Genomic DNA, 72,089 nt, shown 5'->3' with positions numbered 1-72,089 from the left:
TGGTACCTGAATCCACTCATTATGCCGCTAGGGACCTGATGACGTAGATTTCATTGCTGAGTGATATTCCATTGTACGTGCGTACCACAACTTCTTTATCCATTTGTTGCTTTCTTGGATATTTAACTTGTACCGTAGACGAGGTTCTTGTAAACAGAGCCATCCGAAAATTTGGGGTGGCTGTGTGTTTTTGATTTTAATTTCCCTAAGCTATAGGACCATAAGTGGAAGTGCCATAGGCTGTGTTGCTTTGTTTCCTACCTGTTTCAGGAAACACCATACACTTCTCCAGAGTGGCTGTTGGCAATTTTCATCCACCTATCAGCATAAAAAGGCTCCCTGTTCTCCATGACCTGTCCTGCCTTTCTGGATTTTACACTTTTTTCAGATGGCCCTTTTGACCGGGGGGCAGTGAGACTTCATTGTAGTGCAGATTTCCTTTACACGCTTGCTTGGTTGGCCAAAAAGCGCGTATGCGTTTTTTCTTGAATATATTCAGGAAAAAACGCATACGCCATTTTTGGCCAAGTGTATCATTGTCGACATTCTGCCTCTTTTCCTATGCTTTAAGTGCAATTCCAGTCTACCCCCTGAAATCATTTTCCTGAAATTCTGCCCCGCTTTCAAGTCCTCTTCGAAGACTTACTTCAGTACATTTTTGGACGATAGCTGTCATTCATAACACTGCAGGTTTGTGAATTACAGTGCCCTTGAGCTCCTTTCTTCAACTCGCTTTCTTGTGAGCTGGCCGCAAAACCGCAGTATTCCTTCAGGCCCTAATCTGTTTCTGGCAGGGCACGGTGAGCCTTTGGTGTATTCCTCTTCCTGGTGGGAAATGAGCGTTCCATTTGCCCGTGCAGACACCTACAGCTAGTCTCTCATTGGTTCTCCCTATTCCTGTTCATCTTGTGCAGAAATTGCAAACTGTGCCAAACCGGAGGTTAAAGGCACTGACTCTCCAAGTGGGGAGAGTGTTAGTTAAGCGTCTGGAATGGTGAACCCGAGTACCAGGGAACGAAAACTGAGATGCATTTGAAAACGTTTCCCAATCACACGGTGGACCATACTCTGGGTTTCCCATGCATGTTTTAACGGAAGGAAGAATCCCTTAAACCTGGAGAGTTGGGACCCATGGAATGGGAATCATGAAGTATGACTTCAAAGGGTCTGACTTTGCTCACTGAACCTCACCAATGCTATCAGCGCGAAGTGTCCAGCCTTTTGTCTGACCCAGCTCTGGGTGTAGATGTGGTAAATCCAGGTTGCATCACAAGCCCTGAATGAATTATTTAAGAATTGCTCTCTATTTCACTGTCATTGTGTTTTGTTTTTGAAATTTATTTTGATAATTGGATTTATCGGATGTTCACTGTTGACTTTAGGCCGATGTACACACGCTTGATTTCCTTATGGAGACATATAAATCCATGGGTTTTAAGATTCTTACTTGTCAGGTATCTTCCCAGGCGTTAAATATGGGGAGTTGAGTCCATTTCGTTGAGCAAGGAGTAGGTTTTTTCTATTATATATTTGGCTTATGGAACGGTATATGTGCTAACTTCAATCTCCGGTTTTATGCAGCACCCCAACTCACCTTTCCCCACAAGCAAGCATAAGTTGGTTTTCTAAACCTGAGGCCCTGTTCTGTTTGGTAATTCAGTACATGTGTAGCCAAGTTTACATTCCGTGTAATAGGGATATCTTATGATGTTTCTTTTTCTGTGAGACTTACTTCTCGTAGAATCATCATACCTGAATCCACTCATTATGCCGCGATGGGCCTGATGACGTAGATTTCATTGCTGAGTGATATTCCACTGTACGTGCATAACACAACTTCTTTATCCATTTTTTGATTTCTTGGATATTCAACTTGTACCGTAGACGAGATTCTTGTAAACAGAGCCATCCCAAACTTTGGGGTGGCTGTGTCTTTTTGATTTTAATTTCCCTAAGCTATAGGACCATAAGTGGAAGGGCCATAGGCTGTGTTGCTTTGTTTCCTATGTGTTTCAGGAAACACCATACACTTCTCCAGAGTGGCTGTTGGCAATTTACATCCCGCCCATCAGCATAACAAGGCTCCCTGTTCTCCATGACCTTTCCTGCCTTTCTGGATTTTACACTTTTTTCAGATGGCCCTTTTGACTGGGGGGCAGTGAGACTGCATTGTAGTGCCGATTTCATTTACACTCTTGCTTGGTTGGCCAAAAAGTGCGTTTGCGTTTTTTCCTGAATATATTCAGGAAAAAACGCATATGCCCTTTTTAGCCAAGTGCATCATTGTCGACATTCTGCCTCTGTTCCTATGCTTTAAGCGCAATTCCAGTCTACCCCCTGAAATCGTTTTCCTGAAATTCTGCCCCGCTTTAAAGTCCTCTTCGAAGACATACTTCAGTACATTTTGGACGATAGCTGTCATTCATAACTCTGCAGGTTTCTGAATTACACTGCCCCTGAGTTCCTTTCTTCAACTCGCTTTCTTGTGATCTGGCCGCAAAACCACAGGATTGCTTCACGCCATAATCTCTTTCTGGCAGGGCACGCTGAGCCTTTGGTTAATTCCTCTTCCTGGTGGGAAATGAGCGTTCCATTTGCCCGTGCAGACACCTACATCTAGTCTCTCATTGGTTCTCCCTATTCCTGTTCATCTTGCGCAGAAATTGCAAACTGTGCCCAACAGGAGGTTAAAGGCACTGACTCTCCAAGTGGGGAGAGTGTTAGTAAAGCGTCTGGAATGGTGAACCCGAGTACCAGGGGACGAAAACTGAGATGCATTTGAAAACGTTTCCCGGTCACACGGTGGACCATACTCTGGGTTTCCCATGCATGTTTTAGCTGAAGGAAGAATCCCTTAAACCTGGAGAGTTGGGACTCATGGAATGGGTACCATGCAGTATGACTTCAAAGGGTCTGCGTTTGCTCACCGAACCTCACCAATGCTATCAGCCCGAAGTGTCCAGCCTTATGTCTCACCCAGCTCTGGGTGTAGAAGTGGTAAATCCAGGTTGCATCACAAGCCCTGAATGAATTATTTAAGAATTGCTCTCTATTTCACTGTCATTGTGTTTTGTTTTTGAAATTTATTTTGATAATGGGATTTATCGGATTTTCACTGCTGCGTTTAGGCCGCTGTACACACGCTAGATTTCCTTATGGAGACATATAAATCCATGGGTTTTAAGATTCTTACTGGTCAGGTATCTTCTCAGGCGTTGAATATGCGGTGTTGAGTCCATTTCGTTGAGCAAGGAGTAGGTCTTGTCTTTTATATATTTGGCTTATGGAACTGTATGTGTGCTAATTTCAATCTCTGGTTTTATGCAGCACCCCAACTCACCTTTCCCCATAAGCAAGCATAAGTTGGTTTTCTAAATTTGAGACCCTGTTCTGTTTTGTAATTCAGTTCATGTGTAGCCAAGTTTACATTCCATGTATTTGTGATATCTTATGATGTTTCTTTTTCTGTGTGACTTATTTCTCGTAGAATCATCATACCTGAATCCACTCATAATGCCGCTACGGGCCTGATGACGTAGATTTCATTGCTGAGTGATATTCCATTGTACGTGCGTACCACAACTTCTTTATGCACTTTTTGCTTTCTCGGATATTTAACTTGTACCATAGACGAGGTTCTTGTCAACAGAGCCGTCCCAAACTTTGGGGTGGCTCTGTGTTTTTGGTTTTAATTTCCCTAATCTATAGGACCATAAGTGGAAGTGCCATAGGCTGTGTTGCTTTGTTTCCTACGTGTTTCAGGAAACACCATACACTTCTCCAGAGTGGCTGTTGGCAATTTACATCCCGCCCATCAGCATGACAAGGCTTCCTGTTCTCCATGACCTGTCCTGCCTTTCTGGATTTTACACTTTTTTCAGATGGCCCTTTTGACCGGGGGGCAGGGAGACTTCAATGTAGTGCATATTGCCTTTACACGCTTGCTTGGTTGGCCAAAAAGGGCGTATGCGTTTTTTCCTGAATATATTCAGGAAAAAACGCATACGCCCTTTTTGGCCAAGTGCATCATTGTCGACATTCTGCCTCTTTTCCTATGCTTTAAGTGCAATTCCAGTCTAACCCCTGAAATCATTTTCCTGAAATTCTGCCCCGCTTTCAAGTCCTCTTCGAAGACTTACTTCAGTACATTTTTGGACGATAGCTGTCATTCATAACTCTGCAGGTTTGTGAATTACAGTGCCCCTGAGCTCCTTTCTTCAACTCGCTTTCTTGTGAGCTGGCCGCAAAACCGCAGGATTGCTTCAGGCACTAATCTGTTTCCGGCCGGGCACGCTCAGCCTTTGGTTAATTCCTCTTCCTGGTGGGAAATGAGCATTAAATTTCCATGTTCAGACACCTTCACATGAGTCGTCATGGTGCCCCTTTGCCCCGGTTATCTCTATGGAGGTTGGAGTTGGAAGGCCTCCTCACTCAAGATCAGTGTGCCCACGGAGCCAACCCTGCAACTTCAGGGCATGGTTGGGGGTTAGGATCACCACGAGAGTTCCTTTTTCCTTAGGATGGAGGTGGCCTTTTGGGCTGCTGATTTCCATGTTATCAGATACTGCCAGTATCTTGGCCAGATGTGGCGGGGGGCCAAGCCCCTTGGTGACCGTAGTTTATCCTACCTGGATCGCATTCTTGCATTGTTCCATTTCAAGTGGTCCCAGGTTTTGCACTAATACTCCAATGGCGATTCACCGTTCACCAGGAATGTAAAGGTCAAAGGGTTTAGCTAAATTAGGGAGTTCCAGGGCAAGGGTCTGAATTGACTGCTCTTTCCATTCTTGAAAGGCCACTTCTGCATTCTATTCAAAAGGATCATCACCTTTTCCTTTCAGTGTTTCATATAGAGGCCGAGCTAGTAGACTGTAGTTAGGGATCCAGAAGCAGCAAACCCTGGCCTCCCCAGGAACCCCTAAGCTGTCTTCTAGTTTCAGAAATGGGTAAGGCTGTAAATTGTTTCTTCCCTTTCCTGGGATGGGCTTCTCCGACCTTCTGTGAGAATGAAGCCCAGGCAGGTCACCGTAGTCTGTGATATTTGAGCTTTTTCTTGGACAACTTGTATCCTTTATTGGCTTCGTAGTTCAGAGGTCTCCTTAGTAGGGCTGGCGATCAGAATGTCGTCTGCATATTGAAGGAGTGTTTCCTTTTCCAGAGGTAGAACTTTTAGGTCTTTAGCTGAGCTTTCCCCAAAGATGGTGTGGGAATTTTTGAACCCTTGGGGCAACACGGCCCGGAAGTATTGTTTTAGTTGTATGTTGAGTCCTGCCACTCACAAGCCAAAATTTCTTGTGACTCTGGGACTAATAGAATACAAAAGAAGGCATCATTGAAGACTAATACAGAATACCATGTCCTGGTGGTTGGTAGAATGACCAGCAGGGTGTAGGATTTAGGAACTACTGGAGGTATATCCTCGGTGGCTTCACTGACTGTCCTGACATCCTTTACCAGGACTCCAGCAGCCCATGGGGCTCTCGAGGTCAGGCCAATCCCAGGATATGGAGCTCACCTGGGCAGGTACCCCACCCCAGCCCACGGGGCTCTCGTGTTCAGGACCCTCCCAGGATATGGGGTTCCCTGGGCAGGTCCCCCTGCAGCCCATGGGGCTCTCGTGGTCAGGCCCCTCCCAGGATACAGAGCTACCCTTGCAGGTACCATGGCAGGGCTGGGAACACAGGAACCGTGCATATCGCCCTCATTGCAGAGCACTCCCAGCTCACCTGTCACTCAGATCTGACACAGAGCACCTCAGAGCAGGACTTGAACTAACAAACAGCAGCTCCGACAGGTCTGTGACGCTGGGCATCACTCTGTGTGGCCTCCCTCCACCTGGTCTTCCAGAGACTTCCACTGCACCCGGGGCACCAGGCCTCTGTCTCCACCCACCAGCCACCCCTCCTCTCCCTGACTCCTGGGTTCCTCTCATTAGGAGAGGGTTTTCTTGAAGTTGTCTCCCACTCATGGGCCAGATAATATAATTAGAAAACAAGCCAGAGCTGCAGCCCCTTGTCTATCCTGACTCTCAGGAGCCCACACCTGTTCCTTGGACCTGGCCGATTCAGCAAGTTCCAGTTTCTGCAACTGTGAGCCCCTGAGGGGTGATTATTGGCTGGCCTGGGAAGCCTGACCGTGCCGGCCAGCCCTCCCCAGGTGTGCCTGGGTTCAGATCAATATAAACACCGCTCCAGGCAGCAAGAGCCCCTGCAGCTGTGCCTGACGCCATTTTCTCTGCCCTGTCAGCAGTCTTGGGGCTGGACTGGTGGGAGGGAGTGAGAGGCCACGGCTTTGTGGGTGGCCCAGTGTGAGTGGGGCTCTGCTGGACTTTCTGCAGCTGTTGCCAAGATGCCACCTGCTAAAGAAGAGGATGTGTCACCCATACCTGCCGCTGGAATTTCTCCCTGGGCAGAGGTGAGTGAGGAAGAAAGCAGTGGGGGCCGGGACAGCAGGGGTATCTCAGGCAGGGAAATGGAAAGCTTCCAGAAGAGCACCCAGGGCCAGGACCACCCTGGCTGGCCTGCAGGCACCAAGTCGGCTGGCATGCTGTCGCTCATGTGGCTCCATGGCCCTTCCTCTAGGCTTTCAAGTCCTTGTACATATTCAGGTGTTTTACCTGGGAAGGGTGGGAACATTTCAGCAGCAGCTGGCCTGGGGCTCAGCCCACGTTTACTCACAGATGCCTCGGCACTGTCCCCCAGCTTTGCAATGAGGACGCTTGTTGCGTGGGGCCTGCTGGCTGAATGGGAGATGATTCCCCACCACTGACCAACTTCAGAATTGTTTACAACTGGAGCAAGTGCCCTGATACGGTTTTCCTCTGTGTAGCTGGTGGGTTCTGTTTTTTTTTCTTTTTTGGTTCAAGGTAGATTTTATTCCTCTTTTTTGTATTTACAGATATAAGCATGGAAATAATTTATTCATATAAATACATGTATGTGAAGGGAAGAATATTTTTTCTGTTTTACTTTTTGTAATTTGAATTTTATTTTATTTTTTTATACAGCAGGTTCTTTTTGGTTATCTATTTTATACATATAAATGTATACATGCCAATCCCAATCTCTCAACTCCTCCCACCACCACCCCCCAACAGCTTTCCCCCCTTGGTGTCCATACGTTTGTTGTCTACATCTGTTGCTCTATTTCTGCCTTGCAAAACGGTTCATCTGTACAATTTGTCTAGGTTCCACATATAGGCATTAATAGACAAGATTTCTTTTTCTCTTTCTGACTTACTTCACTCTGTATGACAGTCTCTAGATCCATCAACGTCTCTACAAATGACCCAATTTCATTCCTTTTTATGGCTTAGTAATATTCCATTTTATATATGTACCACTTCTTTATGCATTCGTCTGTCTGTGGGCATTTAGGTTGCTTCCATTACCTGGATATTGTAAATAGTGATGCAATGAACATTGCGGTGAATGTCTCTTTTTGATTTATGGTTTTGTCTGGGTATATGCCCAGTAGTGGGACTGCTGTATCGTATGGTAATTCTATTCTTAGTTTTATAAGAAACTCCATAACTTTCTCCACAATAGCGGAAGAGGGTTCCTTATCTCCACACCCTTTCCAGCATTTGTTGTTTGTAGATTTTCTGATGATGCCCATTCTAACATGTGTGAGGTGATACACCATGGATGAGTCTATTTCGTTGAGCAAAGAGTAGGTCTTGTCTAGTACATATTTGGCTTATGGAACGGTATGTGTGCTAATTTCAATCTCTGGTTTTATACAGCACCCCAACTCAACATTCCCCTTAAGCAAGCATAAGTGTTTATCTAAATGTGAGACTCTGTTCGGTTTTGTATTTCAGTTTATGTGTAGCCAAGTTTACACTCCCTCTATTAGTGATATCTTATGATACTTATCTTTCTCTGTGTGACGTATTTCTCTTAGAATCATCATATTTAAATCCACTCAATTTGCTGCTACAGGCCTGATGACATTGATTTCATTGCTGAGTGATATTCCATTGTACGTAAGTAGCACAACTCCTTTATCCATTTTTTTCTTTCTGGGATATTTAATTTGTACTGGACTCGAGTTTCTTGTAAACACAGCAGCCCTAAATTTTGTGCTGGCTGTGTCTTGTTGATTTTAATTTTCCTAAGCTATAGGGCTAAAAGTGGAAGTACCCTAGGCTCTGTAGCTTTGTTTTTCAGATGTTTCAGGATACACCATAAACATCTCCAGAGTGTCTGTTGGCAATTTACATCCCGCCCATCAGCATAACAAGGCTCCCTGTTCTCCATGGCCTGTCCTGTGTTTCTGGTTTTTACACTTTTTTCAGATGGCCCTTTTGACGAATGGGAAATGAGACTTCATTGTAGTGCGGATTTCCATTGCTGGAGTGCTTGGTTGGCCAAAAAGGGCATATGCGTTTTTTCCTGAATATATTCAGGAAAAAATGTTTACGCACTTTTGTCCAAGTGCATCAGTGTCAAAGATCTGCCGCTTTTCACATGCTTTAAATGCAATTCCAATCTACCTCCTGAAATATGATTCCTGCAATTCTGCCTCGTTTTCAAGTCCTCTTTGCAGACTTACTTCAATATATTTTTGCCAATAGCTGTCATTTATATCTCTGCAGGTTTGTGAATTACAGTGCCCGTGATTTCCTTTCTTAACTCGTTTCCTTGAAAGCTGGCCACAGAACCGCAGGTTTGCTGTAGGCCATAATCAGGGTCCGACACGGCACTCTGAGCCTTTGGTTAATTCCTCTTCCTGGTGGGAAATTAGAGTTAAATGTGCCCCTCCGGACACCTGCCTCACTCCCAGCCCCTTGGTTATGTGTGTCCTGTAGTTTGAGGCCACATGTGCTGGGTTCCTCACCTTTGGCTGATGTGGCCCCACTGGTGTGAGGACACTCCTGCCTGGTTCCCATCCCCTTGGTGATGTGGACCCTCCGGTGAGAGTCTGATCCTGGCTGGGTTCCTCACACTTCTGAGAGGTGGGCCCTCTTCTCTGAGGTCACTCCTGCCTGGCTGGCCCACCCCGCCTTGACGACGTCGGCTCTCTCGTGGGAGTTGGTGCCTGCTGCGAGTCTCCTCCCCTTGGTAATGAGGGCCCTCTGGCGTCAGACCCTAACTTCTGGGCTCCCACAATTCTCTGATGTGTGCCCTGAGGTGCGAGTACACTTATGCCATGTTCCCAACCACATAGGAATGTGGGCCTTCTGCTCTGAGGTCCCAAAGCCTGGGTTGCTCACAGTTTCATGATGAGGGCCCTCTGTTTTGAGTTCAGTCAGGTCTGGATCCCATAGCCTCGCTGCTCCTGGCCGCCTGCTGGGGGGTTCCAACTGCGGGATTCCTCACCTTTTTTCTTCTATGGGCCCTCTGTTTTGAGACTCCTCCTGCCTGCCTCACTCCCAGCCCCTTGGTGATGTGTGTCCTCTGGTTTGAGGCCACGTGTGCTGGGTCACTCACATTTCGTTGATGAGGTCCCACTGGTGTGAGGACACTCCAGCCTGGTTCCCATTCTCTTGGTGATGTGGGCCCTCTGGTGAGAGTCTGATCCTCCTTGGGTTCCTCACACTTTTGTGAGGTGGGCCCTCTGCTCTGAGGTCACTCTTGCCTGGCTGGCACACCCCGCATTGGCGACGGCGGCCCACTGGTAGCAGTTGGAGCCTGCTGGGAGCCTCCTCTCCTCGGTGATGAGAGCCCTCTGGTGTCAGGCCCTAACTGCTGGGCTCCCCACATTTTCTGATGTGTGCCCACTGGTGCGATGACACTCCTACTTGGTTCCCTTCCCCATGGGGATGTGGGCCTTGTGCTCTGAGGTCACAACGGCTGGTTTGCTCACAGTTTCATGATGAGGGCCCTCTGTTGTGAGTTCATCACTGCCTGGATCCCATAGCCTCGGTGCTCTGGGCCGCCTGCTGGGATGTTCCAACTGCTGGATTCCTCACCTTTTTTATACAATGGGCCATGTGTTGTGAGGTTAATCCTGCCTGCCTCGCTCCAAGACCCATGGTGGTGTGGGTCCTCTGGTTTGAGGCCACATTTTCTTGTTACCTCAACTTTTGATGATATGGCCCCACGGGTGTGATGACACTCCTGCCTGGTTCACAGCCCCTTGCTGATGTGGGCACTCTGGTGAGAGTCTGATCCTGGCTGGGTTCCTTACCCTTCTGTGAGGTGGGCCCTCTGATGTGAGGTCACTCCTGCCTGGCTGGCTCACGTCGCCTTGATGATGTGGGCCCTCTGTTGGCCACTAAAGCATTCTGGGAGCCTCCTACCCTCTTTAATGAGGGCCCTGGAAAAAACGCAGATGCACATTTTGACCAAGTGCATCATTGTCCAGGATCTGCCTCTTCTCCTATGCTTTCAGAGCACTTCCCGTCTACGTCCTGAAATCATATTCCAGGAATACTGCCCCGCTTTCAAGTCCTCCTCGCAGCCTTACTTCAATATATTTTTGTATGATACCTGTCATTAATAACTCTGCAGGTTTGTTAAATACAGTGTCCCTGCGCTCCTTTCTTCAACACGCTTTCTTGTGAGCTGGCCGCAAAACCGCAGGATTGCTTCAGGCCGTAATCTGGTTTCGGCACGGCACGCTGAGCCTTTGGTAAATTCCTCTTTCTGGTGAGAAATGAGCATTCAATTTGCCCGTGGAGACACCTACAGCTAGTCTCTCATTGGTTCTCCCTATTCCTGTTCATCTTGTGCAGAAATTGCAAACTGTGCCAAACAGGAGGTTAAAGGCACTGACTCTCCAAGTGGGTAGAGGGTTAGTAAAGCATCTGGAATGGTGAACCCGAGTACCAGGGAACGAAACCTGAGAGCCATTTAAAATGGTTTCCCAGTCTCACAGTGGACAATACTCTGGGTTTCCCATGCATGTTTTAGCTGAAGGAAGAATTCCTTAAACCTGGAGATTATTGACCCATGGAATGGGTACCATGCAGTATGACTAAAAAGGGTCTGAATTTGCTCACCGAACCTCACCAATGCTATCAGTTCGAAGTGTCCAGCCTTATGCCTCACCCAGCTCTGGGTGTAGATGTGGTAAATCCAGGTTTCATCACAAGCCCTGAATCAATTATTTAAGAATTGCTGTCTCTTTCACTGTCATTGTGTTTTGTTTTTGTAATTTAGTTTGATAATGGGATTTATCGGATTTTCACTGCTGCGTTCATGCCGCTGCACAAACGCTTGATTCTCCTACAGAGAAATATAAATCCACGGGTTTTAAGATTCTTACTAGTCAGGTATATTCCTAGGCGTCGAATATGTGGTGTTGAGTCCATGTCGTTGAACAAGGAGTAGGTCTTGACTATTACATATTTGGCTTATGGAACGGTATCTGTGCTATTTTCAATCTCTGGTTTTATGCAGCACCCCAACTCACCTTTGCCCTTAAGCAAGCATAAGTTGGTTTTCTAAATTTGAGTCCCTGTTCTGTTTTGTAATTCAGTTCATGTGTAGCCAAGTTTACATTCCGTGTATTAGTGATATCTTATGATGTTTCATTTTCTGTGTGACTTATTTCACTTAGAATCACTGTAGCTGAATCCACTCATTATGCCGTGATGGGCCTGATGACATAGATTTCATTGCTGAGTGATATTCCATTGTATGTACGAACCACAACTTCTTTATCCATTTTTCACATTCTGGGATATTTAACTTGTACCGTAGATGAGGTTCTTGTAAACAGAGCCGTCCGAAAATTTGGGGTGGCTGTGTGTTTTTGATTTTAATTTCCCTAAGCTATAGGACCATAACTGGAAGTGCCGTAGGCTCCGTTGCTTTGTTTTTTAGGTGTTTCAGGAAACACCATACACTTCTCCGGGGTGGCTGTTGGCAATTTACATCCCGCCCATCAGCATAACAAGGCTCCCTGTTCTCCATGGCCTGTGCTGTCTTTCTGGATTTTACACTTTTTTTAGATGGCCCTTTTGACCGGGGGGCTGTGAGACTTCATTGTAGTGCATAATTCTTTAACATGCTTGCATGGTTGGCCAAAAAGGGCGTATGCGTTTTTTCCTGAATATATTCAGGAAAAAACGCATACGCCCTTTTTGGCCAAGTGCATCATTGTCGACGTTCTGCCTCTTTTCCTATGCTTTAAATGCAATTCCAGTCTACCCCCTGAAATCGTTTTCTTGCAATTCTGCCCACTTACAAGTCCTCTTCGCAGCCTTCCTTCAATATATTTTTGGACGATAGCTGTCATTTATAACTCTGCAGGTTTGTGAATTACAGTGCCCCTGAGCTCCTTTCTTCAACTCGCTTTCTTGTGAGCTGGCCGCAAACACACATGATTGCTTCAGGCCCTAATCTGGTTCCGGCACGGCATGCTGAGCCTTTGGTGAATTCCTCTTCCTGGTGGGAAATGAGCGTTAAATTTGCCTGTGCAGACACCTCCAGCTAGTGTCTCATTGATTCCCCCTATTCCTGTTCATCTTGCGCAGATATTGCAAACTGTGCCAAACAGGAGGTTAAAGGCACTGAGTCTCCAAGTGGGGAGAGTGTTAGTAAAGGGTCTGGAATGGTGAACCCGAGTAAAAGGGGAAGAAAACTGAGATGCATTTGAAAACGTTTCCCGGTCACATGGTGCACCATACTTGGGTTTTCCATGCATGTTTTAGCTGAAGGAAGAATCCCTCAATCCTGGAGAGTTGGGACCCATGGAATGGGTACCATGCAGTATGACTTCAAAGGGTCTGCACTTGCTCATCGAACCTCACCAATGCTATCAGCCCGAAGTGTCCAACCTTATGTCTCACTCAGCTCTGGGTGTAGATGTGGTAAATCCAGGTTGCATCACAAGCCCTGAATGAATTATTTAAAAATTGCTCTCTATTTCACTGTCATTGTGTTTTGTTTCTGTAATTCATTTTGATAATGGGATTTATCGGATTTTCTCTGCTGCATTCTTGCAGCTGTACACACGCTTGATTCTCTTATGGAGACATATAAATCCATGGGTTTGAAGATTCTGATCAGTCAGGTGTATTCCTAGGCTTTGAATATGGGGTGTTTAGTCCATTTCGTTGAGCAAGGGGTAGGTCTTGAGTATTATATATTTGGCTTATGGAAAGGTATCTGTGCTAATTTCTATCTCTGGTTTTATGCAGCACCCCAACTCACATTTCCCCTTAAGCAAGCATAAGTTGGTTTTCTAAATTTGAGACCCTGTTCTGTTTTGTAATTCAGTTCATGTGTAGCCAAGTTTACATTCCTTGTATTAGTGATATCTTATGATGTTTCATTTTCTGTGTGACTTATTCCACTTAGAATCATCGTACCTGAATCCACTCATTATGCCGCAATGGGCCTGATGACGTAGATTTCATTGGTGAGTGATATTCCATTGTACGTACGTACCACAATTTCTTTATCCATTTTTCGCTTTCTTGGATATTTAACTTGTACCGTAGACGAGGTTCTTGTAAACAGAGCCGTCCGAAACTTTGGGGTGGCTGTGTGTTTTTGATTTTAATTTCACTAAGCTATAGGACCATAAGTGGAAGTGCTGTAGGCTCCGTTGCTTGGTTTTTTAGGTGTTTGAGGAAACACCATACACTTCTCCAGAGTGGCTGTTGGCAAATTACATCCCGCCCATCAGCATAACAAGGCTCCCTCTTCTCCATGGTCTGTGCTGCCTTTCTGGATTTTACACTTTTTTCAGATGGCCCTTTTGACCGGGGCGCAGTGAGACTTCATTGTAGTGCAGATTTCCTTTACACGCTTGCTTGGTTGGCCAAAAAGGGCGTATGCGTTTTTTCCTGAATATATTCAGGAAAAAACGCATACGCCCTTTTTGGCCAAGTGCATCATTGTCGTCGTTCTGCCTCTTTTGCTATGCTTTAAATGCAATTCCAGTCTACCCCTGAAATCGTTTTCCTGAAATTCTGCCCCACTTTCAAGTCCTCTTCGCAGCCTTCCTTCAATATATTTTTAGACCATAGCTGTCATTCATAACTCTGCAGGTTTGTGAATTACAGTGCCCCTGAGCTCCTTTCTTCATCTCGCTTTCTTGTGAGCTGGCCGCAAACCCGCAGGAATGCTTCAGGCCCTAATCTGGTCCTGGCACGGCATGCTGAGCCTTTGGATAATTCCTCTTCCTGGTGGGAAATGAGCGTTAAATTTGCCCGTGCAGACACCTTCACACGAGTCGTCATGGTGCCCCTTTGCCCCGGTTATCTCTATGGAGTTTGGAGTTGGAGGGCCTCCTCACTCAAGGTCAGTGTGCCCACGGAGCCAACACTGCAACTTCAGGGCATGTTTGGTGGTTAGGATCACCACGTGGGGTCCTTTTACCTTAGGAGGGAGGTGGCCTTTTGGGCTGCTGATTTCCATGTTTTCGGATACTGCCAGTATCTTGGCCAGATGTGGCGGTGGGCCAATCCCCTTGGTGACCATAGTTTATCCTACCTGGATCGCATTCTTGCATTGTTCCATTTCAAGTGGTCCCAGGTTTTGCACTAATACTCCAATGGCGATTCACCGTTCACCAGGAATGTAAAGGTCAAAGGGTTTAGCTAAATTAGGGAGTTCCTGTGCAAGGGTCTGAATTGACTGCTCTTTCCATTCTTGAAAGGCCACTTCTGCATTCTATTCAAAAGGATCATCACCTTTTCCTTTCAGTGTTTCATATAGAGGCCGAGCTAGTAGACTGTAGTTAGGAATCCAGAAGCAGCAAACCCTGGCCTCCCCAGGAACCCCTAAGCTGTCTTCTAGATTTAGAAATGGGTAAGGCTGTAAATTGTTTCTTCCCTTTCCTGGGATGGGCTTCTCCGACCTTCTGTGAGAATGAAGCCCAGGCAGGTCACCGTAGTCTGTGATATTTGAGCTTTTTCTTGGACAACTTGTATCCTTTATTGGCTTCGTAGTTCAGAGGTCTCCTTAGTAGGGCTGGCGATCAGAATGTCGTCTGCATATTGAAGGAGTGTTTCCTTTTCCAGAGGTAGAACTTTTAGGTCTTTAGCTGAGCTTTCCCCAAAGATGGTGTGGGAATTTTTGAACCCTTGGGACAACACGGCCCGGAAGTATTGTTTTAGTTGTATGTTGAGTCCTGCCACTCACAAGCCAAAATTTCTTGTGACTCTGGGACTAATAGAATACAAAAGAAGGCATCATTGAAGACTAATACAGAATACCATGTCCTGGTGGTTGGTAGAATGAGCAGCAGGGTGTAGGGTTTAGGAACTACTGGAGGTATATCCTCAGTGGCTTAACTGACTGTCCTGACATCCTTTACCAGGACTCCAGCAGCCCATGGGGCTCTCGAGGTCAGGCCAATCCCAGGATATGGAGCTCACCTGGGCAGGTACCCCAACCCAGCCCACGGGGCTCTCGTGTTCAGGACCCTCCCAGGATATGGTGTTCCCTGGGCAGGTCCCCCTGCAGCCCATGGGGCTCTCGTGGTCAGGCCCCTCCCAGGATACAGAGCTACCCTTGCAGGTACCATGGCAGGGCTGGGAACACAGGAACCGTGCATATCGCCCTCATTGCAGAGCACTCCCAGCTCACCTGTCACTCAGATCTGACACAGAGCACCTCAGAGCAGGACTTGAACTAACAAACAGCAGCTCCGACAGGTCTGTGACCCTGGGCATCACTCTGTGTGGCCTCCCTCCACCTGGTCTTCCAGAGACTTCCACTGCACCCGGGGCACCAGGCCTCTGTCTCCACCCACCAGCCACCCCTCCTCTCCCTGACTCCTGGGTTCCTCTCATTAGGAGAGGGTTTTCTTGAAGTTGTCTCCCACTCATGGGCCAGATAATATAATTAGAAAACAAGCCAGAGCTGCAGCCCCTTGTCTATCCTGACTCTCAGGAGCCCACACCTGTTCCTTGGACCTGGCCGATTCAGCAAGTTCCAGTTTCTGCAACTGTGAGCCCCTGAGGGGTGATTATTGGCTGGCCTGGGAAGCCTGACCGTGCCGGCCAGCCCTCCCCAGGTGTGCCTGGGTTCAGATCAATATAAACACCGCTCCAGGCAGCAAGAGCCCCTGCAGCTGTGCCTGACGCCATTTTCTCTGCCCTGTCAGCAGTCTTGGGGCTGGACTGGTGGGAGGGAGTGAGAGGCCACGGCTTTGTGGGTGGCCCAGTGTGAGTGGGGCTCTGCTGGACTTTCTGCAGCAGTTGCCAAGATGCCACCTGCTAAAGAAGAGGATGTGTCACCCATACCTGCCGCTGGAATTTCTCCCTGGGCAGAGGTGAGTGAGGAAGAAAGCAGTGGGGGCCGGGACAGCAGGGGTATCGCAGGTAGGGAAATGGAAAGCTTCCAGAAGAGCACCCAGGGCCAGGACCACCCTGGCTGGCCTGTAGGTACCAAGTCGGCTGGCATGCTGTCGCTCATGTGGCTCCATGGCCCTTCCTCTAGGCTTTCAAGTCCTTGTACATATTCAGGTGTTTTACCTGGGAAGGGTGGGAACATTTCAGCAGCAGCTGGCCTGGGGCTCAGCCCACGTTTACTCACAGATGCCTCGGCACGGTCCCCCAGCTTTGCAATGAGGACGCTTGTTGCGTGGGGCCTGCTGGCTGAATGGGAGATGATTCCCCACCACTGACCAACTTCAGAATTGCTTACAACTGGAGCAAGTGCCCTGATACGGTTTTCCTCTGTGTAACTGGTGGGTTCTGTTTTTTTTTCTTTTTTTCGTTTTTGGTTCAAGGTAGATTTTATTCCTCTTTTTTGTATTTACAGATATAAGCATGGAAATAATTTATTCATATAAATACATGTATGTGAAGGGAAGAATATTTTCTCTGTTTTACTTTTTGTAATTTGAATTTTATTTTATTTTTTTATACAGCAGGTTCTTTTTGGTTATCTCTTTTATACATATAAATGTATATATGCCAATCCCAATCTCTCAACTCCTCCCACCACCACCCCCCAACAGCTTTCCCCCCTTGGTGTCCATACGTTTGTTGTCTACATCTGTTGCTCTATTTCTGCCTTGCAAAACGGTTCATCTGTAAAATTTGTCTAGGTTCCACATATAGGCATTAATAGACAAGATTTGTTTTTCTATTTCTGACTTACTTCACTCTGTATGACAGTCTCTAGATCCATCAACGTCTCTACAAATGACCCAATTTCATTCCTTTTTATGGCTTAGTAATATTCCATTTTATATATGTACCACTTCTTTATGCATTCGTCTGTCTGTGGGCATTTAGGTTGCTTCCATTACCTGGATATTGTAAATAGTGATGCAATGAACATTGCGGTGAATGTCTCTTTTTGATTTATGGTTTTGTCTGGGTATATGCCCAGTAGTGGGATTGCTGTATCATATGGTAATTCTATTCTTAGTTTTATAAGAAACTCCATAATGTTCTCCACAGTGACTGTATCAATTTACATTCCCAACAATAGTGCAAGAGGGTTCCTTATCTCCACACCCTTTCCAGCATTTGTTGTTTGTAGATTTTCTGATGATGCCCATTCTAACATGTGTGAGGTGATACACCATGGATGAGTCTATTTCGTTGAGCAAAGAGTAGGTCTTGTCTAGTACATATTTGGCTTATGGAACGGTATGTGTGCTAATTTCAATCTCTGGTTTTATACAGCACCCCAACTCAACATTCCCCTTAAGCAAGCATAAGTGTTTATCTAAATGTGAGACTCTGTTCGGTTTTGTATTTCAGTTTATGTGTAGCCAAGTTTACACTCCCTCTATTAGTGATATCTTATGATACTTATCTTTCTCTGTGTGACGTATTTCTCTTAGAATCATCATATTTAAATCCACTCAATTTGCTGCTACAGGCCTGATGACATTGATTTCATTGCTGAGTGATATTCCATTGTACGTAAGTAGCACAACTCCTTTATCCATTTTTTTCTTTCTGGGATATTTAATTTGTACTGGACTCGAGTTTCTTGTAAACACAGCAGCCCTAAATTTTGTGCTGGCTGTGTCTTGTTGATTTTAATTTTCCTAAGCTATAGGGCTAAAAGTGGAAGTACCCTAGGCTCTGTAGCTTTGTTTTTCAGATGTTTCAGGATACACCATAAACATCTCCAGAGTGTCTGTTGGCAATTTACATCCCGCCCATCAGCATAACAAGGCTCCCTGTTCTCCATGGCCTGTCCTGGGTTTCTGGTTTTTACACTTTTTTCAGATGGCCCTTTTGACGAATGGGAAATGAGACTTCATTGTAGTGCGGATTTCCATTGCTGGAGTGCTTGGTTGGCCAAAAAGGGCATATGCGTTTTTTCCTGAATATATTCAGGAAAAAATGTTTACGCACTTTTGTCCAAGTGCATCAGTGTCAAAGATCTGCCGCTTTTCACATGCTTTAAATGCAATTCCAATCTACCTCCTGAAATATGATTCCTGCAATTCTGCCTCGTTTTCAAGTCCTCTTTGCAGACTTACTTCAATATATTTTTGCCAATAGCTGTCATTTATATCTCTGCAGGTTTGTGAATTACAGTGCCCGTGATTTCCTTTCTTAACTCGTTTCCTTGAAAGCTGGCCACAGAACCGCAGGTTTGCTGTAGGCCATAATCAGGGTCCGACACGGCACTCTGAGCCTTTGGTTAATTCCTCTTCCTGGTGGGAAATTAGAGTTAAATGTGCCCCTCCGGACACCTGCCTCACTCCCAGCCCCTTGGTTATGTGTGTCCTGTAGTTTGAGGCCACATGTGCTGGGTTCCTCACCTTTGGCTGATGTGGCCCCACTGGTGTGAGGACACTCCTGCCTGGTTCCCATCCCCTTGGTGATGTGGACCCTCCGGTGAGAGTCTGATCCTGGCTGGGTTCCTCACACTTCTGAGAGGTGGGCCCTCTTCTCTGAGGTCACTCCTGCCTGGCTGGCCCACCCCGCCTTGACGACGTCGGCTCTCTCGTGGGAGTTGGTGCCTGCTGCGAGTCTCCTCCCCTTGGTAATGAGGGCCCTCTGGCGTCAGGCCCTAACTCCTGGCCTCCCAAAATTTTCTGATGTGCGCCCTGTGGTGCGAGTACACTCCTGCCAGGTTCCCAACACCATGGGAATGTGGGCCTTCTGCTCTGAGGTCCCAACGGTGGGTTGCTCAGTTTCATGATGAGGGCCCTCTGGTGTGAGTTCACTCCGGCCTGGATCCCATAGCCTCGCTGCTCCTGGCCACCTGCGGGGAGGTTACAACTGCGGGATTCCTCACCTTTTTTCTTCTATGGGCCCTCTGTTTTGAGACTCCTCCTGCCTGCCTCACTCCCAGCCCCTTGGTGATGTGTGTCCTCTGGTTTGAGGCCACGTGTGCTGGGTCCCTCACCTTTCGATGATGTGGCCCCACTGGTGTGAGGACACTCTTGCCTGGTTCCTATCCCCTTGGTGATGTGGGCTCTCTGGTGAGAGTCTGATCCTGGCTGGGTTCCTCACCCTTCTGTGAGGTGGGCCCTCTGCTGTGAGGTCACTCCTGCCTGGCTGGCACAGCCCGCCTGGGCAACATCGGCCCTCTTGTGGCAGTTGGAGCATGCTGGGAGCCTCCTCCCCTCGGTGATGAGGGCCCTCTGGCGTCAGGCCCTAACTGCTGGGTACCCACATTTTCTGATACGTGCTAAGTGGTGCGAGGACACTCCTGCGAGGTTCCCATCCCCATGGGGATGTGGGCCTTCTGCTCTGAGGTCCCAATGGCTGGGTTGCTCACAGTTTCATGATGTGGGCCCTCTGCTGTGAGTTCACTGCAGCCTGGATCACATAGACTCGGTGCTCTGGGCCGCCTGCTGGGAGGTTCCCACTGCAGGATTCCTCACCTTTTTTATTCTATTGGCCCTGTGTTGTGAGGCTACTCATGCCTGCCTCAATCCGAGCCCCTCGGAGATGTGGGTCCTCTGGTTTAGGCCTCATGTGCTGGTTTCCTCACCTTTCTATGATGTGGTCACCCTGGTGTGAAGACAGTCCTGCCTGGTTCTGATCCCCTTGGTGATGTGGGCCCTCTGGTGAGAGTCTTATCCTGGCTGGGTTCCTCACCCTTCTGTGAGGTAGGCCCTCTGCTGTGAGGTCACTCCTGCCTGGCTGTCACACGTCACCTTGTCGACATGGGCCCTCAGTTGGGAGTTGGTGCCTGCTTGGAGTCTCCTCCCCTTGGTAATGAGGGCCCTCTGACGTCAGACCCTAACTTCTGGGCTCCCACAATTCTCTGATGTGTGCCCTGAGGTGCGAGTACACTTATGCCATGTTCCCAACCACATAGGAATGTGGGCCTTCTGCTCTGAGGTCCCAAAGCCTGGGTTGCTCACAGTTTCATGATGAGGGCCCTCTGTTTTGAGTTCAGTCAGGTCTGGATCCCATAGCCTCGCTGCTCCTGGCCGCCTGCTGGGAGGTTCCAACTGCGGGATTCCTCACCTTTTTTCTTCTATGGGCCCTCTGTTTTGAGACTCCTCCTGCCTGCCTCACTCCCAGCCCCTTGGTGATGTGTGTCCTCTGGTTTGAGGCCACGTGTGCTGGGTCACTCACATTTCGTTGATGAGGTCCCACTGGTGTGAGGACACTCCAGCCTGGTTCCCATTCTCTTGGTGATGTGGGCCCTCTGGTGAGAGTCTGATCCTCCTTGGGTTCCTCACACTTTTGTGAGGTGGGCCCTCTGCTCTGAGGTCACTCTTGCCTGGCTGGCACACCCCGCATTGGCGACGGCGGCCCACTGGTAGCAGTTGGAGCCTGCTGGGAGCCTCCTCTCCTCGGTGATGAGAGCCCTCTGGTGTCAGGCCCTAACTGCTGGGCTCCCCACATTTTCTGATGTGTGCCCACTGGTGCGATGACACTCCTACTTGGTTCCCTTCCCCATGGGGATGTGGGCCTTGTGCTCTGAGGTCACAACGGCTGGTTTGCTCACAGTTTCATGATGAGGGCCCTCTGTTGTGAGTTCATCACTGCCTGGATCCCATAGCCTCGGTGCTCTGGGCCGCCTGCTGGGATGTTCCAACTGCTGGATTCCTCACCTTTTTTATACAATGGGCCATGTGTTGTGAGGTTAATCCTGCCTGCCTCGCTCCAAGACCCATGGTGGTGTGGGTCCTCTGGTTTGAGGCCACATTTTCTTGTTACCTCAACTTTTGATGATATGGCCCCACGGGTGTGATGACACTCCTGCCTGGTTCACAGCCCCTTGCTGATGTGGGCACTCTGGTGAGAGTCTGATCCTGGCTGGGTTCCTTACCCTTCTGTGAGGTGGGCCCTCTGATGTGAGGTCACTCCTGCCTGGCTGGCTCACGTCGCCTTGATGATGTGGGCCCTCTGTTGGCCACTAAAGCATTCTGGGAGCCTCCTACCCTCTTTAATGAGGGCCCTGGAAAAAACGCAGATGCACATTTTGACCAAGTGCATCATTGTCCAGGATCTGCCTCTTCTCCTATGCTTTCAGAGCACTTCCCGTCTACGTCCTGAAATCATATTCCAGGAATACTGCCCCGCTTTCAAGTCCTCCTCGCAGCCTTACTTCAATATATTTTTGTATGATACCTGTCATTAATAACTCTGCAGGTTTGTTAAATACAGTGTCCCTGCGCTCCTTTCTTCAACACGCTTTCTTGTGAGCTGGCCGCAAAACCGCAGGATTGCTTCAGGCCGTAATCTGGTTTCGGCACGGCACGCTGAGCCTTTGGTAAATTCCTCTTTCTGGTGAGAAATGAGCATTCAATTTGCCCGTGGAGACACCTACAGCTAGTCTCTCATTGGTTCTCCCTATTCCTGTTCATCTTGTGCAGAAATTGCAAACTGTGCCAAACAGGAGGTTAAAGGCACTGACTCTCCAAGTGGGTAGAGGGTTAGTAAAGCATCTGGAATGGTGAACCCGAGTACCAGGGAACGAAACCTGAGAGCCATTTAAAATGGTTTCCCAGTCTCACAGTGGACAATACTCTGGGTTTCCCATGCATGTTTTAGCTGAAGGAAGAATTCCTTAAACCTGGAGATTATTGACCCATGGAATGGGTACCATGCAGTATGACTAAAAAGGGTCTGAATTTGCTCACCGAACCTCACCAATGCTATCAGTTCGAAGTGTCCAGCCTTATGCCTCACCCAGCTCTGGGTGTAGATGTGGTAAATCCAGGTTTCATCACAAGCCCTGAATCAATTATTTAAGAATTGCTGTCTCTTTCACTGTCATTGTGTTTTGTTTTTGTAATTTAGTTTGATAATGGGATTTATCGGATTTTCACTGCTGCGTTCATGCCGCTGCACAAACGCTTGATTCTCCTACAGAGAAATATAAATCCACGGGTTTTAAGATTCTTACTAGTCAGGTATATTCCTAGGCGTCGAATATGTGGTGTTGAGTCCATGTCGTTGAACAAGGAGTAGGTCTTGACTATTACATATTTGGCTTATGGAACGGTATCTGTGCTATTTTCAATCTCTGGTTTTATGCAGCACCCCAACTCACCTTTGCCCTTAAGCAAGCATAAGTTGGTTTTCTAAATTTGAGTCCCTGTTCTGTTTTGTAATTCAGTTCATGTGTAGCCAAGTTTACATTCCGTGTATTAGTGATATCTTATGATGTTTCATTTTCTGTGTGACTTATTTCACTTAGAATCACTGTAGCTGAATCCACTCATTATGCCGTGATGGGCCTGATGACATAGATTTCATTGCTGAGTGATATTCCATTGTATGTACGAACCACAACTTCTTTATCCATTTTTCACATTCTGGGATATTTAACTTGTACCGTAGATGAGGTTCTTGTAAACAGAGCCGTCCGAAAATTTGGGGTGGCTGTGTGTTTTTGATTTTAATTTCCCTAAGCTATAGGACCATAACTGGAAGTGCCGTAGGCTCCGTTGCTTTGTTTTTTAGGTGTTTCAGGAAACACCATACACTTCTCCGGGGTGGCTGTTGGCAATTTACATCCCGCCCATCAGCATAACAAGGCTCCCTGTTCTCCATGGCCTGTGCTGTCTTTCTGGATTTTACACTTTTTTTAGATGGCCCTTTTGACCGGGGGGCTGTGAGACTTCATTGTAGTGCATAATTCTTTAACATGCTTGCATGGTTGGCCAAAAAGGGCGTATGCGTTTTTTCCTGAATATATTCAGGAAAAAACGCATACGCCCTTTTTGGCCAAGTGCATCATTGTCGACGTTCTGCCTCTTTTCCTATGCTTTAAATGCAATTCCAGTCTACCCCCTGAAATCGTTTTCTTGCAATTCTGCCCACTTACAAGTCCTCTTCGCAGCCTTCCTTCAATATATTTTTGGACGATAGCTGTCATTTATAACTCTGCAGGTTTGTGAATTACAGTGCCCCTGAGCTCCTTTCTTCAACTCGCTTTCTTGTGAGCTGGCCGCAAACACACATGATTGCTTCAGGCCCTAATCTGGTTCCGGCACGGCATGCTGAGCCTTTGGTGAATTCCTCTTCCTGGTGGGAAATGAGCGTTAAATTTGCCTGTGCAGACACCTCCAGCTAGTGTCTCATTGATTCCCCCTATTCCTGTTCATCTTGCGCAGATATTGCAAACTGTGCCAAACAGGAGGTTAAAGGCACTGAGTCTCCAAGTGGGGAGAGTGTTAGTAAAGGGTCTGGAATGGTGAACCCGAGTAAAAGGGGAAGAAAACTGAGATGCATTTGAAAACGTTTCCCGGTCACATGGTGCACCATACTTGGGTTTTCCATGCATGTTTTAGCTGAAGGAAGAATCCCTCAATCCTGGAGAGTTGGGACCCATGGAATGGGTACCATGCAGTATGACTTCAAAGGGTCTGCACTTGCTCATCGAACCTCACCAATGCTATCAGCCCGAAGTGTCCAACCTTATGTCTCACTCAGCTCTGGGTGTAGATGTGGTAAATCCAGGTTGCATCACAAGCCCTGAATGAATTATTTAAAAATTGCTCTCTATTTCACTGTCATTGTGTTTTGTTTCTGTAATTCATTTTGATAATGGGATTTATCGGATTTTCTCTGCTGCATTCTTGCAGCTGTACACACGCTTGATTCTCTTATGGAGACATATAAATCCATGGGTTTGAAGATTCTGATCAGTCAGGTGTATTCCTAGGCTTTGAATATGGGGTGTTTAGTCCATTTCGTTGAGCAAGGGGTAGGTCTTGAGTATTATATATTTGGCTTATGGAAAGGTATCTGTGCTAATTTCTATCTCTGGTTTTATGCAGCACCCCAACTCACATTTCCCCTTAAGCAAGCATAAGTTGGTTTTCTAAATTTGAGACCCTGTTCTGTTTTGTAATTCAGTTCATGTGTAGCCAAGTTTACATTCCTTGTATTAGTGATATCTTATGATGTTTCATTTTCTGTGTGACTTATTCCACTTAGAATCATCGTACCTGAATCCACTCATTATGCCGCAATGGGCCTGATGACGTAGATTTCATTGGTGAGTGATATTCCATTGTACGTACGTACCACAATTTCTTTATCCATTTTTCGCTTTCTTGGATATTTAACTTGTACCGTAGACGAGGTTCTTGTAAACAGAGCCGTCCGAAACTTTGGGGTGGCTGTGTGTTTTTGATTTTAATTTCACTAAGCTATAGGACCATAAGTGGAAGTGCTGTAGGCTCCGTTGCTTGGTTTTTTAGGTGTTTGAGGAAACACCATACACTTCTCCAGAGTGGCTGTTGGCAAATTACATCCCGCCCATCAGCATAACAAGGCTCCCTCTTCTCCATGGTCTGTGCTGCCTTTCTGGATTTTACACTTTTTTCAGATGGCCCTTTTGACCGGGGCGCAGTGAGACTTCATTGTAGTGCAGATTTCCTTTACACGCTTGCTTGGTTGGCCAAAAAGGGCGTATGCGTTTTTTCCTGAATATATTCAGGAAAAAACGCATACGCCCTTTTTGGCCAAGTGCATCATTGTCGTCGTTCTGCCTCTTTTGCTATGCTTTAAATGCAATTCCAGTCTACCCCTGAAATCGTTTTCCTGAAATTCTGCCCCACTTTCAAGTCCTCTTCGCAGCCTTCCTTCAATATATTTTTAGACCATAGCTGTCATTCATAACTCTGCAGGTTTGTGAATTACAGTGCCCCTGAGCTCCTTTCTTCATCTCGCTTTCTTGTGAGCTGGCCGCAAACCCGCAGGAATGCTTCAGGCCCTAATCTGGTCCTGGCACGGCATGCTGAGCCTTTGGATAATTCCTCTTCCTGGTGGGAAATGAGCGTTAAATTTGCCCGTGCAGACACCTTCACACGAGTCGTCATGGTGCCCCTTTGCCCCGGTTATCTCTATGGAGTTTGGAGTTGGAGGGCCTCCTCACTCAAGGTCAGTGTGCCCACGGAGCCAACACTGCAACTTCAGGGCATGTTTGGTGGTTAGGATCACCACGTGGGGTCCTTTTACCTTAGGAGGGAGGTGGCCTTTTGGGCTGCTGATTTCCATGTTTTCGGATACTGCCAGTATCTTGGCCAGATGTGGCGGTGGGCCAATCCCCTTGGTGACCATAGTTTATCCTACCTGGATCGCATTCTTGCATTGTTCCATTTCAAGTGGTCCCAGGTTTTGCACTAATACTCCAATGGCGATTCACCGTTCACCAGGAATGTAAAGGTCAAAGGGTTTAGCTAAATTAGGGAGTTCCTGTGCAAGGGTCTGAATTGACTGCTCTTTCCATTCTTGAAAGGCCACTTCTGCATTCTATTCAAAAGGATCATCACCTTTTCCTTTCAGTGTTTCATATAGAGGCCGAGCTAGTAGACTGTAGTTAGGAATCCAGAAGCAGCAAACCCTGGCCTCCCCAGGAACCCCTAAGCTGTCTTCTAGATTTAGAAATGGGTAAGGCTGTAAATTGTTTCTTCCCTTTCCTGGGATGGGCTTCTCCGACCTTCTGTGAGAATGAAGCCCAGGCAGGTCACCGTAGTCTGTGATATTTGAGCTTTTTCTTGGACAACTTGTATCCTTTATTGGCTTCGTAGTTCAGAGGTCTCCTTAGTAGGGCTGGCGATCAGAATGTCGTCTGCATATTGAAGGAGTGTTTCCTTTTCCAGAGGTAGAACTTTTAGGTCTTTAGCTGAGCTTTCCCCAAAGATGGTGTGGGAATTTTTGAACCCTTGGGACAACACGGCCCGGAAGTATTGTTTTAGTTGTATGTTGAGTCCTGCCACTCACAAGCCAAAATTTCTTGTGACTCTGGGACTAATAGAATACAAAAGAAGGCATCATTGAAGACTAATACAGAATACCATGTCCTGGTGGTTGGTAGAATGAGCAGCAGGGTGTAGGGTTTAGGAACTACTGGAGGTATATCCTCAGTGGCTTAACTGACTGTCCTGACATCCTTTACCAGGACTCCAGCAGCCCATGGGGCTCTCGAGGTCAGGCCAATCCCAGGATATGGAGCTCACCTGGGCAGGTACCCCAACCCAGCCCACGGGGCTCTCATGTTCAGGACCCTCCCAGGATATGGTGTTCCCTGGGCAGGTCCCCCTGCAGCCCATGGGGCTCTCGTGGTCAGGCCCCTCCCAGGATACAGAGCTACCCTTGCAGGTACCATGGCAGGGCTGGGAACACAGGAACCGTGCATATCGCCCTCATTGCAGAGCACTCCCAGCTCACCTGTCACTCAGATCTGACACAGAGCACCTCAGAGCAGGACTTGAACTAACAAACAGCAGCTCCGACAGGTCTGTGACCCTGGGCATCACTCTGTGTGGCCTCCCTCCACCTGGTCTTCCAGAGACTTCCACTGCACCCGGGGCACCAGGCCTCTGTCTCCACCCACCAGCCACCCCTCCTCTCCCTGACTCCTGGGTTCCTCTCATTAGGAGAGGGTTTTCTTGAAGTTGTCTCCCACTCATGGGCCAGATAATATAATTAGAAAACAAGCCAGAGCTGCAGCCCCTTGTCTATCCTGACTCTCAGGAGCCCACACCTGTTCCTTGGACCTGGCCGATTCAGCAAGTTCCAGTTTCTGCAACTGTGAGCCCCTGAGGGGTGATTATTGGCTGGCCTGGGAAGCCTGACCGTGCCGGCCAGCCCTCCCCAGGTGTGCCTGGGTTCAGATCAATATAAACACCGCTCCAGGCAGCAAGAGCCCCTGCAGCTGTGCCTGACGCCATTTTCTCTGCCCTGTCAGCAGTCTTGGGGCTGGACTGGTGGGAGGGAGTGAGAGGCCACGGCTTTGTGGGTGGCCCAGTGTGAGTGGGGCTCTGCTGGACTTTCTGCAGCAGTTGCCAAGATGCCACCTGCTAAAGAAGAGGATGTGTCACCCATACCTGCCGCTGGAATTTCTCCCTGGGCAGAGGTGAGTGAGGAAGAAAGCAGTGGGGGCCGGGACAGCAGGGGTATCGCAGGTAGGGAAATGGAAAGCTTCCAGAAGAGCACCCAGGGCCAGGACCACCCTGGCTGGCCTGTAGGTACCAAGTCGGCTGGCATGCTGTCGCTCATGTGGCTCCATGGCCCTTCCTCTAGGCTTTCAAGTCCTTGTACATATTCAGGTGTTTTACCTGGGAAGGGTGGGAACATTTCAGCAGCAGCTGGCCTGGGGCTCAGCCCACGTTTACTCACAGATGCCTCGGCACGGTCCCCCAGCTTTGCAATGAGGACGCTTGTTGCATGGGGCCTGCTGGCTGAATGGGAGATGATTCCCCACCACTGACCAACTTCAGAATTGCTTACAACTGGAGCAAGTGCCCTGATACGGTTTTCCTCTGTGTAACTGGTGGGTTCTGTTTTTTTTTCTTTTTTTCGTTTTTGGTTCAAGGTAGATTTTATTCCTCTTTTTTGTATTTACAGATATAAGCAAGGAAATAATTTATTCATATAAATACATGTATGTGAAGGGAAGAATATTTTCTCTGTTTTACTTTTTGTAATTTGAATTTTATTTTATTTTTTTATACAGCAGGTTCTTTTTGGTTATCTCTTTTATACATATAAATGTATATATGCCAATCCCAATCTCTCAACTCCTCCCACCACCACCCCCCAACAGCTTTCCCCCCTTGGTGTCCATACGTTTGTTGTCTACATCTGTTGCTCTATTTCTGCCTTGCAAAACGGTTCATCTGTAAAATTTGTCTAGGTTCCACATATAGGCATTAATAGACAAGATTTGTTTTTCTATTTCTGACTTACTTCACTCTGTATGACAGTCTCTAGATCCATCAACGTCTCTACAAATGACCCAATTTCATTCCTTTTTATGGCTTAGTAATATTCCATTTTATATATGTACCACTTCTTTATGCATTCGTCTGTCTGTGGGCATTTAGGTTGCTTCCATTACCTGGATATTGTAAATAGTGATGCAATGAACATTGCGGTGAATGTCTCTTTTTGATTTATGGTTTTGTCTGGGTATATGCCCAGTAGTGGGATTGCTGTATCATATGGTAATTCTATTCTTAGTTTTATAAGAAACTCCATAATGTTCTCCACAGTGACTGTATCAATTTACATTCCCAACAATAGTGCAAGAGGGTTCCTTATTTCCACACCCTTTCCAGCATTTGTTGTTTGTAGATTTTCTGATGATGCCCATTCTAACATGTGTGAGGTGATACACCATGGATGAGTCTATTTCGTTGAGCAAAGAGTAGGTCTTGTCTAGTACATATTTGGCTTATGGAACGGTATGTGTGCTAATTTCAATCTCTGGTTTTATACAGCACCCCAACTCAACATTCCCCTTAAGCAAGCATAAGTGTTTATCTAAATGTGAGACTCTGTTCGGTTTTGTATTTCAGTTTATGTGTAGCCAAGTTTACACTCCCTCTATTAGTGATATCTTATGATACTTATCTTTCTCTGTGTGACGTATTTCTCTTAGAATCATCATATTTAAATCCACTCAATTTGCTGCTACAGGCCTGATGACATTGATTTCATTGCTGAGTGATATTCCATTGTACGTAAGTAGCACAACTCCTTTATCCATTTTTTTCTTTCTGGGATATTTAATTTGTACTGGACTCGAGTTTCTTGTAAACACAGCAGCCCTAAATTTTGTGCTGGCTGTGTCTTGTTGATTTTAATTTTCCTAAGCTATAGGGCTAAAAGTGGAAGTACCCTAGGCTCTGTAGCTTTGTTTTTCAGATGTTTCAGGATACACCATAAACATCTCCAGAGTGTCTGTTGGCAATTTACATCCCGCCCATCAGCATAACAAGGCTCCCTGTTCTCCATGGCCTGTCCTGGGTTTCTGGTTTTTACACTTTTTTCAGATGGCCCTTTTGACGAATGGGAAATGAGACTTCATTGTAGTGCGGATTTCCATTGCTGGAGTGCTTGGTTGGCCAAAAAGGGCATATGCGTTTTTTCCTGAATATATTCAGGAAAAAATGTTTACGCACTTTTGTCCAAGTGCATCAGTGTCAAAGATCTGCCGCTTTTCACATGCTTTAAATGCAATTCCAATCTACCTCCTGAAATATGATTCCTGCAATTCTGCCTCGTTTTCAAGTCCTCTTTGCAGACTTACTTCAATATATTTTTGCCAATAGCTGTCATTTATATCTCTGCAGGTTTGTGAATTACAGTGCCCGTGATTTCCTTTCTTAACTCGTTTCCTTGAAAGCTGGCCACAGAACCGCAGGTTTGCTGTAGGCCATAATCAGGGTCCGACACGGCACTCTGAGCCTTTGGTTAATTCCTCTTCCTGGTGGGAAATTAGAGTTAAATGTGCCCCTCCGGACACCTGCCTCACTCCCAGCCCCTTGGTTATGTGTGTCCTGTAGTTTGAGGCCACATGTGCTGGGTTCCTCACCTTTGGCTGATGTGGCCCCACTGGTGTGAGGACACTCCTGCCTGGTTCCCATCCCCTTGGTGATGTGGACCCTCCGGTGAGAGTCTGATCCTGGCTGGGTTCCTCACACTTCTGAGAGGTGGGCCCTCTTCTCTGAGGTCACTCCTGCCTGGCTGGCCCACCCCGCCTTGACGACGTCGGCTCTCTCGTGGGAGTTGGTGCCTGCTGCGAGTCTCCTCCCCTTGGTAATGAGGGCCCTCTGGCGTCAGGCCCTAACTCCTGGCCTCCCAAAATTTTCTGATGTGCGCCCTGTGGTGCGAGTACACTCCTGCCAGGTTCCCAACACCATGGGAATGTGGGCCTTCTGCTCTGAGGTCCCAACGGTGGGTTGCTCAGTTTCATGATGAGGGCCCTCTGGTGTGAGTTCACTCCGGCCTGGATCCCATAGCCTCACTGCTCCTGGCCACCTGCGGGGAGGTTACAACTGCGGGATTCCTCACCTTTTTTCTTCTATGGGCCCTCTGTTTTGAGACTCCTCCTGCCTGCCTCACTCCCAGCCCCTTGGTGATGTGTGTCCTCTGGTTTGAGGCCACGTGTGCTGGGTCCCTCACCTTTCGATGATGTGGCCCCACTGGTGTGAGGACACTCTTGCCTGGTTCCTATCCCCTTGGTGATGTGGGCTCTCTGGTGAGAGTCTGATCCTGGCTGGGTTCCTCACCCTTCTGTGAGGTGGGCCCTCTGCTGTGAGGTCACTCCTGCCTGGCTGGCACAGCCCGCCTGGGCAACATCGGCCCTCTTGTGGCAGTTGGAGCATGCTGGGAGCCTCCTCCCCTCGGTGATGAGGGCCCTCTGGCGTCAGGCCCTAACTGCTGGGTACCCACATTTTCTGATACGTGCTAAGTGGTGCGAGGACACTCCTGCGAGGTTCCCATCCCCATGGGGATGTGGGCCTTCTGCTCTGAGGTCCCAATGGCTGGGTTGCTCACAGTTTCATGATGTGGGCCCTCTGCTGTGAGTTCACTGCAGCCTGGATCACATAGACTCGGTGCTCTGGGCCGCCTGCTGGGAGGTTCCCACTGCAGGATTCCTCACCTTTTTTATTCTATTGGCCCTGTGTTGTGAGGCTACTCATGCCTGCCTCAATCCGAGCCCCTCGGAGATGTGGGTCCTCTGGTTTAGGCCTCATGTGCTGGTTTCCTCACCTTTCTATGATGTGGTCACCCTGGTGTGAAGACAGTCCTGCCTGGTTCTGATCCCCTTGGTGATGTGGGCCCTCTGGTGAGAGTCTTATCCTGGCTGGGTTCCTCACCCTTCTGTGAGGTAGGCCCTCTGCTGTGAGGTCACTCCTGCCTGGCTGTCACACGTCACCTTGTCGACATGGGCCCTCAGTTGGGAGTTGGTGCCTGCTTGGAGTCTCCTCCCCTTGGTAATGAGGGCCCTCTGACGTCAGACCCTAACTTCTGGGCTCCCAAAATTCTCTGATGTGTGCCCTGAGGTGCGAGTACACTTATGCCATGTTCCCAACCACATAGGAATGTGGGCCTTCTGCTCTGAGGTCCCAAAGCCTGGGTTGCTCACAGTTTCATGATGAGGGCCCTCTGTTTTGAGTTCAGTCAGGTCTGCATCCCATAGCCTCGCTGCTCCTGGCCGCCTGCTGGGAGGTTCCAACTGCGGGATTCCTCACCTTTTTTCTTCTATGGGCCCTCTGTTTTGAGACTCCTCCTGCCTGCCTCACTCCCAGCCCCTTGGTGATGTGTGTCCTCTGGTTTGAGGCCACGTGTGCTGGGTCACTCACATTTCGTTGATGAGGTCCCACTGGTGTGAGGACACTCCAGCCTGGTTCCCATTCTCTTGGTGATGTGGGCCCTCTGGTGAGAGTCTGATCCTCCTTGGGTTCCTCACACTTTTGTGAGGTGGGCCCTCTGCTCTGAGGTCACTCTTGCCTGGCTGGCACACCCCGCATTGGCGACGGCGGCCCACTGGTAGCAGTTGGAGCCTGCTGGGAGCCTCCTCTCCTCGGTGATGAGAGCCCTCTGGTGTCAGGCCCTAACTGCTGGGCTCCCCACATTTTCTGATGTGTGCCCACTGGTGCGATGACACTCCTACTTGGTTCCCTTCCCCATGGGGATGTGGGCCTTGTGCTCTGAGGTCACAACGGCTGGTTTGCTCACAGTTTCATGATGAGGGCCCTCTGTTGTGAGTTCATCACTGCCTGGATCCCATAGCCTCGGTGCTCTGGGCCGCCTGCTGGGATGTTCCAACTGCTGGATTCCTCACCTTTTTTATACAATGGGCCATGTGTTGTGAGGTTAATCCTGCCTGCCTCGCTCCAAGACCCATGGTGGTGTGGGTCCTCTGGTTTGAGGCCACATTTTCTTGTTACCTCAACTTTTGATGATATGGCCCCACGGGTGTGATGACACTCCTGCCTGGTTCACAGCCCCTTGCTGATGTGGGCACTCTGGTGAGAGTCTGATCCTGGCTGGGTTCCTTACCCTTCTGTGAGGTGGGCCCTCTGATGTGAGGTCACTCCTGCCTGGCTGGCTCACGTCGCCTTGATGATGTGGGCCCTCTGTTGGCCACTAAAGCATTCTGGGAGCCTCCTACCCTCTTTAATGAGGGCCCTGGAAAAAACGCAGATGCACATTTTGACCAAGTGCATCATTGTCCAGGATCTGCCTCTTCTCCTATGCTTTCAGAGCACTTCCCGTCTACGTCCTGAAATCATATTCCAGGAATACTGCCCCGCTTTCAAGTCCTCCTCGCAGCCTTACTTCAATATATTTTTGTATGATACCTGTCATTAATAACTCTGCAGGTTTGTTAAATACAGTGTCCCTGCGCTCCTTTCTTCAACACGCTTTCTTGTGAGCTGGCCGCAAAACCGCAGGATTGCTTCAGGCCGTAATCTGGTTTCGGCACGGCACGCTGAGCCTTTGGTAAATTCCTCTTTCTGGTGAGAAATGAGCATTCAGTTTGCCCGTGGAGACACCTACAGCTAGTCTCTCATTGGTTCTCCCTATTCCTGTTCATCTTGTGCAGAAATTGCAAACTGTGCCAAACAGGAGGTTAAAGGCACTGACTCTCCAAGTGGGTAGAGGGTTAGTAAAGCATCTGGAATGGTGAACCCGAGTACCAGGGAACGAAACCTGAGAGCCATTTAAAATGGTTTCCCAGTCTCACAGTGGACAATACTCTGGGTTTCCCATGCATGTTTTAGCTGAAGGAAGAATTCCTTAAACCTGGAGATTATTGACCCATGGAATGGGTACCATGCAGTATGACTAAAAAGGGTCTGAATTTGCTCACCGAACCTCACCAATGCTATCAGTTCGAAGTGTCCAGCCTTATGCCTCACCCAGCTCTGGGTGTAGATGTGGTAAATCCAGGTTTCATCACAAGCCCTGAATCAATTATTTAAGAATTGCTGTCTCTTTCACTGTCATTGTGTTTTGTTTTTGTAATTTAGTTTGATAATGGGATTTATCGGATTTTCACTGCTGCGTTCATGCCGCTGCACAAACGCTTGATTCTCCTACAGAGAAATATAAATCCACGGGTTTTAAGATTCTTACTAGTCAGGTATATTCCTAGGCGTCGAATATGTGGTGTTGAGTCCATGTCGTTGAACAAGGAGTAGGTCTTGACTATTACATATTTGGCTTATGGAACGGTATCTGTGCTATTTTCAATCTCTGGTTTTATGCAGCACCCCAACTCACCTTTGCCCTTAAGCAAGCATAAGTTGGTTTTCTAAATTTGAGTCCCTGTTCTGTTTTGTAATTCAGTTCATGTGTAGCCAAGTTTACATTCCGTGTATTAGTGATATCTTATGATGTTTCATTTTCTGTGTGACTTATTTCACTTAGAATCACTGTAGCTGAATCCACTCATTATGCCGTGATGGGCCTGATGACATAGATTTCATTGCTGAGTGATATTCCATTGTATGTACGAACCACAACTTCTTTATCCATTTTTCACATTCTGGGATATTTAACTTGTACCGTAGATGAGGTTCTTGTAAACAGAGCCGTCCGAAAATTTGGGGTGGCTGTGTGTTTTTGATTTTAATTTCCCTAAGCTATAGGACCATAACTGGAAGTGCTGTAGGTTCCGTTGCTTTGTTTTTTAGGTGTTTCAGGAAACACCATACACTTCTCCGGGGTGGCTGTTGGCAATTTACATCCCGCCCATCAGCATAACAAGGCTCCCAGTTCTCCATGGCCTGTGCTGTCTTTCTGGATTTTACACTTTTTTTAGATGGCCCTTTTGACCGGGGGGCTGTGAGACTTCATTGTAGTGCATAATTCTTTAACATGCTTGCATGGTTGGCCAAAAAGGGCGTATGCGTTTTTTCCTGAATATATTCAGGAAAAAACGCATACGCCCTTTTTGGCCAAGTGCATCATTGTCGACGTTCTGCCTCTTTTCCTATGCTTTAAATGCAATTCCAGTCTACCCCCTGAAATCGTTTTCTTGCAATTCTGCCCACTTACAAGTCCTCTTCGCAGCCTTCCTTCAATATATTTTTGGACGATAGCTGTCATTTATAACTCTGCAGGTTTGTGAATTACAGTGCCCCTGAGCTCCTTTCTTCAACTCGCTTTCTTGTGAGCTGGCCGCAAACACACATGATTGCTTCAGGCCCTAATCTGGTTCCGGCACGGCATGCTGAGCCTTTGGTGAATTCCTCTTCCTGGTGGGAAATGAGCGTTAAATTTGCCTGTGCAGACACCTCCAGCTAGTGTCTCATTGATTCCCCCATTCCTGTTCATCTTGCGCAGATATTGCAAACTGTGCCAAACAGGAGGTTAAAGGCACTGAGTCTCCAAGTGGGGAGAGTGTTAGTAAAGGGTCTGGAATGGTGAACCCGAGTAAAAGGGGAAGAAAATTGAGATGCATTTGAAAACGTTTCCCGGTCACATGGTGCACCATACTTGGGTTTTCCATGCATGTTTTAGCTGAAGGAAGAATCCCTCAATCCTGGAGAGTTGGGACTCATGGAATGGGTACCATGCAGTATGACTTCAAAGGGTCTGCACTTGCTCATCGAACCTCACCAATGCTATCAGCCCGAAGTGTCCAACCTTATGTCTCACTCAGCTCTGGGTGTAGATGTGGTAAATCCAGGTTGCATCACAAGCCCTGAATGAATTATTTAAAAATTGCTCTCTATTTCACTGTCATTGTGTTTTGTTTCTGTAATTCATTTTGATAATGGGATTTATCGGATTTTCTCTGCTGCATTCTTGCAGCTGTACACACGCTTGATTCTCTTATGGAGACATATAAATCCATGGGTTTGAAGATTCTGATCAGTCAGGTGTATTCCTAGGCTTTGAATATGGGGTGTTTAGTCCATTTCGTTGAGCAAGGGGTAGGTCTTGAGTATTATATATTTGGCTTATGGAAAGGTATCTGTGCTAATTTCTATCTCTGGTTTTATGCAGCACCCCAACTCACATTTCCCCTTAAGCAAGCATAAGTTGGTTTTCTAAATTTGAGACCCTGTTCTGTTTTGTAATTCAGTTCATGTGTAGCCAAGTTTACATTCCTTGTATTAGTGATATCTTATGATGTTTCATTTTCTGTGTGACTTATTCCACTTAGAATCATCGTACCTGAATCCACTCATTATGCCGCAATGGGCCTGATGACGTAGATTTCATTGGTGAGTGATATTCCATTGTACGTACGTACCACAATTTCTTTATCCATTTTTCGCTTTCTTGGATATTTAACTTGTATCGTAGACGAGGTTCTTGTAAACAGAGCCGTCCGAAACTTTGGGGTGGCTGTGTGTTTTTGATTTTAATTTCACTAAGCTATAGGACCATAAGTGGAAGTGCTGTAGGCTCCGTTGCTTGGTTTTTTAGGTGTTTGAGGAAACACCATACACTTCTCCAGAGTGGCTGTTGGCAAATTACATCCCGCCCATCAGCATAACAAGGCTCCCTCTTCTCCATGGTCTGTGCTGTCTTTCTGGATTTTACACTTTTTTCAGATGGCCCTTTTGACCGGGACGCAGTGAGACTTCATTGTAGTGCAGATTTCCTTTACACGCTTGCTTGGTTGGCCAAAAAGGGCGTATGCGTTTTTTCCTGAATATATTCAGAAAAAAACGCATACGCCCTTCTTGGCCAAGTGCATCATTGTCGTCGTTCTGCCTCTTTTCCTATGCTTTAAATGCAATTCCAGTCTACCCCCTGAAATCGTTTTCCTGAAATTCTGCCCCACTTTCAAGTCCTCTTCGCAGCCTTCCTTCAATATATTTTTAGACCATAGCTGTCATTTATAACTCTGCAGGTTTGTGAATTACAGTGCCCCTGAGCTCCTTTCTTCATCTCGCTTTCTTGTGAGCTGGCCGCAAACCCGCAGGAATGCTTCAGGCCCTAATCTGGTTCCGGCACGGCATGCTGAGCCTTTGGATAATTCCTCTTCCTGGTGGGAAATGAGCGTTAAATTTGCCCGTGCAGACACCTTCACACGAGTCGTCATGGTGCCCCTTTGCCCCGGTTATCTCTATGGAGGTTGGAGTTGGAGGGCCTCCTCACTCAAGGTCAGTGTGCCCACGGAGCCAACCCTGCAACTTCAGGGCATGTTTGGTGGTTAGGATCACCACGTGGGGTCCTTTTACCTTAGGAGGGAGGTGGCCTTTTGGGCTGCTGATTTCCAGGTTTTCGGATACTGCCAGTATCTTGGCCAGATGTGGCGGTGGGCCAATCCCCTTGGTGACCGTAGTTTATCCTACCTGGATCGCATTCTTGCATTGTTCCATTTCAAGTGGTCCCAGGTTTTCCACTAATACTCCAATGGCGATTCACCGTTCACCAGGAATGTAAAGGTCAAAGGGTTTAGCTAAATTAGGGAGTTCCTGTGCAAGGGTCTGAATTGACTGCTCTTTCCATTCTTGAAAGGCCACTTCTGCATTCTATTCAAAAGGATCATCACCTTTTCCTTTCAGTGTTTCATATAGAGGCCGAGCTAGTAGACTGTAGTTAGGGATCCAGAAGCAGCAAACCCTGGCCTCCCCAGGAACCCCTAAGCTGTCTTCTAGTTTCAGAAATGGGTAAGGCTGTAAATTGTTTCTTCCCTTTCCTGGGATGGGCTTCTCCGACCTTCTGTGAGAATGAAGCCCAGGCAGGTCACCGTAGTCTGTGATATTTGAGCTTTTTCTTGGACAACTTGTATCCTTTATTGGCTTCGTAGTTCAGAGGTCTCCTTAGTAGGGCTGGCGATCAGAATGTCGTCTGCATATTGAAGGAGTGTTTCCTTTTCCAGAGGTAGAACTTTTAGGTCTTTAGCTGAGCTTTCCCCAAAGATGGTGTGGGAATTTTTGAACCCTTGGGACAACACGGCCCGGAAGTATTGTTTTAGTTGTATGTTGAGTCCTGCCACTCACAAGCCAAAATTTCTTGTGACTCTGGGACTAATAGAATACAAAAGAAGGCATCATTGAAGACTAATACAGAATACCATGTCCTGGTGGTTGGTAGAATGAGCAGCAGGGTGTAGGGTTTAGGAACTACTGGAGGTATATCCTCAGTGGCTTAACTGACTGTCCTGACATCCTTTACCAGGACTCCAGCAGCCCATGGGGCTCTCGAGGTCAGGCCAATCCCAGGATATGGAGCTCACCTGGGCAGGTACCCCACCCCACTCCCAGCCCACGGGGCTCTCGTGTTCAGGCCCCTCCCAGGATATGGTGTTCCCTGGGCAGGTTCCCCTGCAGCCCATGGGGCTCTCATGGTCAGGCCCCTCCCAGGATACAGAGCTACCCTTGCAGGTACCATGGCAGGGCTGGGAACACAGGAACCGTGCATATCGCCCTCATTGCAGAGCACTCCCAGCTCACCTGTCACTCAGATCTGACACAGAGCACCTCAGAGCAGGACTTGAACTAACAAACAGCAGCTCCGACAGGTCTGTGACCCTGGGCATCACTCTGTGTGGCCTCCCTCCACCTGGTCTTCCAGAGACTTCCACTGCACCCGGGGCACCAGGCCTCTGTCTCCACCCACCAGCCACCCCTCCTCTCCCTGACTCCTGGGTTCCTCTCATTAGGAGAGGGTTTTCTTGAAGTTGTCTCCCACTCATGGGCCAGATAATATAATTAGAAAACAAGCCAGAGCTGCAGCCCCTTGTCTATCCTGACTCTCAGGAGCCCACACCTGTTCCTTGGACCTGGCCGATTCAGCAAGTTCCAGTTTCTGCAACTGTGAGCCCCTGAGGGGTGATTATTGGCTGGCCTGGGAAGCCTGACCGTGCCGGCCAGCCCTCCCCAGGTGTGCCTGGGTTCAGATCAATATAAACACCGCTCCAGGCAGCAAGAGCCCCTGCAGCTGTGCCTGACGCCATTTTCTCTGCCCTGTCAGCAGTCTTGGGGCTGGACTGGTGGGAGGGAGTGAGAGGCCACGGCTTTGTGGGTGGCCCAGTGTGAGTGGGGCTCTGCTGGACTTTCTGCAGCAGTTGCCAAGATGCCACCTGCTAAAGAAGAGGATGTGTCACCCATACCTGCCGCTGGAATTTCTCCCTGGGCAGAGGTGAGTGAGGAAGAAAGCAGTGGGGGCCGGGACAGCAGGGGTATCTCAGGCAGGGAAATGGAAAGCTTCCAGAAGAGCACCCAGGGCCAGGACCATCCTGGCTGGCCTGCAGGCACCAAGTCGGCTGGCATGCTGTCGCTCATGTGGCTCCATGGCCCTTCCTCTAGGCTTTCAAGTCCTTGTACATATTCAGGTGTTTTACCTGGGAAGGGTGGGAACATTTCAGCAGCAGCTGGCCTGGGGCTCGGCCCACGTTTACTCACAGATGCCTCGGCACGGTCCCCCAGCTTTGCAATGAGGATGCTTTTTGCGTGGGGCCTGCTGGCTGAATGGGAGATGATTCCCCGCCACTGACCAACTTCAGAATTGTTTACAACTGGAGCAAGTGCCCTGATACGGTTTTCCTCTGTGTAACTGGTGGGTTCTGTTTTTTTTTTTTCTTTTTTCATTTTGGGTTCAAGGTGGATTTTATTCCTCTTTTTTATATTTACAGATATAAGCATGGAAATAATTTATTCATATAAATACATGTATGTGAAGGGAAGAATGTGTTTTCTGTTTTACGTTTTGTAATTTGAATTTTATTTTTTTTTTATACAGCAGGTTCTTTTTGGTTATCTATTTTATACATATAAATGTATACATGCCAATCCCAATCTCTCAACTCCTCCCACCACCACCCCCCAACAGCTTTCCCCCCTTGGTGTCCATACGTTTGTTGTCTACATCTGTTGTTCTATTTCTGCCTTGCAAAACGGTTCATCTGTACAATTTTTCTAGGTTCCACATATATGCATTAATAGACAAGATTTGTTTTTCTCTTTCTGACTTACTTCACTCTGTATGACAGTCTCCAAATCCATCAACGTCTCTACACATGACCCAATTTCATTCCTTTTTATGGCTTAGTAATATTCCATTTTATATATGTACCACATCTTTATGCATTCGTCTGTCTGTGGGCATTTAGGTTGCTTCCATTACCTGGATATTGTAAATAGTGATGCAATGAACATTGCGGTGAATGTCTCTTTTTGATTTACGGTTTTGTCTGGGTATATGCCCAGTAGTGGGATTGCTGTATCATATGGTAATTCTATTCTTAGTTTTATAAGAAACTCCATAATGTTCTCCACAGTGACTGTATCAATTTACATTCCCAACAATAGTGGAAGAGGGTTCCTTATCTCCACACCCTTTCCAGCATTTGTTGTTTGTAGATTTTCTGATGATGCCCATTCTAACAGGTGTGAGGTGATACACCATGGATGAGTCTATTTCGTTGAGCAAAGAGTAGATCTTGTCTAGTACATATTTGGCTTACGGAACGGTATGTGTGCTAATTTCAATCTCTGGTTTTATACAGCACCCCAACTCAACTTTCCCCTTAAGCAAGCATAAGTTTTTATCTAAATGTGAGACTCTGTTCGGTTTTGGAATTCAGTTTATGTGTAGCCAAGTTTACACTCTCTGTATTAGCGATATCTTATGATAATTTTCTTTCTCTGTGTGACATATTTCTCTTAGAATCATCATACTTAAATCCACTCAATTTGCTGCTACAGGCCTGATGACATTGATTTCATTGCTGAGTGATATTCCGTTGTACGTAAGTAGCACAACTCCTTTATCCATTTTTTTCTTTCTGGGATATTTAATTTGTACTGGACTCAAGGTTCTTGTAAACACAGCAGCCCTGAATATTGTGTTGGCTGTGCCTTGTTGATTTTAATTTTCCTAAGCTATAGGGCCAAAAGTGGAAGTGCCCTAGGGTCTGTAGCTTTGTTTTTCAGATGTTTCAGGATACACCATAAACATCTCCAGAGTGTCTGTTGGCAATTTACATCCCGCCCATCAGCATAACAAGGCTCCCTGTTCTCCATGGCCTGTCCTGTGTTTCTGGTTTTTACACTTTTTTCAGATGGCCCTTTTGACCAATGGGAAATGAGACTTCATTGTAGTGCGGATTTCCATTTCTCGAGTGCTTGGTTGGCCAAAAAGGGCATATGTGTTTTTTCCTGAATATATTCAGGAAAAAATGTTTACGCACTTTTGTCCAAGTGCATCACTGTCAAAGATCTGCTCCTTTTCACATGCTTTAAATGCAATTCCAATCTACCTCCTGAAATATGATTCCTGCAATTCTGCCTCGTTTTCAAGTCCTCTTTGCAGACTTACTTCAATATATTTTTGCCAATAGCTGTCATTTATAACTCTGCAGGTTTGTGAATTACAGTGCCCGTGATTTCCTTTCTTAACTCGTTTCCTTGAAAACTGGCCACAGAACCGCAGGTTTGCTTCAGGCCGTAATCAGGGTCCGGCACAGCACACTGAGACTTTGGTTCATTCCACTTCCTGGTCGGAAATTAGAGTTAAATGTGCCCCTCCAGACACCTGCCTCACTCCTAGCCCCTTGGTGATGTGTGTCCTGTGGTTTGAGGCCACATGTGCTGGGTTCCTCACCTTTGGCTGATGTGGCCCCACTGGTGTGAGGACACTCCGGCCTGGTTCCCATCCCCTTGGTGATGTGGGCCCTCCGGTGAGAGTCTGATCCTGGTTGGGTTCCTCACACTTCTGTGAGGTGGGCCCTCTTCTCTGAGGTCACTCCTGCCTGGCTGGCACACCCCGCCTTGGCGACGTCGGCCCTCTGGTGGGATTTGGTGCCTGCTGGGTGTCTCCTCCCCTCGGTAATGAGGGCCCTCTGGCGTCAGGCCCTAACTCCTGGGCTCCCAATATTTTCTGATATGTGCCCTCTGGTTCGAGTACACTCCTGCCAGGTTCCCAATCCCATGGGAATGTGGGCTTTCTGCTCTGAGGTCCCAACCGTGGGTTGCTCAGTTTCATGATGAGGGCCCTCTGCTGTGAGTTCTTTCTGGCCTGGATCCCATAGCCTCGCTGCTCCTGGCCACCTGCGGGGAGGTTACAACTGCGGGATTCCTCACCCTTTTTCTTCTATGGGCCCTCTGTTTTGAGACTCCTCCTGCCTGCCTCACTCCCAGCCCCTTGTTGATGTGTGTCCTCTGGTTTGAGGCCACGTATGCTGGGTCCCTCGCCTTTCGATGATGTGGCCCCACTGGTGTGAGGACACTTCTGCCTGGTTCCTATCCCCTTGATGATGTGGGCCCTCTGGTGAGAGTCTGATCCTGGCTGGGTTCCTCACCCTTCTGTGAGGTGGGCCCTCTGCTGTGAGGTCACTCCTGCCTGGCTGGCACACCCCACCTGGGCAACATCGGCCCTCTTGTGGCACTTGGAGCCTGCTGGGAACCTTCCCTCGGTGATGGGGGCCCTCTTGCCTCAGGCCCTAACTGCTGGGTACCCACATTTTCTGATACGTGCTAAGTGGTGCGAGGACACTCCTGCGAGGTTCCCATCCCCATGGGCATGTGGGCCTTCTGCTCTAAGGTCCCAACACCTGTGTTGTTCACCGTTTCATGATGTTGGCTCTCTGGTGTTAGTTCACTCAGGCCTAGATCCCATAGACTCTGTGCTCTGAGCGGCCTGCTGGGAGGTTCCTACTGCTGGATTCCTTACCTTTTTTATTCTTTGGGTCCTGTGTTTTCATGCTCCTACTTCCTGACTCACTCCCAGCCCCTTTGTGATGGAGGTCCTCTGGTTTAAGGCCACATGTACCGGTTTCCTCACCTTTATTGATGTGGCCCCACTGGTGTGAGGACACTCCTGCCTGGTTCCCATCCCCTTGGTGATGGGGGCCCTCTGGTGAGAGTCTGATCCTGTCTGGATTCCTCACACTTCTGGGAGGTGGGCCCTCTGCTGTGAGGTCACTCCTGCCTGGCTGGCACACGTCACGTTGGCGATGTGGGCCCTCAGTTGGGAGTTGGTGCCTGCTGGGAGTCTCCTCCCCTTGGTAATGAGGGCCCTCTGGCGTCAGGCCCTAACTCATGGGCTCCCAAAATTTTCTGATGTGCGCCCTGTCGTGCGAGTACACTCCAGCCAGGGTCCCATCCCCATGGGAATGTGGGCTTTCTGCTCTGAGGTCCCAACGGCTGGGTTGCTCACAGTGTCAGAATGTGGGCCCTCTGCTGTGAGTTCACTCCGGCATGGATCCCATAGCCTCGGTGCTCTGGGCCACCTGCTTGGAGCTTCCAACTGTGGGGTTCCTCACCTTTTTTATTCTATGGGCGCTCTGTTGTGAGTCTCCTCCTGCATGCCTCACTCCCAGCCCTTTCGTGATGTGTGTCCCCTTGTTTGAGGCCACATGTGCTGTGTTCCTCACCTTTCGCTGATGTGGCCCCACTGGTGTGAGGACACTCCTGCCTGGTTTCCATCCCCTTGGTGATGCGGGCGCTCTGGTTAGAGTCTGATCCTGTTTGGGCTCCTCACACTTCTGTGAGGTGGGCCTTCTGCTGTGAGGTAACTCCTGCCTGGCTTGCTCCCATTGCCTTGGTGACGTCGGCCCTCTGGTGGCATTTGGAGCCTGCTAGTAGACTCCTCTCCTCCGTGATGAGGGCCCTCTGGCGTCAGGTCGTAACTGCTGGGTTCCCACATTTTCTGATACGTGCTAAGTTGTGCGAGGACACTCCTGCGAGGTTCCCATCCCCATGGGGATGTGGGCCTCCTGCTCTGAGGTCCCACTGGCTGGGTTGCTCACAGTTTCATGATGTGGGCCCTCTGCTGTGAGTTCACTGTGGCCTGGATCCCATAGACTCCATGCTCTGGGCCACCTGCTGGGAGGTTCAAACTGCTGGATTCCTCACATTTTTTATTCTGTGGGCCCTGTGTTGTTAGGCTACTCCTGCCTGCCTCACTCGGAGCACCTTGGAAATGTGGGTCCTCTGGTTTAGGCCACATGTGCTGGGTTCCTCACCTTTCTGTAATGTGGCCACACTGGTGTGAGGACACTCCTGCCTTGTTCCGATCCCCTTGGTGATGTGGGCCCTCTGGTGAGAGTCTTATCCTGGCTGGGTTCCTCACCCTTCTGTGAGGTAGGCCCTCTGCTGTGAGGTCACTCCTGCCTGGCTGGCACACGTCAAGGTGGCGACGTGGGCCCTCAGTTGGGAGTTGGTGCCTGCTGGGAGTCTCCTCCCCTCGGTAATGAGGGCCCTCTGGCCTCAGACCCTAACTCCTGGGTTCCCAAAATTTTCTAATGTGCGCCCTGTGGTGCGAGTACACTCCTGCCAGGATCCCAACCCCATGGGAATGTGGGTCTTCTGCTCTGAGGTCCCAATGGTACGTTGCTCAGTTTCAATATGAGGGCCCTCTGGTGTGAGTTCACTCCGGCATGGACCCCATAGCCTTGCTGCTCCTGGCCACCTGCGGGGAGGTTCCAACTGCGGGATTCCTCACCTTTTTCCTTCTATGGGCCCTCTGTTTTGAGACTCCTCCTGCCTGCCTCACTCCCAGCCCCTTGGTGATGTGTGTCCTCTGGTTTGAGGCCACGTGTGCTGGGTCCCTCACCTTTCGATGATGTGGCCCCACTGGTGTGAGGACACTCCTGCCTGGTTCCTATCCCCTTGGTGATGTGGGCCCTCTGGTGAGAGTCTGATCCTGGCTGGGTTCCTCCCACTTCTGTGAGGTGGGCCCTCTGCTGTGAGGTCACTCCTGCCTGGCTGGCACACCTCGCCTTGGCAATGTCGGCCCTCTTGTGGCAGTTGGAGCCTGCTCGGAGCCTCCTCCCCTCGGTGATGAGGGTCCTCTGGTGTCAGGCCCTAACTGCTGGGTACCCACATTTTCTGATACGCGCTAAGTGGTGCGAGGACACTCGTGCCATGTTCCCAACCCCATGGGGATGTGGGCCTTCTGCTCTGAGGTCCCAACGGCTGGATTGCTCACAGTTTCATGATGTGGGTCCTCTGCTGTGAGTTCACTGCGGCCTGGATCGCATAGACTCGGTGCTCTGGGCCGCCTGCTGGGAGGTTCCCACTGCAGGATTCCTCAGCTTTTTTATTCTATTGGCCCTGTGTTGTGAGGCTACTCTTGCCTGCCTCACTCCGAGCCCCTTGGAGATCTGGATCCTCTGGTTTAGGCCACATGTGCTGGGTTCCTCACCTTTCTATGATGTGGCCACCCTGGTGTGAAGACAGTCCTGCCTGGTTCTGATGCCCTTGGTGATGTGGGCCCTCTGGTGAGAGTCTTACCCTGGCTGGGTTCCTCACCATTCTGTGAGGTAGGCCCTCAGCTGTGAGGTCACTCCTGCCTGGCTGTTGCACGTCACCTTGGCGACATGGGCCCTCAGTTGGGAGTTGGTGCCTGCTTGGGGTCTCCTCCCCTTGGTAATGAGGGCCCTCTGGCGCCAGGCCCTAACTTCTGAGCTCCCAAAATTCTCTGATGTGCGCCCTGTGGTGCGAGTACACTTCTGCCAGGTTCCCAACAACATGGGAAAGTGGGCCTTCTGCTCTAAGGTCCCAACGGCTGGGTTGCTCACAGTTTCATGATGAGGGCCCTCTGTTTTGAGTTCAGTCAGGCCTGGATCCCATAGCCTCGCTGCTCCTGGCCACCTGCTGGGAGGTTCCAACTGCGGGATTCCTCACGTTTTTTACGCTATGGGCCCTCTGTTTGGAGGCTCCTCCTGCCTGCCTCACTCCCAGCCCCTTGGTGATGTGTGTCCTCTGGTTTGAGGCCACGTGTGCTGGGTCCGTCACATTTCGGTGATGTGGCCCCACTGGTGTGAGGACACTCCTGCCTGGTTTCCATTCCCTTGGTGATGTGGGCCCTCCGGTGAGTGTCTGATCCTCTTTGGGTTCCTCACACTTTTGTGTGGTTGGCCCTCTGCTCTGAGGTCACTCCTGCCTGGCTGGCACACCCCGCATTGGCGACATCGGCCTTCTGGTAGCAGTTGGAGCTTGCTGGGAGCCTCCTCTCCTCAGTGATGAGGGCCCTCTGGCGTCCGGCCCTAACTGCTGGGCTCCCCACATTTTCTGATGTGTGCCCACTGGTGCGATGACACTCCGGCTTGGTTCCCTTCCCCATGGGGATGTGGGCCTTGTGCTCTGAGGTTACAACGGCTGGGTTGCTTACAGTATCACGATGAGGGCCCTCTGTTGTGAGTTCATCACTGCCTGGATCCCATAGCCTCGGTGCTCTGGGCCGCCTGCTGGGATGTTCCAACTGCTGGATTCCTCACCTTTTTTATACAATGGGCCATGTGTTTTGAGGTTAATCCTGCCTGCCTCGCTCCGAGACCCATGGTGATGTGGGTCCTCTGGTTTGAGGCCACATGTGCTGGGTACCTCAACTTTCGATGATGTGGCCCCACGGGTGTGAGGACACTCCTGCCTGGTTGCAGCCCCTTGCTTATGTGGGCACCCTGGTGAGAGTCTGATCCTGACTGGGTTCCTTACCCTTCTGTGAGGTGGGCCCTCTGATGTGAGGTCACTCCTGCCTGGATGGCTCATGTCGCCTTGGCGACGTAGGCCCTCTGTTGGCCACTGAAGCATGCTGGGAGCCTCCTACCCTCTTTAATAAGGGCCCTGGAAGAAACGCATATGCCCTTTTTGAGCAAGTGCATCATTGTCGAGGTTCTGCCTCTTCTCCTATATTTTCAGAGGACTTCCCGTCTACCTCCTGAAATCGTATTCCTGGAATTCTGCCCCGCGTTCAAGTCCTCTTTGCAGCCTTACTTCAATATATTTTTGGACGATAGCTGTCATTTATAACTCTGCAGGTTTGTGAATTACAGTGCCCCTGAGCTCCTTTCTTCAACTCGCTTTCTTGTGAGCTGGCCGCAAAACCGCAGGATTGCTTCAGGCCCTAATCTGGTTCCGGCACGGCATGCTGAGCCTTTGGCTAATTCCTCTTCCTGGTGGGAAATGAGCGTTAAATTTGTTCGTGCAGACACCTACAGCTAATCTCTCATTGGTTCTCCCTATTCCTGTTCATCTTGCGCAGAAATTCCAAACTGTGCAAAACAGGAAGTTAAAGGCACTGACTCTCCAAGTGGGGAGAGTTTTAGTAAAGCGTCTGGAATGGTGAAACCGAGTACGAGGGGACGAAAACTGAGATGCATTTAAAAAGGTTTCCCGGTCATACGGTGGACCATATTTTGTGTTGCCCATGCATGTTTTACCTGAAGGAAGAATCCCTTCAACCTGGAGAGTTGGGACACATGGAATGGGTACCATGCAGTATGACTTCAAAGGGTTGCCTTTGCTCACCGAACGTCACCAATGCTATCAGCCCGAAGTGTCCAGCCTTATGTCTCACACAGCTCTGCGTGTAGATGTGCTAAATCCAGGTTGCATCACAAGCCCTGAATGAATTATTTAAGAATTGCTCTCTATTTCACTATCATTGTGTTTTGTTTTTGAAATTTATTTTTGATAATGGGATTTATCGGATTTTCACTGCTGCATTTAGGCCGCTGTACACACGCTTGATTTCCTTATGGAGACATATAAATCCATGGGTTTTAAGATTCTTACTTGTCAGGTATATTCCCAGGCGTTAAGTCCGTTTCGTTGAGCAAGGAGTAGGTTTTGTCTATTATATATTTGGCTTATGGAACGGTATCTGTGCTAATTTCAATCTCTGGTTTTATGCAGCATCCCAACTGACCTTTCCCCATAAGCAAGCATAAGTTGGTTTGCTAAATTTGAGACCCTGTTCTGTTTTGTAATTCAGTTCATGGGTAGCCAAGTTTACATTCCGTGTATTAGTCATATCTTATGATGTTTATTTTTCTGTGTGACTTATTTCTCGTAGAATCATCATACCTGAATCCACTCATTATGCCACTACGGGCCTGATGACGTAGATTTCATTGCTGAGTGATATTCCATTGTACGTGCGTACCACAACTTCTTTATCCATTTTTTGCTTTCTGGGATATTTTACTTGTACCGTAGACGAGGTTCTTGTAAACAGAGCCGTCCCAAACTCTGGGGTGGCTGTGTGTTTTTTATTTTAATTTCCCTAAGCTATAGGACCATAAGTGGAAGTGCCATAGGCTGTGTTGCTTTGTTTCCTACGTGTTTCTGGAAACACCATACACTTCTCCAGAGTGGTTGTTGGCAATTTACATCCCGCCCATCAGCATGACAAGGCTCCCTGTTCTCCATGACCTGTCCTGCCTTTCTGGATTTTACACTTTTTTCAGATGGCCATTTTGACCAGGGGGGCAGTGAGACTTCATTGTAGTGCAGATTTCCTTTACACGCTTGCTTGGTTGGCCAAAATGGGCGTATGCGTTTTTTCCTGAATATATTCAGGAAAAAACGCATACGCCCTTTTTGGCCAAGTGCATCGTTGTCGACATTCTGCCTCTTTTCCTATGCTTTTAGTACAATTCCAGTCTACCCCCTGAAATCGTTTTCCTGAAATTCTGCCCCGATTTCAAGTCCTCTTGGAAGACTTACTTCAATACATTTTTGGACGATAGCTGTCATTCATAACTCTGCAGGTTTGTGAATTACAGTGCCCCTGAACTCCTTTCTTCAACTCGTTTTCTTGTGAGCTGGCCGCAAAACCGCAGGATTGCTTCAGGCCCTAATATGTTTCCGGCCGGGCACGCTGAGCCTTTGGTTAATTCCTCTTCCTGGTGGGAAATGATCGTTCAATTTGCCCGTGCAGACACCAACAGCTAGTCTCTCATTGGTTCTCCCTATGCCTGTTCATCTTGCGCAGAAATTGCAAACTGTGCCAAACAGGAGGTTAAAGGCACTGACTCTCCAAGTGGGGAGAGTGTTAGTAAAGCGTCTGGAATGGTGAACCCGAGTACCAGGGGACGAAAACTGAGATGCATTTGAAAACGTTTCCCAATCACAAGGCGGACGATAGTCTGGGTTTCCCATGCATGTTTTAGCTGAAGGAAGAATCCCTTAAACCTGGAGAGTTGGGACCCATGGAATGGGTACCATGCAGTATGACTTCAAAGGGTCTGCGTTTCCTCACCGAACCTCACCAATGCTTTCAGCCCGAAGTGTCCAGCCTTATGTCTCACCCAGCTCTGGGTGTAGATGTGGGAAATCCAGGTTGCATCACAAGCCCTGAATGAATTATTTAAGAATTGCTCTCTATTTCACTGTCATTGTGTTTTGTTTTTGAAATTTATTTTGATAATGGGATTTATCGGATTTTCACTGCTGCGTTTAGGCCGCTGTACACACGCTTGATTTTCTTATGGAGACATATAAATCCATGGGTTTTAAGATTCTTACTTGTCAGGTATCTTGCCAGGCGTTGAATATGGGGTGTTGAGTCCATTTCGTTGAGCAAGGAGTAGGGCTTGTCTATTATATATTTGGCTTATGGAACGGTATCTGTGCTAATTTCAATCTCTGGTTTTATGCAGCACCCCAACTCACCTTTCCCCATAAGCAAGCATAAGTTGGTTTTCTAAATTTGAGACCCTGTTCTGTTTTGTAATTCAGTTCATGTGTATCCAACTTTACATTCCGTGTATTAGTGATATCTTATGATGTTTCTTTTTCTGTGTGACTTATTTCTCGTAGAATCATCGTACCTGAATCCACTCATTATACCGCTACGGTCCTGATGACGTAGATTTCATTGCTGAGTGATATTCCATTGTACGTGCGTACCACAACTTCTTTATCCATTTTTTGCTTTCTGGGATATTTTACTTGTACCGTAGACGAGGTTCTTGTAAACAGAGCCGTCCCAAACTCTGGGGTGGCTGTGTGTTTTTGATTTTAATTTCCCTAAGCTATAGGACCATAAGTGGAAGTGCCATAGGCTGTGTTGCTTTGTTTCCTACGTGTTTCTGGAAACACCATACACTTCTCCAGAGTGGTTGTTGGCAATTTACATCCCGCCCATCAGCATGACAAGGCTCCCTGTTCTCCATGACCTGTCCTGACTTTCTGGATTTTACATTTTTATCAGATGGCCCTTTTGACCGGGGGGCAGTGAGACTTCACTGTAGTGCAGATTTCCTTTACACGCTTGCTTGGTTGGCCAAAAAGAGCGTATGCGTTATTTCCTGAATATATTCAGGAAAAAACGCATACGCCCTTTTTGGCCAAGTGCATCATTGTCGACATTCTCCCTCTTTTCCTATGCTTTTAGTACAATTCCAGTCTACCCCCTGAAATCGTTTTCCTGAAATTCTGCCCCGCTTTCAAGTCCTCTTCGAAGACTTACTTCAATACATTTTTGGACGATAGCTGTCATTCATAACTCTGCAGGTTTGTGAATTACAGTGCCCCTGAGCTCCTTTCTTCAACTCGCTTTCTTGTGAGCTGGCCGCAAAACCGCAGGATTGCTTCAGGCCCTAATCTGTTTCCGGCAGGGCACGCTGAGCCTTTGGTTAATTCCTCTTCCTGGTGGGAAATGAGCGTTCCATTTGCCCGTGCAGACACCTACAGCTAGTCTCTCATTGCTTCTCCCTATTCCTGTTCATCTTGCGCAGAAATTGCAAACTGTGCCAAACAGGAGGTTAATGGCACTGACTCTCCAAGTGGGGAGAGTGTTAGTAAAGCGTTCAAATGTTGAACCCGAGTACCAGGGGACGAAAACTGAGATGCATTTGAAAACGTTTCCCAATCACACGGTGGACCATACTATGGGTTTCCCATGCATGTTTTAGCTGAAGGAAGAATCCCTTAAACCTGGAGAGTTGGGACCCATGGAATGGGTACCATGCAGTGTGACTTCAAAGGGTCTGCGTTTGCTCACCGAACCTCACCAATGCTATCAGCCCGAAGTGTCCAGCCTTATGTCTCATCCAGCTCTGGGTGTAGATGTGGTAAATCCAGGTTGCATCACAAGCCCTGAATGAATTATTTAAGAATTGCTCTCTATTTCACTGTCATTGTGTTTTGTTTTTGAAAATCATTTTGATAATGGGATTTATCGGATTTTCACTGCTGCTTTTAGGCCACTGTACACACGCTTGATTTCCTTATCTAGACATATAAATCCATGGGTTTTAAGATTCTTACTTGTCAGGTATCTTCCCAGGCAATGAATATAGGGTGTTGAGTCCATTTCGTTGAGCAAGGAGTAGGTTTTGTCTATTATATATTTGGCTTCTGGAACGGTATCTGTGCTAATTTCAATCTCTGGTTTTATGCAGCATCCCAACTGACCTTTCCCCATAAGCAAGCATAAGTTGGTTTGCTAAATTTGAGACCCTGTTCTGTTTTGTAGTTCAGTTCATGGGTAGCCAAGTTTACATTCCGTGTATTAGTGATAACTTATGATGTTTCTTTTTCTGTCTGACTTATTTCTCATAGAATCATCGTACCTGAATCCACTCATTATGCCGCTACGGTCCTGAAGACGTAGATTTCATTGCTGAGTGATATTCCATTGTACGTGCGTACCAGAAATTCTTTATCCATTTTTTCCTTTCTCGGATATTTAACTTGTACCGTAGACAAGGTTCTTGTAAACAGAGCCATCCCAAACTTTGGGGTGGCTGTGTGTTTTTGATTTTAATTTCCCTAAGCTATAGGACCATAAGTGGAAGTGACATAGGCTGTGTTGCTTTGTTTCCTACGTGTTTCAGGATACACCATACATTTCTCCAGAGTGGCTGTTGGCAGTTTACATCCCGCCCATCAGCATAACAAGGCTCCCTGTTCTCCATGACCTGTCCTGTCTTTCTGGAGTTTACACTTTTTTCAGATGGCCCTTTTGACCTGGGGGCAGTGAGACTTCATTGTAGTGCAGATTTCCTTTACACGCTTGCTTGGTTGGCCAAAAAGGGCGTATGCGTTTTTTCCTGAATATATTCAGGAAAAAACGCATACGCCCTTTTTGGCCAAGTGCATCATTGTTGACATTCTGCCTCTTTTCCTACGCTTTAGGTGCAATTCCAGTCTACCCACTGAAATCGTTTTCCTGAAATTCTGCCCCGCTTTCAAGTCCTCTTTGAAGACTTACTTCAGTACATTTTTGGACGATAGCTGTCATTCATAACTCTGCAGGTTTGTGAATTACAGTGCCCCTGAGCTCCTTTCTTCAACTCGTTTTCTTGTGAGCTGGCCGCAAAACCGCAGGATTGCTTCAGGCCCTAATATGTTTCCGGCCGGGCACACTGAGCCTTTGGTTAATTCCTCTTCCTGGTGGGAAATGATCGTTCAATTTGCCCGTGCAGACACCAACAGCTAGTCTCTCATTGGTTCTCCCTATGCCTGTTCATCTTGCGCAGAAATTGCAAACTGTGCCAAACAAGAGGTTAAAGGCACTGACTCTCCAAGTGGGGAGAGTGTTAGTAAAGCGTCTGGAATGGTGAACCCGAGTACCAGGGGACGAAAACTGAGATGCATTTGAAAACGTTTCCCAGTCACACAGTGCACTGTACTGTGGGTTTCCCATGCATGTTTTAGCTGAAGGAAGAATCCCTTAAACCTGGAGAGTTGGGACCCATGGCATGGGTACCATGCAGTATGACTTCAAAGGGTCTGCGTTTGCTCACCGAACCTCACCAATGCTATCAGCATGAAGTGTCCAGCCTTATGTCTCACCCAGCTCTGGGTGTAGATGTGGTAAATCCAGGTGGCATCACAAGCCCTGAATGAATTATTTAAGAATTGCTCTCTATTTCACTGTCATTGTGTTTTGTCTTTGAAATTTATTTTGATAATGGGATTTATCGGATTTTCACTGCTGCATTTAGGCCGTTGTACACACGCTTGATTTCATTATGGAGACATATAAATCCATGGGTTTTAAGATTCTTACTTGTCAGGTATCTTGCAAGGCGTTGAATATGGGGTGTTGAGTCCATTTCGTTGAGCAAGGAGTAGGTCTTGTCTATTATATATTTGGCTTATGGAACGGTATCTGTGCTAATTTCAATCTCTGGTTTTATGCAGCACCCCAACTCACCTTTCCCCATTAGCAAGCATAAGTTGGTTTTCTAAATTTGAGACCCTGTTCTGTTTTGTAATTCAGTTTATGTGTAGCCAAGTTTACATTCCGTGTATTACTTATATATTATGATGTTTCTATTTCTGTGTGACGTATTTCTCGTAGAATCATCGTACCTGAATCCACTCATTATGCCGCTATGGGCCTGAAGACGTAGATTTCTTTGCTGAGTGATATTCCATTGTACGTGCGTACCAGAACTTCTTTATCCATTTTTTCCTTTCTCGGATATTTAACTTGTACCGTAGACGAGGTTCTTTTAAACAGAGCCATCCCAAACTTTGGGGTGGTTGTGTGTTTTTGATTTTAATTTCCCTAAGCTATAGGACCATAAGTGGAAGTGCCATAGGCTGTGTTGCTTTGTTTCCTACGTGTTTCAGGATACACCATACATTTCTCCAGAGTGGCTGTCGGCAATTTACATCCCGCCCATCAGCATAACAAGGCTCCCTGTTCTCCATGACCTGTCCTGTCTTTCTGGATTTAACACTTTTTTCAGATGGCCCTTTTGACCGGGGGGCAGTGAGACTTCATTGTAGTGCAGATTTCCTTTACACGCTTGCTTGGTTGGCCCAAAAGGGCGTATGCGTTTTTTCCTGAATATATTCAGGAAAAAACGCGTACGCCCTTTTTGGCCAAGTGCATCATTGTCGACATTCTGCCTCTTTTCCTATGCTTTAAGTGCAATTCCAGTCTACCCCCTGAAATCGTTTTCCTGAAATTCTGCCCCGATTTCAAGTCCTCTTCGAAGACTTACTTCAAAACATTTTTGGACGATAGCTGTCATTCATTACTCTGCAGTTTTGTGAATTACAGTGCCCCTGAGCTCCTTTCTTCAACTCGCTTTCTTGTGAGCTGGCCGCAAACCCGCAGGATTGCTTCAGGCCCTAATCTGTTTCCGGCATGGCATGCTGAGCCTTTGGTTAATTCCTCTTCCTGGTGGGAAATGAGCGTTAAATTTCCATGTTCAGACACCTTCACATGAGTCGTCATGGTGCCCCTTTGCCCCGGTTATCTCTATGGAGGTTGGAGTTGGAAGGCCTCCTACCTCAAGATCAGTGTGCCCACGGAGCCAACCCTGCAACTTCAGGGCATGGTTGGGGGTTAGGATCACCACGAGGGTTCCTTTTTCCTTAGGAGGGAGGTGGCCTTTTGGGCTGCTGATTTCCAGGTTATCAGATACTGCCAGTATCTTGGCCAGATGTGGCGGTGGGCCAAGCCCCTTGGTGACCGTAGTTTATCCTACCTGGATCGCATTCTTGCATTGTTCCATTTCAAGTGGTCCCAGGTTTTCCACTAATACTCCAATGGCGATTCACCGTTCACCAGGAATGTAAAGGTCAAAGGGTTTAGCTAAATTAGGGAGTTCCAGGGCAAGGGTCTGAATTGACTGCTCTTTCCATTCTTGAAAGTCCACTTCTGCATTCTATTCAAAAGGATCATCACCTTTTCCTTTCAGTGTTTCATATAGAGGCCGAGCTAGTAGACTGTAGTTAGGGATCCAGAAGCAGCAAACCCTGGCCTCCCCAGGAACCCCTAAGCTGTCTTCTAGTTTCAGAAATGGGTAAGGCTGTAAATTGTTTCTTCCCTTTCCTGGGATGGGCTTCTCCGACCTTCTGTGAGAATGAAGCCCAGGCAGGTCACCGTAGTCTGTGATATTTGAGCTTTTTCTTGGACAACTTGTATCCTTTATTGGCTTCGTAGTTCAGAGGTCTCCTTAGTAGGGCTGGCGATCAGAATGTCGTCTGCATATTGAAGGAGTGTTTCCTTTTCCAGAGGTAGAACTTTTAGGTCTTTAGCTGAGCTTTCCCCAAAGATGGTGTGGGAATTTTTGAACCCTTGGGGCAACACGGCCCGGAAGTATTGTTTTAGCTGTATGTTGAGTCCTGCCACTCACAAGCCAAAATTTCTTGTGACTCTGGGACTAATAGAATACAAAAGAAGGCATCATTGAAGACTAATACAGAATACCATGTCCTGGTGGTTGGTAGAATGACCAGCAGGGTGTAGGATTTAGGAACTACTGGAGGTATATCCTCGGTGGCTTCACTGACTGTCCTGACATCCTTTACCAGGACTCCAGCAGCCCATGGGGCTCTCGAGGTCAGGCCAATCCCAGGATATGGAGCTCACCTGGGCAGGTACCCCACCCCAGCCCACGGGGCTCTCGTGTTCAGGACCCTCCCAGGATATGGGGTTCCCTGGGCAGGTCCCCCTGCAGCCCATGGGGCTCTCGTGGTCAGGCCCCTCCCAGGATACAGAGCTACCCTTGCAGGTACCATGGCAGGGCTGGGAACACAGGAACCGTGCATATCGCCCTCATTGCAGAGCACTCCCAGCTCACCTGTCACTCAGATCTGACACAGAGCACCTCAGAGCAGGACTTGAACTAACAAACAGCAGCTCCGACAGGTCTGTGACGCTGGGCATCACTCTGTGTGGCCTCCCTCCACCTGGTCTTCCAGAGACTTCCACTGCACCCGGGGCACCAGGCCTCTGTCTCCACCCACCAGCCACCCCTCCTCTCCCTGACTCCTGGGTTCCTCTCATTAGGAGAGGGTTTTCTTGAAGTTGTCTCCCACTCATGGGCCAGATAATATAATTAGAAAACAAGCCAGAGCTGCAGCCCCTTGTCTATCCTGACTCTCAGGAGCCCACACCTGTTCCTTGGACCTGGCCGATTCAGCAAGTTCCAGTTTCTGCAACTGTGAGCCCCTGAGGGGTGATTATTGGCTGGCCTGGGAAGCCTGACCGTGCCGGCCAGCCCTCCCCAGGTGTGCCTGGGTTCAGATCAATATAAACACCGCTCCAGGCAGCAAGAGCCCCTGCAGCTGTGCCTGACGCCATTTTCTCTGCCCTGTCAGCAGTCTTGGGGCTGGACTGGTGGGAGGGAGTGAGAGGCCACGGCTTTGTGGGTGGCCCAGTGTGAGTGGGGTTCTGCTGGACTTTCTGCAGCAGTTGCCAAGATGCCACCTGCTAAAGAAGAGGATGTGTCACCCATACCTGCCGCTGGAATTTCTCCCTGGGCAGAGGTGAGTGAGGAAGAAAGCAGTGGGGGCCGGGACAGCAGGGGTATCTCAGGCAGGGAAATGGAAAGCTTCCAGAAGAGCACCCAGGACCAGGACCATCCTGGCTGGCCTGCAGGCACCAAGTCGGCTGGCATGCTGTCGCTCATGTGGCTCCATGGCCCTTCCTCTAGGCTTTCAAGTCCTTGTACATATTCAGGTGTTTTACCTGGGAAGGGTGGGAACATTTCAGCAGCAGCTGGCCTGGGGCTCAGCCCACGTTTACTCACAGATGCCTCGGCACGGTCCCCCAGCTTTGCAATGAGGACGCTTGTTGCGTGGGGCCTGCTGGCTGAATGGGAGATGATTCCCCACCACCGACCAACTTCAGAATTGTTTACAACTGGAGCAAGTGCCCTGATACGGTTTTCCTCTGTGTAGCTGGTGGGTTCTGTTTTTTTTTCTTTTTTGGTTCAAGGTAGATTTTATTCCTCTTTTTTGTATTTACAGATATAAGCATGGAAATAATTTATTCATATAAATACATGTATGTGAAGGGAAGAATATTTTTTCTGTTTTACTTTTTGTAATTTGAATTTTATTTTATTTTTTTATACAGCAGGTTCTTTTTGGTTATCTATTTTATACATATAAATGTATACATGCCAATCCCAATCTCTCAACTCCTCCCACCACCACCCCCCAACAGCTTTCCCCCCTTGGTGTCCATACGTTTGTTGTCTACATCTGTTGCTCTATTTCTGCCTTGCAAAACGGTTCATCTGTACAATTTGTCTAGGTTCCACATATAGCCATTAATAGACAAGATTTCTTTTTCTCTTTCTGACTTACTTCACTCTGTATGACAGTCTCTAGATCCATCAACGTCTCTACAAATGACCCAATTTCATTCCTTTTTATGGCTTAGTAATATTCCATTTTATATATGTACCACGTCTTTATGCATTCGTCTGTCTGTGGGCATTTAGGTTGCTTCCATTACCTGGATATTGTAAATAGTGATGCAATGAACATTGCGGTGAATGTCTCTTTTTGATTTATGGTTTTGTCTGGGTATATGCCCAGTAGTGGGACTGCTGTATCATATGGTAATTCTATTCTTAGTTTTATAAGAAACTCCATAACTTTCTCCACAGTGACTGTATCAATTTCATTCCCAACAATAGCGGAAGAGGGTTCCTTATCTCCACACCCTTTCCAGCATTTGTTGTTTGTAGATTTTCTGATGATGCCCATTCTAACAGGTGTGAGGTGATACACCATGGATGAGTCTATTTCGTTGAGCAAAGAGTAGGTCTTGTGTATTACATATTTGGCTTATGGAATGGTATGTGTGCTAATTTCAATCTCTGGTTTTATACAGCACCGCAACTCAACTTTCCCCTTAAGCAAGCATAAGTTTTTATCTAAATGTGAGACTCTGTTCGGTTTTGGAATTCAGTTTATGTGTAGCCAAGTTTACACTCTCTCTATTAGTGATATCTTATGATAATTACCTTTCTCTGTGTGACATATTTCTCTTAGAATCATCATACTTAAATCCACTCAATTTGCTGCTACAGGCCTGATGACATTGATTTCATTGCTGAGTGATATTCCATTGTACGTAAGTAGCACAACTCCTTTATCCATATTTTTCTTTCTGGGATATTTAATTTGTACTGAACTCAAGGTTCTTGTAAACACAGCAGCCCTAAATTTGGTGTTGGCTGTGTCTTGTTGATTTTAATTTTCCTAAGCTATAGGGCCAAAAGTGGAAGTGCTCTAGGGTCTGTAGCTTTGTTTTTCAGATGTTTCAGGATACACCATAAACATCTCCAGAGTGTCTGTTGGCAATTTACATCCCGCCCATCAGCATAACAAGGCTCCCTGTTCTCCATGGCCTGTCCTGTGTTTCTGGTTTTTACACATTTTTCAGATGGCCCTTTTGACGAATGGGAAATGAGACTTCATTGTAGTGCGGATTTCCATTGCTCGAGTGCTTGGTTGGCCAAAAAGGGCATATGTGTTTTTTCCTGAATATATTCAGGAAAAAATGTTTACGCACTTTTGTCCAAGTGCATCACTGTCAAAGATCTGCCGCTTTTCACATGCTTTAAACGCAATTCCAATCTACCTCCTGAAATATGATTCCTGCAATTCTGCCTCGTTTTGAAGTCCTCTTTGCAGACTTACTTCAGTATATTTTTGCCAATAGCTGTCATTTATAACTCTGCAGGTTTGTGAATTACAGTGCCTGTGATTTCCTTTCTTAACTCGTTTCCTTGAAAGCTGGCCACAGAACCGCAGGTTTGCTTTAGGCCATAATCAGGGTCTGGCACGGCACTCTGAGCCTTTGGTTAATTCCTCTTCCTGGTGGGAAATTAGAGTTAAATGTGCCCCTCCGGACACCTGCCTCACTCCCAGCCCCTTGGTGATGTGTGTCCTGTGGTTTGAGGCCACATGTGCTGGGTTCCTCACCTTTGGCTGATGTGGCCCCACTGGTGTGAGGACACTCCTGCCTGGTTCCCATCCCCTTGGTGATGTGGGCCATCCGGTGAGAGTCTGATCCTGGTTGGGTTCCTCACACTTCTGTGAGGTGGGCCCTCTTCTCTGACGTCACTCCTGCCTGGCTGGCACACCCCGCCTTGGCGAAGTCGGCCCTCTGGTGGGATTTGGTGCCTGCTGGGTGTCTCCTGCCCTCGGTAATGAGGGCCCTCTGGCGTCAGGCCCTAATTCCTGGGCTCCCAATATTTTCTGATATGCGCCCTGTGGTTCGAGTACACTCGTGCCAGGTTCCCAACCCCATGGGAATGTGGGCCTTCTGCTCTGAGGTCCCAACCGTGGGTTGCTCAGTTTCATGATGAGGGCCCTCTGCTGTGAGTTCTCTCCGGCCTGGATCCCATAGCCTCGCTGCTCCTGGCCACCTGCTGGGAGGTTCCAACTGCGGGATTCCTCACCTTTTTTCTTCTATGGACCCTCTGTTTTGAGACTCCTCCTGCCTGCCTCACTCCCAGTCCCTTGGTGATGTGTGTCCTCTGGTGTGAGGCCACGTGTGCTGGGTCCCTCGCCTTTCGATGATGTGGCCACACTGGTGTGAGGACACTCCTGCCTGCTTCCTATCCCCTTGATGATGTGGGCCCTCTGGTGAGAGTCTGATCCTGGCTGGGTTCCTCACCCTTCTGTGAGGTGGGCCCTCTGCTGTGAGGTCACTCCTGCCTGGCTGGCACACCCCACCTGGGCAACATCGGCCCTCTTGTGGCACTTGGAGCCTGCTGGGAGCCTCCTCCCCTCGGTGATGGGGGCCCTCTAGCGTCAGGCCCTAACTGCTGGGTACCCACATTTTCTGATACGTGCTAAGTGGTGCGAGGACACTCCTGCGAGGTTCCCATCCCCATGGGCATGTGGGCCTTCTGCTCTAAGGTCCCAACACCTGTGTTGTTCACCGTTTCATGATGTTGTCTCTCTGGTGTTAGTTCACTCAGGCCTAGATCCCATAGACTCTGTGCTCTGAGCCGACTGCTGGGAGGTTCCTACTGCTGGATTCCTTACCTTTTTTATTCTTTGGGTCCTGTGTTTTTATGCTCCTACTTCCTGACTCACTCCCAGCTCCTTTGTGATGTAGGTCCTCTGGTTTAAGGCCACATGTACCGGTTTCCTCACCTTTATTGATGTGGCCCCACTGGTGTGAGGACACTCCTGCCTGGTTCCCATCCCCTTGGTGATTGGGGCCCTCTTGTGAGAGTCTGATCCTGTCTGGATTCCTCACACTTCTGGGAGGTGGGCCCTCTGCTGTGAGGTCACTCCTGCCTGGCTGGCACACGTCACGTTGGCGATGTGGGCCCTCAGTTGGGAGTTGGTGCCTGCTGGGAGTCTCCTCCCCTCGGTAATGAGGGCCCTCTGGCGTCAGGCCCTAACTCATGGGCTCCCAAAATTTTCTGATGTGCGCCCTGTCGTGTGAGTACACTCCAGCCAGGGTCCCTTCCCTAGGGGATGTGGGCTTTCTGCTCTGTGGTCCCAACGGCTGGGTTGCTCACAGTGTCAGAATGTGGGCCCTCTGTTTTGAGTTCAGTCAGGCCTGGATCCCATAGCCTCGCTGCTCCTGGCCGCCTGCTGGGAGGTTCCAACTGCGGGATTCCTCACCTTTTTTACGCAATGGGCCCTCTGTTTTGAGGCTCCTCCTGCCTGCCTCACTCCCAGCCCCTTGGTGATGTGTGTCCTGTAGTTTGAGGCCACGTGTGCTGGGTCCGTCACATTTCGGTGATGTGACCCCACTGGTGTGAGGACACTCCTGCCTGGTTTCCATTCCCTTGGTGATGTGGGCCCTCTGGTGAGAGTCTGATCCTCTTTGGGTTCCTCACACTTTTGTGTGGTTGGCCCTCTGCTCTGAGGTCACTCCTGCCTGGCTGGCACACCCCGCATTGGCGACGTCGGCCCTCTGGTAGAAGTTGGAGCTTGCTGGGAGCCTCCTCTCCTCAGTGATGAGGGCCCTCTGGCGTCCGGCCCTAACTGCTGGGCTCCCCACATTTTCTGTTGTGTGCCCACTGGTGCGATGACACTCCTGCTTGGTTCCCTTCCCCATGGGGATGTGGGCCTTGTGCTCTGAGGTCACAACGGCTGGGTTGCTTACAGTATCACGATGAGGGCCCTCTGTTGTGAGTTCATCACTGCCTGGATCCCATAGCCTCGGTGCTCTGGGCCGCCTGCTGGGATGTTCCAACTGCTGGATTCCTCACCTTTTTATACAATGGGCCATGTGTTTTGAGGTTAATCCTGCCTGCCTCGCTTTGAGACCCATGGTGATGTGGGTCTTCTGGTTTGAGGCCACATGTGCTGGGTACCTCAACTTTCGATGATGTTGCCCCACGGGTGTGAGGACACTCGTGCCTGATTCCCAGCCCCTTGCTTATGTGGGCACTCTGGTGAGAGTCTGATCATGACTGGGTTCCTTACCCTTCTGTGAGGTGGGCGCTCTGATGTGAGGTCACTCCTGCCTGGATGGCTCACGTCGCCTTGGCGACGTAGGCCCTCTGTTGGCCACTGAAGCATGCTGGGAGCCTCCTACCCTCTTTAATGAGGGCCCTGGAAGAAACGCATATGCCCTTTTTGACCAAGTGCATCATTGTCGAAGTTCTGCCTCTTCTCCTATACTTTCAGAGGACTTCCCGTCTACCTCCTGAAATCGTATTCCTGGAATTCTGCCCCGCGTTCAAGTCCTCTTTGCAGCCTTACTTCAATATATTTTTGGACGATAGCTGTCATTTATAACTCTGCAGGTTTGTGAATTACAGTGCCCCTGAGCTCCATTCTTCAACTCGCTTTCTTGTGAGCTGGCCGCAAAACCGCAGGATTGATTCAGGCCCTAATCTGGTTCCGGCACGGCATGTTGAGCCTTTGGCTAATTCCTCTTCCTGATGGGAAATGAGCGTTAAATTTGCTCGTGCAGACACCTACAGCTAATCTCTCATTGGTTCTCCCTATTCCTGTTCATCTTGCTCAGAAATTCCAAACTGTGCCAAACAGGAGGTTAAAGGCACTGACTCTCCAATTGGGGAAAGAGTTAGTAAAGCGTCTGGAATGGTAAAACCGAGTATGAGGGGAAGAAAACTGAGATGCGTTTAAAAAGGTTTCCCGGTCACACGGTGGACCATATTCTGGGTTTCCCATGCGTGTTTTACCTGAAGGAAGAATCCCTTAAACCTGGAGAGGTGGGACCCATGCAATGGGTACCATGCAGTATGACTTCAAATGGCCTGCATTTTCTCACCGAACCTCACCAATGCTATCAGCCCAAAGTGTCGAACCTTATGTCTCACTCAGCTCTAGGTGTAGATGTGGTAAATCCAGGTTGCATCACAAGCCCTGAATGAATTATTTAAGAATTGCTCTCTATTTCACTGTCATTGTGTTTGTTTTTGTAGTTTATTTTGATAATGGGATTTATCGGATTTTCTCTGCTGCCTTCATGCAGCTGTACACACACTTGATTCTCTTACGGAGACATATAAATCCATGGGTTTGAAGATTCTTACTAGTCATGTGTAATCCTAGGAGTTGAATATGGTGTGTTGAGTCCATTTCGTTGAGCAAGGTGTAAATCTTGACTATTACATATTTGGCTTATGGAAAGCTATGTGTGCTAATTTCTATCTCTGGTTTTATGCAGCACCCCACCTCACCTTTCCCCATAAGCAAGCATAAGTTGGTGTTCTAAATTTGAGACCCTGTTCTGTTTTGTAATTCAGTTCATGTGTAGCCAAGTTTACATTCCGTGCATTAGTGATATCTTATGATGTTTCATTTTCTGTGTGACTTATTTCACTTAGAATCATCGTACCTGGATCCACTCAATATGCCGCGACGGGCCTGATGACATAGATTTCATTGGTGAGTGATATTCCATTGTACGTGCGTACCACAACTTCTTTATCCATTTTTTGCTTTCTGGGATATTTTACTTGTACCGTAGACGAGGTTCTTGTAAACAGAGCCGTCCCAAACTCTGGGGTGGCTGTGTGTTTTTGATTTTAATTTCCCTAAGCTATAGGACCATAAGTGGAAGTGCCATAGGCTGTGTTGCTTTGTTTCCTACGTGTTTCTGGAAACACCATACACTTCTCCAGAGTGGTTGTTGGCAATTTACATCCCGCCCATCAGCATGACAAGGCTCCCTGTTCTCCATGACCTGTCCTGACTTTCTGGATTTTACATTTTTATCAGATGGCCCTTTTGACCGGGGGGCAGTGAGACTTCACTGTAGTGCAGATTTCCTTTACACGCTTGCTTGGTTGGCCAAAAAGGGCGTATGCGTTTTTTCCTGAATATATTCAGGAAAAAACGCATACGCCCTTTTTGGCCAAGTGCATCATTGTCGACATTCTCCCTCTTTTCCTATGCTTTTAGTACAATTCCAGTCTACCCCCTGAAATCGTTTTCCTGAAATTCTGCCCCGCTTTCAAGTCCTCTTCGAAGACTTACTTCAATACATTTTTGGACGATAGCTGTCATTCATAACTCTGCAGGTTTGTGAATTACAGTGCCCCTGAGCTCCTTTCTTCAACTCGCTTTCTTGTGAGCTGGCCGCAAAACCGCAGGATTGCTTCAGGCCCTAATCTGTTTCCGGCAGGGCACGCTGAGCCTTTGGTTAATTCCTCTTCCTGGTGGGAAATGAGCGTTCCATTTGCCCGTGCAGACACCTACAGCTAGTCTCTCATTGCTTCTCCCTATTCCTGTTCATCTTGCACAGAAATTGCAAACTGTGCCAAACAGGAGGTTAATGGCACTGACTCTCCAAGTGGGGAGAGTGTTAGTAAAGCGTTCAAATGTTGAACCCGAGTACCAGGGGACGAAAACTGAGATGCATTTGAAAACGTTTCCCAATCACACGGTGGACCATACTCTGGGTTTCCCATGCATGTATTAGCTGAAGGAAGAATCCCTTAAACCTGGAGAGTTGGGACCCATGGAATGGGTACCATGCAGTGTGACTTCAAAGGGTCTGCATTTGCTCACCGAACCTCACCAATGCTATCAGCCCGAAGTGTCCAGCCTTATGTCTCACCCAGCTCTGGGTGTAGATGTGGTAAATCCAGGTGGCATCACAAGCCCTGAATGAATTATTTAAGAATTGCTCTCTATTTCACTGTCATTGTGTTTTGTCTTTGAAATTTATTTTGATAATGGGATTTATCGGATTTTCACTGCTGCATTTAGGCCGTTGTACACACGCTTGATTTCATTATGGAGACATATAAATCCATGGCTTTTAAGATTCTTACTTGTCAGGTATCTTGCCAGGCGTTGAATATGGGGTGTTGAGTCCATTTCGTTGAGCAAGGAGTAGGTCTTGTCTATTATATATTTGGCTTATGGAACGGTATCTGTGCTAATTTCAATCTCTGGTTTTATGCAGCACCCCAACTCACCTTTCCCCATTAGCAAGCATAAGTTGGTTTTCTAAATTTGAGACCCTGTTCTGTTTTGTAATTCAGTTTATGTGTAGCCAAGTTTCCATTCCGTGTATTACTTATATATTATGATGTTTCTATTTCTGTGTGACGTATTTCTCGTAGAATCATCGTACCTGAATCCACTCATTATGCCGCTATGGGCCTGAAGACGTAGATTTCTTTGCTGAGTGATATTCCATTGTACGTGCGTACCAGAACTTCTTTATCCATTTTTTCCTTTCTCGGATATTTAACTTGTACCGTAGACGAGGTTCTTGTAAACAGAGCCATCCCAAACTTTGGGGTGGTTGTGTGTTTTTGATTTTAATTTCCCTAAGCTATAGGACCATAAGTGGAAGTGCCATAGGCTGTGTTGCTTTGTTTCCTACGTGTTTCAGGATACACCATACATTTCTCCAGAGTGGCTGTCGGCAATTTACATCCCGCCCATCAGCATAACAAGGCTCCCTGTTCTCCATGACCTGTCCTGTCTTTCTGGATTTAACACTTTTTTCAGATGGCCCTTTTGACCGGGGGGAGTGAGACTTCATTGTAGTGCAGATTTCCTTTACACGCTTGCTTGGTTGGCCCAAAAGGGCGTATGCGTTTTTTCCTGAATATATTCAGGAAAAAACGCGTACGCCCTTTTTGGCCAAGTGCATCATTGTCGACATTCTGCCTCTTTTCCTATGCTTTAAGTGCAATTCCAGTCTACCCCCTGAAATCGTTTTCCTGAAATTCTGCCCCGATTTCAAGTCCTCTTCGAAGACTTACTTCAAAACATTTTTGGACGATAGCTGTCATTCATTACTCTGCAGTTTTGTGAATTACAGTGCCCCTGAGCTCCTTTCTTCAACTCGCTTTCTTGTGAGCTGGCCGCAAACCCGCAGGATTGCTTCAGGCCCTAATCTGTTTCCGGCATGGCATGCTGAGCCTTTGGTTAATTCCTCTTCCTGGTGGGAAATGAGCGTTAAATTTCCATGTTCAGACACCTTCACATGAGTCTTCATGGTGCCACTTTGCCCCGGTTATCTCTATGGAGGTTGGAGTTGGAAGGCCTCCTACCTCAAGATCAGTGTGCCCACGGAGCCAACCCTGCAACTTCAGGGCATGGTTGGGGGTTAGGATCACCACGAGGGTTCCTTTTTCCTTAGGAGGGAGGTGGCCTTTTGGGCTGCTGATTTCCAGGTTATCAGATACTGCCAGTATCTTGGCCAGATGTGGCGGTGGGCCAAGCCCCTTGGTGACCTTAGTTTATCCTACCTGGATCGCATTCTTGCATTGTTCCATTTCAAGTGGTCCCAGGTTTTCCACTAATACTCCAATGGCGATTCACCGTTCACCAGGAATGTAAAGGTCAAAGGGTTTAGCTAAATTAGGGAGTTCCAGGGCAAGGGTCTGAATTGACTGCTCTTTCCATTCTTGAAAGGCCACTTCTGCATTCTATTCAAAAGGATCATCACCTTTTCCTTTCAGTGTTTCATATAGAGGCCGAGCTAGTAGACTGTAGTTAGGGATCAGAAGCAGCAAACCCTGGCCTCCCCAGGAACCCATAAGCTGTCTTCTAGTTTCAGAAATGGGTAAGGCTGTAAATTGTTTCTTCCCTTTCCTGGGATGGGCTTCTCCGACCTTCTGTGAGAATGAAGCCCAGGCAGGTCACCGTAGTCTGTGATATTTGAGCTTTTTCTTGGACAACTTGTATCCTTTATTGGCTTCGTAGTTCAGAGGTCTCCTTAGTAGGGCTGGCGATCAGAATGTCGTCTGCATATTGAAGGAGTGTTTCCTTTTCCAGAGGTAGAACTTTTAGGTCTTTAGCTGAGCTTTCCCCAAAGATGGTGTGGGAATTTTTGAACCCTTGGGGCAACACGGCCCGGAAGTATTGTTTTAGCTGTATGTTGAGTCCTGCCACTCACAAGCCAAAATTTCTTGTGACTCTGGGACTAATAGAATACAAAAGAAGGCATCATTGAAGACTAATACAGAATACCATGTCCTGGTGGTTGGTAGAATGACCAGCAGGGTGTAGGATTTAGGAACTACTGGAGGTATATCCTCGGTGGCTTCACTGACTGTCCTGACATCCTTTACCAGGACTCCAGCAGCCCATGGGGCTCTCGAGGTCAGGCCAATCCCAGGATATGGAGCTCACCTGGGCAGGTACCCCACCCCAGCCCACGGGGCTCTCGTGTTCAGGACCCTCCCAGGATATGGGGTTCCCTGGGCAGGTCCCCCTGCAGCCCATGGGGCTCTCGTGGTCAGGCCCCTCCCAGGATACAGAGCTACCCTTGCAGGTACCATGGCAGGGCTGGGAACACAGGAACCGTGCATATCGCCCTCATTGCAGAGCACTCCCAGCTCACCTGTCACTCAGATCTGACACAGAGCACCTCAGAGCAGGACTTGAACTAACAAACAGCAGCTCCGACAGGTCTGTGACGCTGGGCATCACTCTGTGTGGCCTCCCTCCACCTGGTCTTCCAGAGACTTCCACTGCACCCGGGGCACCAGGCCTCTGTCTCCACCCACCAGCCACCCCTCCTCTCCCTGACTCCTGGGTTCCTCTCATTAGGAGAGGGTTTTCTTGAAGTTGTCTCCCACTCATGGGCCAGATAATATAATTAGAAAACAAGCCAGAGCTGCAGCCCCTTGTCTATCCTGACTCTCAGGAGCCCACACCTGTTCCTTGGACCTGGCCGATTCAGCAAGTTCCAGTTTCTGCAACTGTGAGCCCCTGAGGGGTGATTATTGGCTGGCCTGGGAAGCCTGACCGTGCCGGCCAGCCCTCCCCAGGTGTGCCTGGGTTCAGATCAATATAAACACCGCTCCAGGCAGCAAGAGCCCCTGCAGCTGTGCCTGACGCCATTTTCTCTGCCCTGTCAGCAGTCTTGGGGCTGGACTGGTGGGAGGGAGTGAGAGGCCACGGCTTTGTGGGTGGCCCAGTGTGAGTGGGGTTCTGCTGGACTTTCTGCAGCAGTTGCCAAGATGCCACCTGCTAAAGAAGAGGATGTGTCACCCATACCTGCCGCTGGAATTTCTCCCTGGGCAGAGGTGAGTGAGGAAGAAAGCAGTGGGGGTCGGGACAGCAGGGGTATCTCAGGCAGGGAAATGGAAAGCTTCCAGAAGAGCACCCAGGACCAGGACCATCCTGGCTGGCCTGCAGGCACCAAGTCTGCTGGCATGCTGTCGCTCATGTGGCTCCATGGCCCTTCCTCTAGGCTTTCAAGTCCTTGTACATATTCAGGTGTTTTACCTGGGAAGGGTGGGAACATTTCAGCAGCAGCTGGCCTGGGGCTCGGCCCACGTTTACTCACAGATGCCTCGGCACGTTCCCCCAGCTTTGCAATGAGGACGCTTGTTGCGTGGGGCCTGCTGGCTGAATGGGAGATGATTCCCCACCACCGACCAACTTCAGAATTGTTTACAACTGGAGCAAGTGCCCTGATACGGTTTTCCTCTGTGTAGCTGGTGGGTTCTGTTTTTTTTTCTTTTTTGGTTCAAGGTAGATTTTATTCCTCTTTTTTGTATTTACAGATATAAGCATGGAAATAATTTATTCATATAAATACATGTATGTGAAGGGAAGAATATTTTTTCTGTTTTACTTTTTGTAATTTGAATTTTATTTTATTTTTTTATACAGCAGGTTCTTTTTGGTTATCTATTTTATACATATAAATGTATACATGCCAATCCCAATCTCTCAACTCCTCCCACCACCACCCCCCAACAGCTTTCCCCCCTTGGTGTCCATACGTTTGTTGTCTACATCTGTTGCTCTATTTCTGCCTTGCAAAACGGTTCATCTGTACAATTTGTCTAGGTTCCACATATAGCCATTAATAGACAAGATTTCTTTTTCTCTTTCTGACTTACTTCACTCTGTATGACAGTCTCTAGATCCATCAACGTCTCTACAAATGACCCAATTTCATTCCTTTTTATGGCTTAGTAATATTCCATTTTATATATGTACCACGTCTTTATGCATTCGTCTGTCTGTGGGCATTTAGGTTGCTTCCATTACCTGGATATTGTAAATAGTGATGCAATGAACATTGCGGTGAATGTCTCTTTTTGATTTATGGTTTTGTCTGGGTATATGCCCAGTAGTGGGACTGCTGTATCATATGGTAATTCTATTCTTAGTTTTATAAGAAACTCCATAACTTTCTCCACAGTGACTGTATCAATTTCATTCCCAACAATAGCGGAAGAGGGTTCCTTATCTCCACACCCTTTCCAGCATTTGTTGTTTGTAGATTTTCTGATGATGCCCATTCTAACAGGTGTGAGGTGATACACCATGGATGAGTCTATTTCGTTGAGCAAAGAGTAGGTCTTGTGTATTACATATTTGGCTTATGGAATGGTATGTGTGCTAATTTCAATCTCTGGTTTTATACAGCACCGCAACTCAACTTTCCCCTTAAGCAAGCATAAGTTTTTATCTAAATGTGAGACTCTGTTCGGTTTTGGAATTCAGTTTATGTGTAGCCAAGTTTACACTCTCTCTATTAGTGATATCTTATGATAATTACCTTTCTCTGTGTGACATATTTCTCTTAGAATCATCATACTTAAATCCACTCAATTTGCTGCTACAGGCCTGATGACATTGATTTCATTGCTGAGTGATATTCCATTGTACGTAAGTAGCACAACTCCTTTATCCATATTTTTCTTTCTGGGATATTTAATTTGTACTGGACTCAAGGTTCTTGTAAACACAGCAGCCCTAAATTTGGTGTTGGCTGTGTCTTGTTGATTTTAATTTTCCTAAGCTATAGGGCCAAAAGTGGAAGTGCTCTAGGGTCTGTAGCTTTGTTTTTCAGATGTTTCAGGATACACCATAAACATCTCCAGAGTGTCTGTTGGCAATTTACATCCCGCCCATCAGCATAACAAGGCTCCCTGTTCTCCATGGCCTGTCCTGTGTTTCTGGTTTTTACACATTTTTCAGATGGCCCTTTTGACGAATGGGAAATGAGACTTCATTGTAGTGCGGATTTCCATTGCTCGAGTGCTTGGTTGGCCAAAAAGGGCATATGTGTTTTTTCCTGAATATATTCAGGAAAAAATGTTTACGCACTTTTGTCCAAGTGCATCACTGTCAAAGATCTGCCGCTTTTCACATGCTTTAAACGCAATTCCAATCTACCTCCTGAAATATGATTCCTGCAATTCTGCCTCGTTTTGAAGTCCTCTTTGCAGACTTACTTCAGTATATTTTTGCCAATAGCTGTCATTTATAACTCTGCAGGTTTGTGAATTACAGTGCCTGTGATTTCCTTTCTTAACTCGTTTCCTTGAAAGCTGGCCACAGAACCGCAGGTTTGCTTTAGGCCATAATCAGGGTCTGGCACGGCACTCTGAGCCTTTGGTTAATTCCTCTTCCTGGTGGGAAATTAGAGTTAAATGTGCCCCTCCGGACACCTGCCTCACTCCCAGCCCCTTGGTGATGTGTGTCCTGTGGTTTGAGGCCACATGTGCTGGGTTCCTCACCTTTGGCTGATGTGGCCCCACTGGTGTGAGGACACTCCTGCCTGGTTCCCATCCCCTTGGTGATGTGGGCCATCCGGTGAGAGTCTGATCCTGGTTGGGTTCCTCACACTTCTGTGAGGTGGGCCCTCTTCTCTGACGTCACTCCTGCCTGGCTGGCACACCCCGCCTTGGCGAAGTCGGCCCTCTGGTGGGATTTGGTGCCTGCTGGGTGTCTCCTGCCCTCGGTAATGAGGGCCCTCTGGCGTCAGGCCCTAATTCCTGGGCTCCCAATATTTTCTGATATGCGCCCTGTGGTTCGAGTACACTCGTGCCAGGTTCCCAACCCCATGGGAATGTGGGCCTTCTGCTCTGAGGTCCCAACCGTGGGTTGCTCAGTTTCATGATGAGGGCCCTCTGCTGTGAGTTCTCTCCGGCCTGGATCCCATAGCCTCGCTGCTCCTGGCCACCTGCTGGGAGGTTCCAACTGCGGGATTCCTCACCTTTTTTCTTCTATGGACCCTCTGTTTTGAGACTCCTCCTGCCTGCCTCACTCCCAGTCCCTTGGTGATGTGTGTCCTCTGGTGTGAGGCCACGTGTGCTGGGTCCCTCGCCTTTCGATGATGTGGCCACACTGGTGTGAGGACACTCCTGCCTGCTTCCTATCCCCTTGATGATGTGGGCCCTCTGGTGAGAGTCTGATCCTGGCTGGGTTCCTCACCCTTCTGTGAGGTGGGCCCTCTGCTGTGAGGTCACTCCTGCCTGGCTGGCACACCCCACCTGGGCAACATCGGCCCTCTTGTGGCACTTGGAGCCTGCTGGGAGCCTCCTCCCCTCGGTGATGGGGGCCCTCTAGCGTCAGGCCCTAACTGCTGGGTACCCACATTTTCTGATACGTGCTAAGTGGTGCGAGGACACTCCTGCGAGGTTCCCATCCCCATGGGCATGTGGGCCTTCTGCTCTAAGGTCCCAACACCTGTGTTGTTCACCGTTTCATGATGTTGTCTCTCTGGTGTTAGTTCACTCAGGCCTAGATCCCATAGACTCTGTGCTCTGAGCCGACTGCTGGGAGGTTCCTACTGCTGGATTCCTTACCTTTTTTATTCTTTGGGTCCTGTGTTTTTATGCTCCTACTTCCTGACTCACTCCCAGCTCCTTTGTGATGTAGGTCCTCTGGTTTAAGGCCACATGTACCGGTTTCCTCACCTTTATTGATGTGGCCCCACTGGTGTGAGGACACTCCTGCCTGGTTCCCATCCCCTTGGTGATTGGGGCCCTCTTGTGAGAGTCTGATCCTGTCTGGATTCCTCACACTTCTGGGAGGTGGGCCCTCTGCTGTGAGGTCACTCCTGCCTGGCTGGCACACGTCACGTTGGCGATGTGGGCCCTCAGTTGGGAGTTGGTGCCTGCTGGGAGTCTCCTCCCCTCGGTAATGAGGGCCCTCTGGCGTCAGGCCCTAACTCATGGGCTCCCAAAATTTTCTGATGTGCGCCCTGTCGTGTGAGTACACTCCAGCCAGGGTCCCTTCCCTAGGGGATGTGGGCTTTCTGCTCTGTGGTCCCAACGGCTGGGTTGCTCACAGTGTCAGAATGTGGGCCCTCTGTTTTGAGTTCAGTCAGGCCTGGATCCCATAGCCTCGCTGCTCCTGGCCGCCTGCTGGGAGGTTCCAACTGCGGGATTCCTCACCTTTTTTACGCAATGGGCCCTCTGTTTTGAGGCTCCTCCTGCCTGCCTCACTCCCAGCCCCTTGGTGATGTGTGTCCTGTAGTTTGAGGCCACGTGTGCTGGGTCCGTCACATTTCGGTGATGTGACCCCACTGGTGTGAGGACACTCCTGCCTGGTTTCCATTCCCTTGGTGATGTGGGCCCTCTGGTGAGAGTCTGATCCTCTTTGGGTTCCTCACACTTTTGTGTGGTTGGCCCTCTGCTCTGAGGTCACTCCTGCCTGGCTGGCACACCCCGCATTGGCGACGTCGGCCCTCTGGTAGAAGTTGGAGCTTGCTGGGAGCCTCCTCTCCTCAGTGATGAGGGCCCTCTGGCGTCCGGCCCTAACTGCTGGGCTCCCCACATTTTCTGTTGTGTGCCCACTGGTGCGATGACACTCCTGCTTGGTTCCCTTCCCCATGGGGATGTGGGCCTTGTGCTCTGAGGTCACAACGGCTGGGTTGCTTACAGTATCACGATGAGGGCCCTCTGTTGTGAGTTCATCACTGCCTGGATCCCATAGCCTCGGTGCTCTGGGCCGCCTGCTGGGATGTTCCAACTGCTGGATTCCTCACCTTTTTATACAATGGGCCATGTGTTTTGAGGTTAATCCTGCCTGCCTCGCTTTGAGACCCATGGTGATGTGGGTCTTCTGGTTTGAGGCCACATGTGCTGGGTACCTCAACTTTCGATGATGTGGCCCCACGGGTGTGAGGACACTCGTGCCTGATTCCCAGCCCCTTGCTTATGTGGGCACTCTGGTGAGAGTCTGATCATGACTGGGTTCCTTACCCTTCTGTGAGGTGGGCGCTCTGATGTGAGGTCACTCCTGCCTGGATGGCTCACGTCGCCTTGGCGACGTAGGCCCTCTGTTGGCCACTGAAGCATGCTGGGAGCCTCCTACCCTCTTTAATGAGGGCCCTGGAAGAAACGCATATGCCCTTTTTGACCAAGTGCATCATTGTCGAAGTTCTGCCTCTTCTCCTATACTTTCAGAGGACTTCCCATCTACCTCCTGAAATCGTATTCCTGGAATTCTGCCCCGCGTTCAAGTCCTCTTTGCAGCCTTACTTCAATATATTTTTGGACGATAGCTGTCATTTATAACTCTGCAGGTTTGTGAATTACAGTGCCCCTGAGCTCCATTCTTCAACTCGCTTTCTTGTGAGCTGGCCGCAAAACCGCAGGATTGCTTCAGGCCCTAATCTGGTTCCGGCACGGCATGTTGAGCCTTTGGCTAATTCCTCTTCCTGATGGGAAATGAGCGTTAAATTTGCTCGTGCAGACACCTACAGCTAATCTCTCATTGGTTCTCCCTATTCCTGTTCATCTTGCTCAGAAATTCCAAACTGTGCCAAACAGGAGGTTAAAGGCACTGACTCTCCAATTGGGGAAAGAGTTAGTAAAGCGTCTGGAATGGTAAAACCGAGTATGAGGGGAAGAAAACTGAGATGCATTTAAAAAGGTTTCCCGGTCACACGGTGGACCATATTCTGGGTTTCCCATGCGTGTTTTACCTGAAGGAAGAATCCCTTAAACCTGGAGAGGTGGGACCCATGCAATGGGTACCATGCAGTATGACTTCAAATGGCCTGCATTTTCTCACCGAACCTCACCAATGCTATCAGCCCAAAGTGTCGAACCTTATGTCTCACTCAGCTCTAGGTGTAGATGTGGTAAATCCAGGTTGCATCACAAGCCCTGAATGAATTATTTAAGAATTGCTCTCTATTTCACTGTCATTGTGTTTGTTTTTGTAGTTTATTTTGATAATGGGATTTATCGGATTTTCTCTGCTGCCTTCATGCAGCTGTACACACACTTGATTCTCTTACGGAGACATATAAATCCATGGGTTTGAAGATTCTTACTAGTCATGTGTAATCCTAGGAGTTGAATATGGTGTGTTTAGTCCATTTCGTTGAGCAAGGTGTAAATCTTGACTATTACATATTTGGCTTATGGAAAGCTATGTGTGCTAATTTCTATCTCTGGTTTTATGCAGCACCC

The sequence above is a fragment of the Delphinapterus leucas genome, unplaced genomic scaffold (genome assembly GCF_059928025.1).
Source record: "Delphinapterus leucas isolate spDelLeu-1000000601 "Yukka" unplaced genomic scaffold, BTC_Dleu_Yukka2 spDelLeu_asBTCV2_sq31, whole genome shotgun sequence".
In the NCBI taxonomy this organism is placed as follows: Eukaryota; Metazoa; Chordata; class Mammalia; order Artiodactyla; family Monodontidae; genus Delphinapterus; species Delphinapterus leucas.
This window is presented reverse-complemented; position numbering follows the sequence as displayed.